At 43.7% G+C, this 62516-nt stretch overlaps 1 protein-coding gene across 1 annotated transcript; it reads right to left on the bottom strand.

Annotated features, from left to right (window-relative positions):
* Window positions 1-27531: 27531 nt before the first annotated feature.
* Window positions 27532-53579, bottom strand: LOC311177729 (cytochrome P450 2J2-like; the record flags this gene model as incomplete). Its single annotated transcript, XM_084243994.1, has 9 exons — window positions 27532-27710; window positions 29019-29157; window positions 32232-32419; window positions 36173-36308; window positions 39144-39320; window positions 41830-41990; window positions 43457-43606; window positions 47171-47333; window positions 53382-53579. The coding sequence occupies 9 exons, from the start codon at window positions 53577-53579 to the stop codon at window positions 27532-27534; spliced, it is 1491 nt and encodes a 496-aa protein (XP_084100120.1).
* Between the last annotated feature and the right edge of the window lie 8937 nt (window positions 53580-62516).

Genomic DNA, 62516 nt, shown 5'->3' with positions numbered 1-62516 from the left:
TGGTTCCAATGCATCTCCCAGAGCGCCACAGATAATTGCGTTCCGTGTTTCTATTTATTTTTTTTCTTATTTGCATTAAATTTTATTTATTTATTTATTTATTTATTATTATTTTTTTAATAATAAATTTTATTTTATATTCCCCATACAATTGCAACCCCCCCATTCTGACCCCAATCCCTCCCCTCCCGCCCCCCACCTCCCCAAAAGTGTCTCTGGTTCATAGTTTTTTGTTGATTTTGATTTTCACGTTCTTATAGTTACTCATTTTCCAGGTCCCTTATTTAAGTTTTCTAGATTCCTGCTATGAGTGAGACCATCCGGTATTTTTCTTTTTCTTTCTGGCTTATTTCGCTGAGCATGATCCCTTCCAGCGCCATCCATGTTGCTGCAAATTGCATGTGTTTATCTTTTTTGAATGCTGAGTAATATTCCATGGTATATATGTACCACATCTTCTTGATCCAGTCATCTATTTTTGGGCATTTGGGTTGTTTCCAAAGCTTAGCTATTGTAAACAGTGCTGTTATAAACATAGGGGTGCAGGTGTTCTTTGGAATTGATGTTTCTGTGTCCTTTGGGTAAATACCTAGGAGTGGAATTTCTGGATCATATGGAAGCTCTATGTTTAGTAGGTCAAGAAATCTCCACACAGCCCTCCATAGTGGTTGGACCTTGAAAGGTCCATGCAGGGGGCTGGAATGCAGGAGCCAACCAGGAAGCCCACCTGGGGGGCAGGAATGGGGATACCTGCCTAGAGGATTCAGGTGGTGTGTCTCCCCCCTCCCCCCCAGGAGTCTCTTCTCAGACAAAGAACCCCCTACCTGCCCCATGAACCTTTTTGGGCCCTACAAACTTTTCCCTCCAAACGAGCCCACCTGACCTCTCCTCACCCTATAAAACTCTGCTTCCCCCTAACAACCTGGAGACTCCACTGACCCCAGCCTTGGGTCTGTGAGGTCCGCCCTGGAGCAATAAACTTTCCCTTCCCCCAAGGAAGCTTGGCCTGGCTGATCTTTACCGCGCGGAACCTTTCATCTTGGTGCTGCAAACCCGGGAAGGCTGTGTCCCCTGGCGCCGGGGCCGCCTTCTAGTCCCTGGGACCTCTCCTCTCCATTGCAGACGCCTCACACCCACCACAGGCCTTAATCCTTGGGGTAAGTCACCTGCCTGACCCTCCTTCCTGGGAGGCCCTCACCTCTGGCTATTCGGCTCCTTTCCTAACCTCCTGTTTTGGTCGGCTGTCCTGTAAACCGTGGGCCCACATCAGCAGACCCACTGTTACACCTAGGCCTGGATTTGGGGACGCCCGTCCAGACTAGGTGCCCTGTCTAGGCAACAACCGAGCGGTGGAGACGTCCCCCTCGCTTGTTTGCCCCCTGCCTGTTGGCCAGAACCGGACCGGGGGACTCCGAGATCCGGGGCTGTGCCCCCTGTAGGCCAGGTCAGGCTCGTGGGACGCTGTGTTCCTGACACTGTGCCCCCTGTCGGTTGGGAAAAGGAGCCGGGTTAGCCATGGGGTCTGCAAATTCTAAGCCAAGCCCAGCCACTCCACTGGAATGCCTTCTTTCAAATCTCAATCCGTTGGGACTTAGGCCGGATATACGCCCTAAGCGTCTGGTCTTTTACTGCAACACTGTATGGCCTCAGTATCAATTAGACAATGGTTCCCACTGGCCCGAGCATGGCACTTTTGACTTCTCGGTCCTTACAGACCTACATAATTTCTGTCTCCACAATGAAAAGTGGTCAGAGATCCCTTATGTCCAGGCCTTCTTTCTCTTGCGCTCCCGTCCCTCCTTCCTTAAAACTTGTCACACTTTCCAGGTTCTACTTGCCCGCAATACCCCAACCCGGTCTAACAAAGTCTCCGTGGGTTCTCTTAGCACCTCATCCTCCGACTCTCCATCCGCCTTCACTGATCCTCCTGAAACTCTCACTTCACCTCCTATGCTCCCCACCCTCCTCCTTATCCCGGACAAGAGGAACATCCAGTACTAACTGAAAAACCCTCAACTCCCACCCCTCCAACCCCCCTCTCACCTCCAAGCCACCACACTCGGTCTAGGGACTGGCCTCTTGTGTGTCCTTTGAGGGAGGTTGCTGGGGCAGAGGGCGTTGTCCGGGTCCACGTTCCTTTCTCTCTCTCTGACCTTTCTCAAATTGAAAAATGTCTTGGATCTTTCACAAATGACCCCACAACCTTTATCAAGGAATTCCGATACCTAACTCAGGCTTATGACCTTACTTGGCATGATATCTACGTTATCCTCTCCTCCACCCTAACCTTGCAAGAGAAGGAAAGTGTTTACTGGTCTGCCCAAGACCTTGCAGATCAGGTCCATTTGACTGACACAACCATGCCCCCAGGCTCTGAAGCTGTTCCCCGCCAAGAGCCAGGGTGGAATTACCAGACTGACACAGAACTCCGGCTGAGGGAGCAGGGCTCAGAGAGACCATTTCATTACCTGTCTCCTGGCTGGTTTCCAAGCAGCCGCACATAAAAGTGTAAACTTTGATAAACTCAGAGAAATTACCCAATCTACCTCAGAAAACCCTGCTGCCTTCCTCAGCCGCCTGACTGAGGTGCTTCGGCGCTATACCAGGCTTGATCCTGACTCGACCGGGGGCGCCACAGTTCTGGCTACCCATTTTATATCTCAGTCAGCCCCTGACATTAAAAAAAAACTTAAAAAGGCTGAGGATGGTCCTCAAACCCCTATCCCGGATCTGCTGAACATGGCCTTTAAAGTATTTAACAACCGGGAGGAACAGGACAGGACAGAGAGGGAACTCCGCAGTCGCCAAAAGGCTGAGCTTCAAGCTCGGGCCCTAGTAGTTGCCCTGAGGCCATCATGCCCTGCTCCTCCAACGACCACAGCGTCTGCCGCCAGACAGAGGACAATGGGCCCCATGGGCCCCAACCGACCTCCGCTGGGAGCCTGCTTCAAGTGTGGCCTGGAGGGCCACTGGTGCAAACATTGCCCCAACCCCCGCCCTCCGCCAGGACCATGCCCCATCTGCAGCGTCCAGGGTCACTGGAAAAGTGACTGTCCCGTCGCGCCTAGTCGTGGTGGGCCAGTCCTTCCAGCCCCTGCTACACTTCCACCAGCGCTCTTGGGTTTGGCGCCAGAGGACTGAAGAGGCCCGGACTCATCGACTCCGATAACCTTCGAGGAGCCCAGGGTGACGCTCAAGGTAGCAGGTAAATCGACCTCCTTTTTGGTTGACACGGGGGCTACCTTCTCTGTCCTCCCCACCTACTCCGGTCAAACTTATCCTTCTCAGGTCTTGGTTACGGGTGTTGACGGCCTTCCTTCTCAGCCCAGGAGCACTGGACCTCTCCAATGTCAGCTTAATAACAAAACACTGGTCCACTCTTTCCTAGTCATGCCCACGTGTCCCACCCCCTTATTAGGACGGGATTTGCTGACAAAATTGGGAGCTGCGATCTCATGGTCTCCTAACCCAGCTGAAGCTTTTATCCTCCCCTTGCTACCTGACTGCAATCCCCAAACCCAGGACACCCCTCTACCGCCAGACCTAGTTAACCCACAAGTATGGGATATCTCTACCCCAATTATTGCCACCCATCATACCCCTGTCCTCATCCGCCTTAAGGATCCCTTTTCCTTTCCTTCTCGCTCCCAGTTTCCAATTTCCCTCACTCATCGTCAGGGTCTCAAACCCATCATCCAACGACTCCTGGGAAAGGGACTCCTTATTCCTATCAACTCGCCCTGTAATACTCCCATTCTCCCTGTAAAAAAGCCTGACGGTTCTTATCGCCTAGTTCAAGACCTTCGCCTCATCAACGAGGCAGTAGTTCCTATCCATCCTGTAGTGCCAAACCCCTACACCCTTCTGTCTCATATACCGTCTTCTACTACACACTTCTCTGTACTTGACCTCAAAGATGCCTTTTTTACCATCCCTCTGGATCCTCAATGCTATTTTCTATTTGCTTTTACTTGGGAAGATCCGGTCGCACACACCTCCCAGCAACTGGCCTGGACAGTCCTGCCTCAGGGTTTCCGGGACAGCCCTCATCTGTTTGGCCAGGCATTAGCTAATGATCTCTCGTCATGTAATGTTCAACCCAGCACTCTCCTCCAGTATGTCGATGACCTCCTCCTCTGCAGTCCTTCCCTACTACAATCTCAGCAACACACTGCACAACTTCTCAACTTCCTATCCTCAAAAGGATACCGTGTGTCCCCATCTAAAGTGCAACTCTCAGTCCCTACAGTTGTCTATCTGGGTCTTCGACTAACTCCTTCCTCCAAACAGCTGACGGTGGACCGCAAGCAGACAATCCGGGACCTTCCCTCCCCTGAATCGGCAGAACAAATCCTTTCCTTCCTAGGCTTGGCTGGATTCTTCTGACACTGGATCCCTAATTTTGCTTTCCTAGCCAAGCCACTGTATGATGCAGCAAAAGCCTCCCCGGAAGGCCCTCTCCAATCTCCCGGGGAGGTCCTCAGAGCCTTCCTTTTACTCAGAAATACCCTTCTTAAGGCACCTGCCCTTGCCCTTCCTGACCCAGAAAAGCCTTTCCTCCTGTTCACAGACGAACATCGGGGTGTTGTGGCAGGTGTCCTTTCCCAGCCTCTGGGCCCAGCCCTGTGTCCTGTCGCTTATCTCTCCAGGCAAATGGATCCCACCGTCAGGGGCTGGCAACCCTGCCTTAGAGCCCTAGCGGCGGCAGCTCTACTAACCCGGGAATCCCTCAAACTTACTCTGGGAAGACCCATCCAAGTGCATTCCTCACACGACCTCCTGTCTCACCGCTCACCGCTAGCTCTCCACTCTTCCCGTTTACAGGATTTCCATATGCTCTTTATTGAAAACCCCCTGGTGAGTCTCACTCAGTCTAATTCTCTCAACCCAGCCACTCTCCTGCCTGTCTCCGGCCCCCCTTCTGCCGCCCATTTGTGTCCTGAAATCCTGGAAGAAATGCAAACCTCCAGATTGGGTTTGGCTGACTCCCCTTTGTCAGATGCCTACTGGACTCTGTTTGTAGACAGCAGCTCATGCGTAGACACGCGAGGTCAGCGGAGGGCTGTCTATGCCATTGTTACCGTCGACCAGGTAATCGAGGCAAAAAAGTTGCCCACAGGAACCACCTCCCAAAAGGCAGAACTTATAGCACTTACCAGGGCCCTCACCCTCAGCAGACAGAAAAAAGTCAACATCTATACGGATTCAAAATATGCCTTCCTTATTGCTCACAGTCATGCTGCGATTTGGCAGGAAAGGGGATTCCTCTCCACCAAGGGGTCCCCCATCATTAACGCTAAAGTTATCCTTAAACTTCTAGCGGCCTTGCAGCTTCCAACTGAAGTCGCCATCATCCACTGTAAAGGACATCAAACTGACAATTCTTATGTTACCACAGGAAATAACAAGGCTGATGCAACGTCAAGGGCTCTCACAACTGACTCTGCTGCAAACCCTGCTCCTATTCTCTTCCTATCAGTCCCCTCCATCACTCCGACTTATGAGCCTAATGAACGCCAAATTCTCATGTCAAAAGGAGGAATTCAAATAGCCCAGGGCTATATTATGGTAAATAACAAACTGGCTCTACCTGCCAAACAGGCAGACTTGGTCATTCAGCAAATCCACAATACCCTCCACATTGGGCCACGCCCACTTACCCAATTCCTAAATCCACTCTTCTTCCACCCCTCCCTAAGCTCAAAAGTCTGGCAAATATGTTCCCGTTGTCAAACCTGTGCTCCTGTGTCACCTCAAGGGGGAGTTCGCCCACCTTCTTTTGCAGCTCATCAACTACGCGGACACTTACCCGGACAGGATTGGCAGGTTGATTTTACTCACCTCCCTACTCACAAAAAAATTAAATATCTACTAACAATGGTTGATACAATGACAGGTTGGGTCGAGGCCTTCCCTGCAACTAGAGAAACGGCTCAAGTGGTAACCGAGGCTCTTCTTAACCACATTATCCCGCGGTTTGGCCTCCCTACCTCTCTCCAATATGACAAGGGTCCAGCTTTTATATCAAAAATTACTCAGCAGGTCTCCACGGCTCTAGGTATCACCTGAAAGCTTCATATTCAGCTACCATCCACAATCCTCAGGGAAAGTAGAGCGCGCCAATGGGCTTATCAAGGATCACCTGACTAAACTCTCGCTAGAGCTCCGTAAGTCTTGGGTCGAACTTCTCCCACTGGCCCTCACTAGAATACGGGCCACTCCAAGAGGACCCCTTTTTCTGAGCCCCTTTGAACTAATGTATGGCCGCCCCTTTCTCCTTAACCATGACCTGCTGATCCAGCCCTCCCCACTTGCTGGTTATCTCCCATACCTTTCCCTACTCAGGCAACTGCTTCGGGAACACGCAGACCGGTACTTACCTAGTCCTGCCTCGGATCTTGACCTTCTCAACCGACCTTCCCCACCACTGCATCCAGGAGACCAAGTACTGCTCAAATCGCTTCAGCCAAAGACACTACAGCCTCGGTGGACCAGCCCACACACGGTTATTCTCACCACACCTACAGCGGTAAAACTTCTGGGAGACCCCTCCTGGCACCATCTGTCACGGGTCAAACGTGCCCCCGAAGACAAACAGTATGTATGTAATAACCTGGGTACTACTAGGGTGTGCATTTCTTGTCAGAATCTCCCCTAGCTCAGTGTCTTATGTATGGAAATTCAAAGCTAGGGAGACCTTTGTCTCAGGATCTACCGAGACCACCCATTTGGTGGGCACAGCGGACTGCCCTCTAGCTGGCTGTTCGGCAGAAATCTCAATAACTCTTAACCTTGGCTCGGTGAGCACCACATACCAGCCTTTCCTCTGCTTTACCTATGATCAAACACGGGACTACTGCAAAAAGGGGTCCACTTATGGGGAGGAATACGGAGGCTGCCCATATTGGAGCTGCAAGATACATTCGCCTTCCCAGCCACAAAGCTCCTTTTTCCTCCTGGAAGGAAACCAGTTTAAACTTAAAATCCAAGACCCCTGGGACACCAGATGGGTAGCCGGAGTGGTAGCTAAATTATATGCTACAGGATATAGCTCTTACCCGTGTGCAACTCTCAACATAGATAGAGCCTATGTCCCAACACAAAATGCTTCCGTCCAGGTCTCCCAAGATATCCTTCACTCAGAACAAGTCTTACAAAGCCAGCTAACATCACTTGAAAATACTGAAACACCCTCAATTTGGATTCATATAATCCAGAATACTATAGCCTTCCTAAATGACTCTCTAGGGACTAATACCTCCTCTTGTTTCCTCTGTGCTTCCCTGCAGAGACCTCTACTGGCAGCAGTTCCAATCAGTCTCAATACCACTACCACCAAGATAACGGACGCTTGCCAGACCCCCCAACTCTCAGTCCCCCTATGGGACTCCAATCACAGCTACCCTTGCTATCAAACTAATGCCCTTGTCAGCTTTCATTCCTGTACTTCTAACATTTCGGTTACTTCTGTGCTCCAAACAACAGCAAAGGGAATTTTTTTTTGGTGCAATGGCTCTCTCTTTCGGTGTATTAATACTGCTACTCCAGGCCCATGTATCCAAGTCCTCGCGGTCCCACAGTTAACTCTGTACGGACGATCTGAGCTAGGTTGGTTATTCTCACCACATCGGACTAAGCGGGCAGCCTTTCTTCCAATCATGGTTGGAATCAGCCTGGCATCATCAATAGCAGCTGCAAGTATGGCAGGTGGGGCCCTGGGACACAGCCTGATTTCTGCCCAGGAATTTCATGAAAAAATAGATATCTCCTTAGAAAAAAACCTATGTGTCTTTAGCATCATTACAAAGACAGCTCACCTCCCTGGCACAGGTCACTCTCCAAAACCGGCGGGCTCTGGACTTGTTAACAGCTAATAAAGGGGGTAACTGCCTGTTCCTCAGGGAAGAATGTTGTTACTACATCAACGAATCGGGGATTGTAGAACAAAATGTAGAAGCCTTAATAAAACTACGCGAAGACATAGAATGGGAAACCAGAGGTTCCAACTCTCCACTGACATGGTTTCAAAATCCTATAGTGTCATGGCTCCTCCCACTCTTGGGGCCAATACTAATGATAACCTTATTTTTTCTTTTCGCTCCTTGCCTCCTAAAGTTCATACAGGCTCGCATTCGGGAAATGTCTCATACCACCTTTAACCAGCTCCTGCTCCATCCATATTCTCACATCCCTGCAGAAAACACTCATAACCAGGCCTGAGCCACCCCCTTGGTCTTCGCCCCTTTTCAGCAGGAAGTAGCCAAAGAAAAAACCATTGCCCCTTTTCCTGGGGGGCAGGAATGCAGATACCTGCCTGGAGGATTCAGGCAGTGCGCCGCCCCCCCCCCCCACGAGTCTCTTCTCAGACAAAGAACCCCCTACCTGCCCCACGAACCTTTTCCCGCCCTACAAACTTTTCCCTCCAAACGAGCCCACCTGACCTCTCCTCACCCTATAAAACTCTGCTTCCCCCTAACAACAGTGCGGACTCCACTAACCCCCCGCCTTGGGTCTGTCACTAACCCCCGCCTTGGGTCGGTGAAGTCCGCCAGGGAGTAATAAACTTTCCCTTCCCCCAAGGAAGCTTGGCCTGGCTGTTCTTTACTGCCCCGAACCTTTCAGACCAGTTTGCACTCGCACCAACAGTGCAGAAGAGTTCCTTTTTCTCCACACCCTCGCCAACATTTGTTGTTGCTAGTTTTTTTTTAATATGTGCCATTCTCACTGGTGTAAGATGGTATCTCTTGGTAGTTTTGATTTGCATTTCCCTGATGACAAGTGATGTTGAACATTTTTTCATATGCCTGTTGGCCATTTGCATTTCCTCTTCAGAGAAGTTTCTTTTTAGCTCTTCTGCCCATTTTTTGACTGGATTATTTTCTTTGTTGTTGTTGAGTCTCATCAGCTCTTTGCAGATTTTTGTGATCAGTCCTTTATCATTAGTGTTGGGTGCAAAAATGTTCTCCCAGTTGGTGGGGTTTCTCTTTGTTTTTGTTATTGTCTCTTTTGCTGTGCAGAAGCTCTTTAATTTGATGTAGTCCCAGCTGTTTATCTTTCCCTTCACTATCACTGCTTTGGGTGATGTGTCTGTAAAGATGTCTTTGATGTGCAAATCACGTAGTGTTTCGCCTATATTTCCTTCTATGTATTTTATGGTTTCAGGTCTTATGTCTAGTTCTTTAATCCATTTTGAGTTGATTTTTGTGTATGGTGTGAGGTAGTGGTCAAGCTTCATTCTTTTGCATGTAGCGACCCAGTTTTCCCAGCACCATTTATTGAACAAACTTTCTTTGCTCCAATGCATAGTCTTTGCTCCTTTGTCAAAGATTAGTTGACCATAAATCTGTGGGTTTATTTCTGGATTTTCTATTCGATTCCATTGGTCTGTATGTCTGTTCTTGTTCCAATACCATGCAGTTTTGATGATTATGGCTTTGTAGTATAGTTTGAAGTCTGGGAGTGTGATGCTTCCATTCCCTTCTTTTTTTTTTCTTTTTCAGGCTATTCGGGGTTTTTGGTGATTCCATATGAATTTCATCAATAATTGTTCTATTTCTTTGAAGAATGACATTGAAATTTTGATTGGAATAGCATTGAATCTGTATATTGCTTTTGGTAAGATGGCCATTTTTAATAATGTTTATTCTTCCAATCCATGAGCAGGGGATGTCTTTCCATTTCTTTGTGTCTTCTTCTATTTCTTTTAACAGTGTTTTGTAGTTTTCTTTGTATAGGTCCTTTACCTCTTTTGTTAGATTTATTCCCAAATATTTGATTTTTTTTGTTTCGATAATAAAAGGGATGGTTTTTTTTATTTCTTCTTCTTCAGATTTATTGTTTGTGTATAGGAAGGCTACTGACTTTTGCATGTTGATTTTGTATCCTGCCACTTTACTGAACTGATTGATGAGTTGAATTAGTTTTTCTGTGGAGTTTTGGGGTTCTCTATGTATATTATCATATCATCTGCAAATAGTGATAGTTTGACTTCTTCTTTTCCTATTTGGATTCCTTGTATGTCTTTCTCTTGTCTTATTGCTCAGGCTAGGACTTCCAGTATTATATTGAAAAGCAGTGGTGAGAGTGGACATCCTTGTCTTGTTCCAGATCTTAATGGAAATGCTTTCAGCTTTTCACCATTGAGAATGATACTGGCTGTTGGCTTGTCGTATATGGCCTTTATGATGTTGAGGTATGTTCCTTGTATCCCAAGAATTTCAAGGGCTTTTATCATGAATGGGTGTTGCACTTTGTCGAAAGCTTTCTCGGCATCTATTGATATTATCATATGGTTTTTATATTTCTTTTTGTTGATGTGTTGGATAAAGTTGATTGATTTTCGGATGTTGAACCATTCTTGTGTCCCTGGAATGAATCCTACTTGGTCGTGGTGAATTATCTTATGGATACATTGTTGGATTCTGATAGCTAAAATTTTATTGAGGATTTTTGCATCAGTGTTCATTAGGGAGATTGGCCTGTAGTTTTCCTTTTTTTGTGTTGTCCTTGTTCAGTTTTGGTATTAGTGTAATGTTGGCTTCATAGAACGTGTTTGGTATTGTCCCTTCCTTCTCAATTTTTTGGAAGAGTTTGTGAAGGATAGGCACTAATTCATCTCTGAATGTTTGGTAGAATTCATTTGTAAATCCATCAGATCCTGGGCTTTTGTTTTTGGGGAGGTTTTTGATTACCATTTCAATTTCGCTGCTTGTAATTGGTCTGTTTAGGTGTTCTATTTTTTCTTTATCTAGCTTTGGGTGATTGTAGAGTTGTAGGAATTTGTCCATCTCCTCTAGATTGTTGAACTTGTTTCCATATAACTGTTCATAGTAGTTACTGATTATTCTTTTGATTTTTGCTGTGTCCGTTGTGATTTCTCCTTTCTCACTGATGATCCTGTTTATTTGTGCTTTCTCCCTTTTTTCCTTTGTGAGCCTGGCTAGGGGTTTGTCAATTTATTTTTTCAAAGAACCAGCTCTTGGTTTCATTGATCTTTTGGATTGTTTTTTGTTTCAATTTCATTTATTTCTGCTTTGGTTTTTATTATTTCTTTTCTTCTACTGTTTTTGGGGTTTTTTCGTTGTTCTTTTTCTAGATCTTTGAGTTTCGAGATTAGGTTGTTTCTTTGAGTTTTTTCTTGTTTCTTGATGTGAGCTTCTATTGCTATATATTTTCCTCTTATTACTGCTTTTGCTGCATTCCCATACATTAAGGATATTGGTGTCCTCCTTGTCATTCAATTCAAAGAATTTTTTAATTTCTTCTTTGATCTCCTCATTAGTCCAGTGGTCTTCCAGTAGTGTGGTTTTTAATCTCCATGAGGTAGGAAAGTTCCTTGCCTTCTTTTTATGGTTTATTTCTAGTTTGATGCCTTCATGGTCAGAAAAGATGGTTGGTATGATTTCAGTCTTAGTGTATCTGTTGATGTTTGTCTTGTGCCCCAGTATGTGATCGATCCTGGAGAATGATCCGTGTGCGCTTGAGAAAAATGTGTACTACATTTTTTTGGGGTTTAGTGTCCTATAGATGTCTGTTAAGCCCAAATGCTCTAGGTCCTTACATAGAGCTTTAGTTTCTTTACTTATTTTTTGTCTTGTTGATCTATCCATTGTTGATAGTGGTGTGTTGAAATCTCCCACTACATATGTGTTTTCTCTGATGTCTGTTTTCAGAGAGGACAACAGTTGTCTGATATATTTTGGTGCTCCTTCGTTTGGTGCGTATATGTTAATGAGTGTTATTTCTTCTTGAAGTATTGTCCCCTTGATCATAATGTAGTGACCATTGGGGTCTCTTTTTATTTTTTTGAGTTTGAAATCTGTTTTATCTGATATGAATATAGCTGTTCCTGCTTTCTTTTTTGGTCCATTTGCTTGTAGGATTGTTTTCCATCCTTTAACTTTGAGTCTATTTTTATCTTTTGTAGCTAAATGTGTTTCCTGGAGACAGCAAAAGGTTGAGTTTTGTTTCTTAATCCAGGCTGCAACTCTGTGTCTTTTTATTGAAGAGTTTAGTCCATTGACATTTAGAGTTAATATTGATATGTTAGCATCTGTATTTGCCATTGTGTTTGTCTTTCCTTTGATTTTATTTATTTATTCTTTTAATAACTTTTTTTTTTTTTTTGGCCTTCTTTCGTTGTTATTCTTCCCTCTGAGGTTCTGGCTTTAGGATTCCTTGTAGTATTTTTTGGAGTGGGGGTTTAGTCGTAATGAAATTCCAGAGTTTCTGTTTGTCGGCAAGGTCCTTATTCTTTCTTCATAGAGGAAGGAGAGCTTTGCGGGATAGAGTATTCTTGGTTGGCATCTGTTTTCTTGGAGTCTGTTGACTATGTCCCTCCACTCTCTCCTTGCCCGTAGTGTTTCTTCAGAGAAGTCTGATGTCAGCCTGATTGGTTTTCCTTTGAATGTTATCTGTTTCTTCCCTCTTGTCAGCTTCATTATTTTTTCCTCGTCCTGGATTCTTGGGAGCTTTACTATTATGTGTCTTGCTGTATTTCTCCTTTCGTCGTGGAAGTTTGGTGTTCTTCTTGCTTCTTGTATATCAATTTTCAGCTCCTTCTTCACATTTGGGAAGTTCTCTTCAATTATCTCTTTGAATATTTTCTCTGTTCCTACATCTCTCTCCTCCCCTTCTGGTATTCCTATACCTCTTATATTTCCTTTCCTCATGGAGTCAGATAGTTCCCGAAGTCTTTCTTCGTTCTTTTTCCTTCGTACTTCTCTTTCCTTTTCTGTTTTGGTTCTCTTTATTTCTGTGTCTTCAAGAGTACTTATTCGTTCTTCCATTTCATCTATTCTGCTTTCATTGCTTTTCCCAGAGTTCTTTAGTTCCTCCATTAATTCTTTGATCTCCTGCGTTTCTTTTACTTCCCTCTTTAGGGACTCAATTTCATTCTTCTGACCATTGTTTTCCCTCTTTAGGGACTCAATTTCCTTCTTCTGATCATTGTTTTCCTTTATGAGTTCTGTCATTTTTTTAATCACGGCAATTTTAAATTCTCTTTCTGGAAGGCTCAGATTCTTCCAAGTTACTGTCGTTGCAATCTGGGGGGTGGTTTTCTTTTTGTGGTGTGCTTTTTTCCTGAAGAATTGTTAGGTTGCCTGTGGTTCTTCTACTCCCTACAGTCTGTTTTCTAATTGGTCGTATGCATTGGGAAACTGTGTTGCTGGGACTGGCCGGCATCTTGGGTGAGCTTCTCCGCTCCCCTCTGGCTCCTCTAGGGCCAGCGGCCGACCCGGGGCTGTGTGCAGGTCTCCTCCGGGGGTCTTTGTTGTTCTCTCTATTTTCTATTTTTAATTATTTAAAAAAAATCCATCATCAGGTTTCACTTACAGGTGGAATATAGAGAGAATGAACAAAGGGTCAGGAAAAAGACAAAACTTGCAGAGCTGACCATAGATCTGAGGCATCCAGCAGGAAGGGGAGCAGTAGGAGTGAAAACAGGGGCAGGAGGAGCAAAAGGGACTGTGGGGACAGGTCTGTGAAGGCAGGAGCACAACCAGGACTACACCTGAGGGGAGAAATCAAACACAGTACAAAAATTAACAATGTGAGAAAATATAAAAAGAAAAAAAATCCATCATCATTGACCAGACCCTGTCCACCCTTACACCCCACCACCCTCCCTCTGTTTTCCTCTGATAACCTCAGTTCTGTTGACAGCCACTCATTTTTTTTGTTAGATTTTGTTCATTGATCTGTTTTGTCTCCTTATGTTGCACATTTAGGTAAAATCATTGATTATGTATCTTTCACTTGCTGATTCATTTTGCTTTGCATAATCCGTTGAGTTCCTTCCACTTGCTGAAAATAGCAAAATCTCATATTTTTTACAGAGTCACAGTATTCTATTGTATACATACATCTCTATCCACATACCTGCCAGTGGACACTTAGGTTGTTTCCATATCTTAGCAACTGTAAATAATGCTACAATAAGCATTTTGGTGCATGTAACTCTGCAAATTAATGAATTCATATTTTTGTGGATACCCAGCAATGGGATTGGTCTATCATGTAGAGGTTTTATCTTTATTTTTTTTTTTGAGGAAGTGACATACATTCCAAAATGGTCCCACCATGTTTCATGTCTGCCAACAGTGTGAGATTCCTTTTTCTCTACATCCTTGTCAACACTTGTTGTTAATAATGTTTTTGATGTCACAAGTGTGAGATGCTGCCTCATTGTAGTTTTGATATTCATGTCCCTAGTAATAAGGGATGATGAGAATTTTCTCATGTTCCTGTTGGCCACCTGTATATCCTCTTTGAAGAACTATCTATTCAGATCTTCTATCCATGTAAAACTTTTTTATTGAGTGGTAAGAGTTCTTTACATACAATGACTATTAACCTTTATCAAATGCATGATGTAGAAATAATCTCTCCCATTCAGTAGTCTTCTTTATGTGTGTTGATTATTAGTTGTGGGTTTATAGCATGACTTAATTACCCTTTTAAATGCCCTCTCTCCAAATACAGTCACATTTTGAGTTTAGGCATTTGAAGCATTACGGCTTCAACTCATGGAGGAGCACATAATTATGTGTGTGTGTGTGTGTGTGTTACAATGCCCTATTATAAATAACTTTTGTTCTCAAAACAAGATGATCTATAAAATATTTGACATACTTGTCCTAAGAACGATAGATGAAAAACAATCCTTCTACAAAAAAAGGAAAATGAAGTTATAAATTAATACATTCCTCTCTGAAATAGCTCAGAGGAGTAGTTTACATGCAAAACATTTATATATATATATATATATATATATATATATATATATATAGTATTAGCAGACCCTCAATACACAATACAAAATTATCTAAATATAAGTCATTTGCTAGAAGATAAAATTTAAAAAGAAAATGAACAATTTTAGTAAAACTATGCAGCATTCTCATAAAGTAAAATCCTGTATACCTCTATAGCACAATTCTGAAATACTACTATAGTTCTAAAGTATAATCTTTAATATTGCTGGATAAAATTGTATTAGTTTCATCAATTTATGCCTTGTGATTTTACATATGATTATGGTTACTATATGTGAGTCATAAAAATCCAGTGTTTTCCAAGCAGTCAAATTGCCTGTCAGCTGCAAGAGGCAGAATTAATGAGAAACTTACTTTATAGTCTAAAGAACAGTGGCTGGGATCTGTTTTAACAAGTCCTGGGAAACATACATGGAACACGATTCTTTGTGATTAGTCTTATATCCTCCCTCGGCTCTAAAAATTTCTACTTACTTATTTGAGTCGGACAGACACAAATCAAAGACTTAGCAATCGCTTTATACATCACTGATCGCCAGTAAAAGAATGGAGGGCATTTTGCTACCTGTTTTCCAATCTCCCTTCAAGTCCTGTAGGGCCACTTAGCACTGGGCATAGGGAAGGGGCCTGGAAATGGGGCATCTAGATGGATCCTGTCCCTGGCACTGTGCCCAGTAAGTGGGGCTATGGGCACTCTTTTATGTCTGGTGATATGTGTGGTGATATATGTGGTGATATATGTGGTGATATGTGTGATTGATTCTTCCAGGTGTGATATATGTGGTGATATATGTGGTGATATATGTGGTGATTGATATGTGTGATTGATTCTTCCAGGTGTGTCATACCCCTTGGATCTTCCCCCTCTCCCACCAATTCATCCACTGGATAAATGGAGAGATCCCAGAAGGTAGAGAAGAGGACAGAGCTGTAAGATACTCCTGGATTTTGGAAATTCTGTATAGGCCACCTCCATCACTGGTTCTAGTAATTAGGAAAAAATTCTGTTGTGATAACTCAAATATTTTCAGATTCATGGTTAACCTTAGTTAACCTAACCTAACCACTCACTCAAAATGAGAATTAGCTTATTAGGAAAAACCACCTCCTAATCTAAAACAATGGTCTACCTGGGAGGAGCAGAAGAATCTATTGAGGATGTATGCAATACTTAAAATTTTTTCTTTATGATACATTAAGTTGAAAGGAAGGAAAACTTGTCATAGGACTTACTGATAGTGTACACTTGTTAAATAAATTTATATACTTTGTTTGGAATAAAAATGAAAAAGAGTTTTGGTAAACTAGTGTAGTAATATATATTCTTACTTTTACCATAGCAATAATATAGTCGAAAGGAAGTTCTCTGCTCCATGACTTCAAACTTGGCCATATCACTTGCTTTGGACAATGGGATGTTAATCAAAACAAGATGATTAAAGTGTGCTTGTGTGGTTGGACTTGTCCTCTTATCTTTTGTCACATACTCTATTCCCAAACAAAATCCTAAAGCAAGACATCCTAAAGTCAGGTCCTTCTGATGGGTGGATCTTTACAGACAAAGGACTGGCCCTGGGCTGCTAAGTTCTTTTTAACTGGAGAAGCAAAACTGCTTGGGGAGAACATGTTAGTCTTGGTATTGTAGCAAAAGAGATAATGCTGTCTGATTTTACCAGTCATGCTAGAAAATAGAAAGTGGTTAGACTTGGTTAACACTCATGGTTAGCCACGAGCAGAAAGAATGCAGGGCTAGTTTGGGGTTGCATTTTAGCCTCTGGAGGCCCCCAGGTTTCAAAGTGGTGGTTGCACAACACTGTGAATGTACTTACTGCCACAAAACTGTGCACATAAAAATAGTTAACTTATGCCTCTCTATACACAATGAACTGGAAGAAGAAGAAATTAAGAAAGCCATCCCAGTTATAGTCTCACCACTCCCCCCCCAAAAAAAAAAAATTACCAGGGAATAAACTTAACAAAGGAGGTGAAGAAACTTTTCAAAGAAAAGTATAAAACATTGGTAAAAGAAATAGAAGAAGACACAAAGAAATGGAAAGATATAACCTGCTCATGGATTGGAAGATTATTCAACATTGTCAGAATGGCTGTCCTACCAAAGCAATTTATAGATTCAATGCAATCCCAATAAAGATTCCAGTGGCATTCTTTAAAGAAATAGGACAAATATTACTGAAATTCATATGGAACCACAAAAAAACCTAGAATAGTCAAATCTCTCTTGACTTAAAAACGGATATATATCACAATTCCAGATTTCAGACTATTCTATAAATCCATAATAATTAGAACAATATGATACTGGAACAAAACCTGACACATAAGCCAATGGAATAGAATTGAGAGCCCAGAAATAAAACCACACATTTGTGAACAACTAATAAACAACAAGGAACAAAGCATATACTCTGGAACAAGGAAAACCTCTTCAATAAATAGTGATGGAAAATTGGACTGCCACATGTATAAGAATGAAACGACGATTATCTCACACCAGACACAAAAATCAACTCAAAATGGATAAAAGACTTGGATGTAAGCCCAACTCCCCTGCCTTTAAAGGAAGGCTGGAAAATGTTATAGAACATTTTGGGTCATTAAGATGTGCAAATTGTTATATCCCTCCTCCAAAAAAGAGGCATGGAGTTGAAGTTAGTATTTTCTTTTATTCTCCTCTCCTATTCCCAGGAAAAATTCAGGTTTTGTGCTCAGTGAAGAGCTGCCCATCAGACACTGGGGCCAGAGAAGGGTGGGGCATATTAACAGTCCTGTGTCTAGCTAAAATAACTCCACAGGACTCAGCAGGCCAGGAAAAAGAAAGTATTCCAAAGCAGCCTGCCTATTTTATCAAGTTAGAGTCACCAGATAGGAAATCCAATTGGCAATAAACACATGAGAAGATGGCCGGAAACCAAAGAAACACAATCAAAACAAGTTTTTTTCTAAGAATACCATGAAGAGGAAATTTATCTCCCCCAACTCTCCAAACCCTAGAACTTCCAAGTGTTTCCTGCCCATCCTGACTGGCTCATCTCCTCCTTGTCCCCACTCCCCCACAGTTGCCCAGTATGGCTTCCATAAATCATAACTCCACTCTGCACTGATTAAAAAGTCTCCCTCTGCTCACTCCCTTTTGATGTCTGCCCAGGCCATGTTTGCTGCAGTATCAGCATTTGAACACTGCTTTTCTTCTCAACTAGGGCTTCTGAAGACAGAACAGAATTCAAGCATCAGAACTTGGATAGGAAAGAAACCACATTTATTTTTCACTTATCTGACCAGAAATTAGCATTGGAGTCAGTTGTTAAAATAAATTTAAGATATGAGATATCTTAGAATATGCAGGATATTTAGACGTGTGTGCTTCTTAAACTATAATTGATCAAGATTGAGAGGCAGGGCTCAATTACTTTTAAATTTTGAGTGAGTGTAAAACTGTGTTTCCTGATACCTACAACTGTAATGTGAAATAAAATACTTGTGATTTCTAGTAGGACAGAGTGGTGGGTTCTGCTCATAACATCAGACCAAAGGGCCAGGTGGATCCCCCACAAGATTGTCTGCCCCAGGACTCATTCCTCTAGTTTGAAAGTCAGATCTTCTGATTCACTTTAACAATACTCAAACCATATGGGAAGGGGAAGTTGGGGGGTGGGGTTCAAAACAGGAAGAGCACAAGGGACCATGGTGATGGGTCACGGGTGCTGTGGTAGCGGGAGAATTACTGGGACTACACCTGGGGGGAGAAATCAAAAACTGTACAAAAATGAACAATAATGTAAGAAAATAAGTAAACAAATTAATTATGAAAAAATAAAAATACTCAAGCATGCGCGCACACACTCACTTATTCACCCACTCAGCACCACTGCAGCACCCACCCACTCAGTAACCAATTCTTAACTGCTTACCCTGGAGGGTCCTTCCCCTGGATGATGGTGCTCTCTGCAAAGCAGGACTTTTCCTCCTGTACAGAAGCCTTTAGTGCACAGAATTCAAGCCAAATCCACTGTAGAAAAAAGCCTGTGTACAGTAAATATGTAAAAAATGACCCCATTTTATAAGCAGGAAAAGAAAAGGTAGTTCTTTTAACTACGTGTTTGCTTATGTGTATATGATCGTACAAATAAATATGAAAAGACACATGGAATTATTAACAGAGTCTGGGAGTGGACATCGGGAGGACTGCAGAGAAGAGAAAGCTCTAGAACTGCCACTGAGAAGGTGATGAAAGTGATGCCGGAATTGTCAGGCCTAGTCTCCCAGCCAGGAATGGATTCCAGGCTGCAGGGCAGTGCTGAGCCCCAGCCTCTAGACACCCCAGGGGTTGGTGTCTCAGGAAGCAGCAGCAGGAACTTCGCAGATGCTCAGGCAAGCAAGCTAGAAGAGGCAAGTTTGTTTATAGAAAGAAAAAGTTTATTGAGGAGAAAAAGAACAGAAATAAAGTGGGACTCCCAGGCCAGGGAACCAGGCCTGGGAGGGGCAAGGAAGCCAAAGTAGAGTCGTGTCTTAGCGAATATATACCTTTTTTGCCCTCATTATTTTAAAGCTGCCCCAGTCTCTTTGTGATTGGTTAGTTCTCGGCTGTCTCACTTAATTTGCTACTGAGTGGGGATCTTCATATTCCTTTTCTAACAGCTTTCTCTTTCCCCATTTGTTGCATCTTTAAATTTATGGCCCAGGGCCTCCCCGGTGGCGCAGCGGTTGAGCGCTGGGTTGCGAAGCTGCCTGCGGCCTCTGCGGCACCGGTTCGATCCCCGGCTGCTCCCCGGCCACCGGAGGAGGATCCCACATGGTGCGCAGACCTCTCCTGCCGCCCGCTGCTCCCCTCAGCAGTGTACTTCAGTCCCTCTGCCTGCTCTGCTCCCCACTCTGGCTCTGGTGAATTCTCTCACCCTCCCGCGCTTCTGACTGTGCCCAGTGCATGTATAAACAAAACAAACAAATATAATAAATAAATAAAAACATGCCTCTATTAAAAAAAAAAAAATAAAAAAAATAAATTTATGGCCCAGTCTTCTGGATGGGCATCCCTGCATTGAAGTTAAACAGCTGCCCTTCTAATGTGACCATAAATTAAACCACTCTCCATTTCTCTAATCTCCGCCTCCCTTTACCACCTGAAGGAAAGGAGGACCAGCATTAACAATGTTGTCCTTGGTCCTGGCATGTTTGTTTTTCCTAATGGAATGGGTTACTTTCCCTTGCTTGTCCTTATCTCTGAAGCCTCCCTAAATTTTTCAGAGGTCCCCTCCTGCACTATCCCTAAAGCTGCCTAATAACCCTAGGTTGCCCTGTCTCAAAAGGAACAGGGGAAGAGGGAGGCTTCTTTGTGCTAGTTGGGGTCCATTTCCTAAAACATTTTAGTAGTGAATATGTATTCCCTTTGAAAAATGCCAACAATTTTTCTAACAATCAAGAAAGCGCCGGGAAAATGATTACTTCCCAAACTAGTTACCAGTCCATGTGAATATTCTGAACAAATAGGTTGGAGAAGTTCAAGCCCCACATTTAGGAAATAAGGGGACAGGCTAAAAGCACAGGTCCATCAAGTTCCAATGCCCTCACTTATTCCACTGCAAACAAAAGACACCCAGTATTATTGCCATCCACCCCCACCGTGCCACCCTGTTTTCAGAAGTTAGTACTCAGGTACTTCCTTGACTTCTGGACCTCCTTTTCTCCCAGGACACTACAATCTCACTAGCCCCACTTTCAGGTTAAGGGAGGCATAGGAAGGTGAGAAATAATGCAGACTGGAAATCTAGGGGGATAATAGCTGCATCCTACACAGTGCCCCACACTTGGGCCACCGTTACCTGGGGTAGCAAGGTCCAGTCTGAGGCTCTGGACATGAACAAAGTGAGGGAGGAGGGAAGACCCACAGTCTTTTGCTGGGTCATCCTCTCCTGTGTTGGAATTTGGGCTTCTAGGCCCAATCCCCTCTCAATTGACACTTCTTTAGACCCCTCCTCAGGAAATCTCACCCAGTCCTGAGGCAATTGCTGAATTCAATTGCTGGCCCCTCAAAGCTCCCATTCCCAGTGCCTTTAGGCAGAATGTGCCCGCCCCCACCATCCCTACAGACTCCAGACTCTCTATGAAGGCACCTCTCAACTGCCTAGTTACACACGCCATAACCCTAATGCTCATCCCTGATACCTCTTATATCTCAGTCCCCAATTTCAGTCCTTCCCAAGCTCTTGATGGTCTCCACTACTCATGTCCTTCATGGCTCCACCCCAATCCAAGCCGCACCACCTCTCACCTGAGCACTGAAATAACCACCAACTGATCTCCTGCTCTCCCCCTGGTCCTTCTCCCCACAGTGGCTTTTATTTTCAGTTAAAGTAAAATTTTAATGCCTGTTGCATTCAGGCTCCAGCTTCAGAGGATCTTAGCACTACTCCCATAACAGAAACAATCTCTCGTGCCTCAAAAAACACGCTGACATTCCTGCCTCAGAGCCTTTGCATGAGCTGTTTCCTCTTGGAATTGATTTCCAGTTCTTCTCTGGTTGCCTTCATTTTACCTCAGGACTCTGATCAACTGTTAATACCTCCAAGAGGCCTCCCACACCACCCTTTCAAGAGGAGTGGGAAGGGGTATACACAGCCTTGAACCCCACCATTACTCTCTACATCTCCCTTGTCAGTTTCCAGAATCTGAACTTACCCACTCAATTCAAGTGTCTCCTTTCTTCTCTCCTTTATGTCCCCACTAGAATATAGACCATAACTCCTTAAGCCCAAGAATCTTCTTTCTCACGCACTGATTTATCCACTTGTTAACCTAGAAATGAAGAGATGAAATGAAAATCAAGCATTTATTTTGGATTAAACAATTGCAATTTGGGGAAGTTTCAGGTAGGAACCTAACAAGTGTCCATGGAAAGGGTAAGAGTTGAGGAAGATGAGGCACATGGTCAAAGGATGGAGTCAGTGTTAACAAGTCTGAATTGTTTTGGCTACACACCGTTGGTTACTGATTCTGTCCTCAGGTGAATGTGATCCCGATGTCTATTTCCTGCAGGGTTTCTCCAAGGCCTTGCAGCTGAGTGCTAACAGGCAACAAGCTGTTTTCCACCATGACAGCTTTGATGTCATTTTTCATATTAAATTTGTAGCTATTCAGGTGAGATTTGCACAAATAGGTGGGAGAGGGCACATGCAGACAGGATGAAGCCCTGGGGCAGTGTTCCTGCCAGGTGCCTTGGGAGCAGCAGAGCCAGCCCCTCTGCTCATCCTCCCTCCCCACCTACAGGATTTGGGGACAGCCCTAGTGTAAGGGCAGGAATGGACACAGTGCAGCTTTTCTGATCCAGCAGACCGGTTAAAGGAGGAATCAGAGCCCTCAGTGGTTTTTGCAGGTCTTTTATTTAGATTTACCAGGCACATGGCAGGCAGGGGTGCTGGGGGTCTGGGAGGTTGGCAGTCCACCCAGCCCCCAGCAAATCTTTATCTGGGCTCTCTCCTCTCCCTCTTCCCCTTCTCTTCCCCTCCTCCTCCCACTCTTGGCTTCTGTTCATTCTTGGCTTCTGCTGGAGTCCCCAGGACTCCGCCCTTATAAACTCTGTCTCTCAGCCCAGGTGTACCCACTTCAGGTGCCCACCATCAGGCATGCATGCAGGACAGCAGGGTTCCCTCTTCTATCCTAATGGCGGGAGGGCAGAAAAGCCTGATACTTTTTCCTTACCCTACACCTGGGCATGGGAGCAGGCTGGCTTTCATGGGGAAAGGCACAAGGCCCATTTGCCAGAACCACAGCTTTCTGCTTCTGGATTGAACTAAAAAACACCACCTAAAATACAAGCAGCGCCCACCCACCCCAACCTGGGCTGTAATTGGAAGGAAGGAGAGGAGGCAGCTTCACCAAGGCCTCACTCAAATCCTGGCAAAGGAGTAGGGGCCCCCCAAAATTGAAGGGGTGGGGGAAAACAAAATAAAATGACAAATTGTGACTTGAAGATGAAGTCAAGAAGGACCAACCAAGGGAGGACCAGGACAGGCCAGGCTTTGAAGGGGCCTCTGTGGGCTCCCAGATCACTGCAGCCACCACCCCGCCCTGGGGGCCAGGTGCTGGGCCATGGCCTTAATGGCAACAGCTGCTTCCTCCTTGTGACCTTATTTTATTTAACTTATTTTTATTTTATTTTTAGTATCCAAAAGGTCAGATTTACTATAAAAGGAAAAAGAGAGAAGCTTGCAGACATAGTGGCAGGAAAAGCAGCTGCTCCTGCTCTGCAAAGAGAAAAGGTTTGTACAAACAGGTGGCAGGAGAACTGTCCTGACCTTATTTGAAAGTGACTTCACTTCTTGTTCTTCACACTGTACCTAGATTTAGGACTAGCAGGTACAGACGCTTGTGTTGAATAAAGGAATGAGTGAGCGAGAGCAAACTCCTCTTGCCAAATCAGATTCCAGCAGGACTTACTGGACTGCTGAGTATTGGCCAAACTCTCACCCAGGCTTACGACGCAAGGGCAGGGCGGCTCAGGGAGCTGCCCTGAGAAGGAGGTGCTGAGGTTCTAGGTGGTTGGGCCCCCAGGACTGACTTGCAAGGCTCAGATGGAAGTTGACTCTATCAAGGTTTTACAGCTAATAAACAGTGCAGTCTTGCTACCTGGGAGGGATCCAGGCCAGGCCACAAAATGAAAACATTTAGAAATGACCTCAATGCCCTTTACTCAAGGGAAATCAATCAGTGGATTGGAGGTGGGGTGGGAAGGAGTGCTCACAAGCAATGGGCCACTATTCCTGAGAAATCTGGGGCAAAAACAAGTTAGAGAGAGAGCTGGGGATGGAAATGCAGAATAGAGCACGATTGGTAGGGATTGCCAATATCTCACATTATTTCTAAAGCTCAAAGAACAAGGAAATCAGTGTAAGGCCCAGAACTGGCTTGGTGTGTGGGGGTGTAAAGGGCAGGACTGGAAACAGTGCAGGTTTTCTGATCCAGCAGACCGGGTAAAGGAGGAGTCAGAGTCCTTAGTGGCTTTTGCAGGTTTTTATTGGGATTTAGTGGGTACTTGGCAGGAGGGGTGCTGGGGTGCCAGTAGGCTGGCAGTCCTCCCAGCCCCCAGCAGGTCTTCACTCTATCTGGGCTCTCAGGCGTTCTGCTTCTCTCTTGGCTTCTGCTGCTTCTCTCAGATTCGCTTTTGGCTTCTGCTGGCGTCCCCGGGACTCCACCCTTAAAAGCCCAGTCGAATCCCATCTACCTATGCCCACACCCTACTCCAGGTTCCCGCCATCAGGCATGCATTCAGGACCGCAAGGATCCATCATCTATCCTGATGGCGGGAGGGCAGAAAAGCCTGATACCTTACCCTACAGGGGGTCAGCTGACTGCATGTGCTGCCTTGTGGTCAAGCATCACATTTATAGGAACAGGAAGATTCAGAACTGACCTGGCACCCAGGGCAGGATTGCCTCCATCCTGGGCCTACAAATTCTCATCAACAGGAGTAAGGTGACAAGTACTTAGTCTTTTTTTTTTTTAACCCTTCACTTTACTCTCTGGCATTAGTAAATGAAATCACTTAGATGAAGAAAAGTGCAAATGTCAGAGTCAAATACCAGGAAAAAAAATTAAGCCTGAATGTGAATTAGGGCTCAGGGGGAAATGAATAAGCTCACTGGAGTAGCAGGCTGAGGACACAGTAGGTCTTTAACCATCAATACTCCTAGTGCAGGAAACTGGATGGGATAAATGGCTTCATATTTTTTTTTCTTTTTTTTAAATGGCTTCATTTCTTCAACAGATATATGTCAAGGAGAAAAAAAAGGTAGGGGGGAATTTATAAGCTAAATTTTAATCTTGTGATCATGTAATCATGTAATCTTGTAATCAAGAGACTGAAATGACATAGCAATTATATTAATTGAATCCAGGGGTGTAGAACCTGTTTGGATTGCGTGGGAAGAAATTTGCCACGCCACAAAATATCTATCTTTTGATATGAGGATTTTTTTACTGGTAATTTTGGGGAAATAGGCATAGAAGGGCTCTAACAGTTGAGCGGAGTTGCCTTTTTGTAAGACACATTTATATGCATAAAGGAAAATCCCTACTTGTGAGAGTGACTCCCAGGTTTTAACAGTTAGCAGGGATTGACCAAGTCTCTTTAACCCTTATTAAGGGAGGAGCAGCCACTTCAGTCTGCACACCCACCACACCTTTGGGTGCTGGGCTATCCCGTGTTCTCCCACAACTGACTCCCTGCCTTGGTGCTTGTCGGCTGTGAAGATGTTATTTTCAGAGGTGACTTAGGCCATTTTGGTGGGTTCTTCAGTTTTCCTGGGTCTTTCCCAATCATGTATGTAGGACGTCTACATGCTATTAAGATTTATTTTTCTCCAACTCTTCTGCCTTTTATGACAGGAATGTCTCAGTTAAGAACCCCACAGGAGGGCTTCCCTGGTGGTGGAAGGGGTTAAGTCTCAGCTCTATCAAGCTGCCACCAGCCACTGCAGCATGAGTTTGATCCCTGGCCAAGGTGCTGACCCACATGGCGCAGCAGACCTCTCCTGTCCCGCCCAGAGTTCCCCTCAGCAGTGTTTTCCAGTCAGTGTGCCTGTTCTGCTCCCCACTGTCTCTGGTGAATCTTCTCACCCCTTCTCCCCTGCACTTCTGGCCTACACCCCAGTTCTTGTATGCATAAATAAAAATAAAATTTAAAAACCCCAAGAATAAAGGAGAACTTATTTTTCCTCCCTTACACAGATCCTGACTCAAACACAGAGGAATATACAAAATGGGAAACAAGAAGTGTTACAGGGGAAAGGCTGACCCAGTTTATGAGTCCTCATAAGGGAAAGGGTTGACCCAATTTGAGTCCTCACCACATGCTTAGGAATACAGAACAAGGCCCCCCAAATGCAGACACCGAGAAAAAAAAAAACAACTTAAAGGATTTAATTACATAAGGAGTAAGAAAGGGAACGCAGAGTGATGAGAAAAGGGAAATTTATTGGCGGAAGGCTGTTCCAGTGTCAGTGGGCAGGCTAAGGGGCAAATTGAGGGGCACCCTGAGACCCCCAAACCTTACACGCTTTATATAGGTTCTACTATTTAAAGACAAACATACTTGAAAAGAACTTTAATAGCGTAAAGAGCAGAGAATATAGTTAAAAGTTTGCCCATGAAACCCCAGGTTACCCATCCCCTCGAGGGTAAAGGCCCCAAGCAGGGCAGCTGAGGCCCAAAAGCTTGCCACAAGTGTAAGGCACCTTTGGTGGGGAACCATGAGAAAGAGGCGAAAGGGGCCAGGTAAGTCTGGAAGGAGCCAAACCAAAGCACAAGCCAGGAAACGGCCGCTGTTGTCAGCCTCCCCACAGGTCTCTCACGGCTCTTCCAATCGTCTCCTTTCGCGTCCCCCAAGTCTGGTGCAAGTCCAAGGCCGAGAAGAGAGCACGGCCTCTCATGTGTCTGCTCCTCTCCTCCTCAGGCCTTCTCCCAAGTTCCCCTTAGCGTCCACCCTTCCTCAGCTCCATGCTCCCACAGATGGGGCAGGATACGTGGCACCTCCCCTGTTAGAATTCACCAGCCTCAGCTGAGAGGAGACACGGGTGCCATCAGAACCCAAACAAGACAGAGCAGCCCACCTGTGTCAGTATTTCTGCGGCCTTGTGACGCCCTTGGGCCCCTGGGTCCTGGCAGCCCCTGTCAGGAAATCAGGGCTGGGGTCCAGAAAGCTGTACCTCTCATCCTCAAGTTGGCTCTGAGGACCACCCCACTCCACCCTGGGCTCGGAGGGTCCTCCCACTGGTCCTCTCACAAAAGGAAATCGATACTAACTAGATATTTGATGATATTAAGGGATTGTTGTTAACTTGTTTTTAGTGTAATAAAGATACTGTGATTTCATTTTTAAGATTGACCTGAGCCACTGCAACAGGCCAGAAGCCTTGCCACATCTTAGGAAGGAAGGAGGCAGATTCCAGCCATGACTCTTATGATATGCTGGAGGAGCAGGACAGGCCACTGAGCAGGTTTTCTGACCCAGCAGACGGGGTAAAGGAGGAGGGAGTCCTGAGCCCTCAGTGGCTTTTGCAGGCTTTTATTGGGATCTACCGGGTACATGGCAGGCAGGGGTGCTGGGGGGCCAGGAGGCTGGCAGGCCTCCCAATCCCCAGCAAGTCTTCACTCTGGGCTCTCCGACCTTCTCTCACGTTCTCTCTGCTCTTCTCAAGGCTCTGCTTCTCTCTCAGCTTCTCTGCTCCTCGGCTTCTTTCTCAGCTTCTGCTGGTGTCCCTTAAAGGCCGCCCTTAAAAGCCCAGTTTCAGCCCAGGTGAATCCCATCTACATAGGCCCACACCCTACTCCAGGTGCCCGCCATCAGGCATGCATTCAGGACCGCAGGGTTCCATCATCTAACCTAATGGTGGGAGGGCAGAAAAGCCTGATACTTTTTACCTTACCCTACAGATGCTTTATAGATTCCCAATTTAAATCCACTATTTCCTCTGATTCTTATAGTGAAGCTTCAATTAGAGAAGGTATCATTGTCTTTTCATCTCCTGGAAGAAAAGCTAAGTCATTTATGGCATAAGTGATTTGTGCAAGGTTTTGCTAGAGGTGATGCCAAAGCTGGAATTTGGATTCTGTTTCCCCTGAATCCAGCTTTTCCCATCTTTCCTGAGAGCCACTTTCATCCTGTGTTCTCACTTCTGAGCAGGCACAGTGCCTCAGAGGACATGCCATTCTTCTTGTTTCTGTACCTCTCCCTCCCAGCACCTCAAGTCCGAGGCACAGCACAGATGCGGTAGGTGACTGGGGCGACGGTGAGGCCCATTCTGTACTTCAGGCTCAGCTGCTCATTTTCTGGGGGCCTGAAGGTAAATTTTTGCATAAGGGACGTGAAGAAAATAAACAACTCAGTTCTGGCCAACTGTTCTCCCAGACACACCCGCTTTCCTGAAAGACAGAAAAATAAGTAAGAGGTCAGTTTTCCCTGGTGATGAAGGTCCTGGCAGGATTGAGACCTTCTAAAATCTTTTGCTTAACAAAGCAGAGGGATGGCCTGCTAGGCCCCAGGGCTTTATCCAGAATAGCTCATTTAATCAACCAGCACCTAGGGGAAGTTGGACTCACACTCCAATGTCTCAGCGTCATGCAGGTGAAATGGGATGAAGAACAGGGTGCCGGACCGAAGGAGTGTGAGGCCTGGCTTGACCTGCAAAGTGGCTGTGTTAAAAATCAATGAACAGGGCCTCCCTGGCGGTGCAAGGGGTTAAGACACTATCCACAGCGACTGCAGCACCAGTTCGATCCCCGGCCAAGGAGCCACCCACATGGTGCAGCAGACTTCTCCTGACTCACCCGCTGCTCCCCTCAGCAGTGTATTTCAGTCAGTCTGCCTGTTCTGTTCTCTGCTCTGTCTCTGGTAAAGCCTCTCACCCCTCCCCCCACTTCTCACCTGTACCCCGGTTCTTGCATACATGAATAAATAAATCTTTAAAAAAAATCAGTGAGCAAATAACAATGTCAAAACCAGATTACAAAACTCTATGTTACTATTTTTCAGCTCTTAAAAGAAAACTACCCCAAAATATGAGCAAGTGAATGTCAGGTCTGGGAGAAGGCATCGCTCCCCTATGCTATGTTCACCTTTTCATTTTCAGGGGACACAGAGGGCCCTCTCCATGGCAACTGAGTCAACCTTCCCTGGAACAGCTTTTCTTAGAAATGGGGGTTCTCATGGAATCTTCTTTCATACCTTTCCAATTGCACACTATATAAATGCATTAAAGATTTTTAAAAGACAAAAGAACCTCTTTGGGGAGTGCTCAGAGAAGAATCCCACCTAGTTAGATCAGTGAAACATAAAGTCACTACAATGTCCAGAATGATGAGCGATTGCCCATTCTTTTATCCCTTCCTCATCCTGTTATTATAAATCAGCTCCATTTAAAAGTCCTAGAAAGATAGCAAGTGTCCAGCTTTCTTTGTGAGCTAGAGGTGGGATCTGAGTCTCTGTCCCTGTGTTCTAGAAGACAGAACAAAGTGTATCAGCAGTCTCCATCACAGGCAGGGAGGTTTTAAGAAGTGAGGCAGCCTGAGCAACATCCAGCCCAGGAATCAACCCTGAGAAGCAGGGAACAGCAGAGGGAGCCTCGAGGGGGAGTGTGGCTGGAGACATTTCGATGAAAGCAGAGAATGACACGAGTCGGGAAGAGCTGAGAGAAGAACTCTGATTTGTCACACTCCTTTATTACAGCTTACCTACTGAGAAAGGCAGGAAGGATTCCTTTTTCTTAAACTGTCCATTCTCCAGAAAATGCTCCGGGTTGAAATTGTCAGGCGTGGCCCACACTTCGGGGTCCTTGTGCAGTGCAGTCAGATTGGTGATGATCGTGGTTCCCTAGAGAAAGGAGCAAAGACTCAGGCAAGATTCCCTCCCCACACACCTGCACAGAGGGGTGGCTGTCCCTTGGCTGCCAGCCTGCTGAGGCTGATCCCCAGGACCCTGCTCTTTGCTGTACAATGATGGACAGCAATTGCCTGCTGGGAAATTGATCAGGGAGTTTGGCTACCCTTGCCAACAGGCTGGATCTTATTCACAGGGACATGTCAGTGAAAGACTTGGGAGGGGCATGCACACTGCCATCTGCCAGTCAACACTACAGGAAATCAATCCTGCTGCTTTACTCAGGCCAGTGCTAACTTCGGCGGCTCTACCAAGGGCAGATATAGCCCATTCATCTGTTTCTCCCCTTCTCTCCCGTCCAATGTTATGTACACACCACAAGAAGGAATCAGGCTGCCCAGGGAATGGGACTGCCGTCCATCAGGGCACATAGCAAGGAAGGCGCTCTCTCAGCCACGAGCCCCTCCCCTCCTTCGCTATGTCTTCAGGTCCTGCAGCGAGGCTGGCCCATGTTACTTTAGTTTCTCTAGATTCCATCACCTCCATTCTATGTCCGCCACTGCTCACTTAGCCCTGCCCACCACCTTGCTCGCCTCTACTCCTGTAATAGTCATCAAATGTCCCCATTCCCTTTTCCCTTTCACTCTGCTCTGCACTCTGACAGCAGAGTGTGCTCTGGACATGATTACTCATGTCACACCCATGCACACCTTGATCTCGAGAGCCTTCAGTACCTTCTCATCACTCTTAGACTAGAGCCCCTCACCTGTCCTGTCTAAACAGGAGATCCTGCGTATGTGCCCACCTCGGGCAGACCTCTTTCTGTTTCGCAAACACGCCATGTTCCCATTCATTTCCATGCCTTTTAAATGCTGTTCACCTTGCCTGGAGTGTCTTTCCTCCCTCCTTTGGTTCTAAGTTAATACTTAATCCCCCTCAGCTCAAGCATCACTTCCCTTTGGAACCCTGATCTGACCCCCCACCACCCCTACCCCCACTCTGGCTAGCCAATATCTTTATGGAAGCAGTGGGTGTTTGTCTTCGGTTGGTTATCATGGTTTGAAAGTGTGGACTTGCACAATTATTTACTTAGGGTTTTTTTCTAGCTCTGAGCACTTCAGGAGCTTGATGAATACTAAAGAGTAATAACTGTTATTTTGAGTACTTTCTATGATAAGCACTGGATTAAATGTTCTTACATGCATGACCTTATTTTACCTCCACATGTGAGGTAGATTTAAATGCATTTTACAGATAAAGACATTGAAACCCTGAGACGTTAACGATTATGCCCAGAATCATACAGTGGGAGAAACATAGCCATGATTTAAAATAGGTCTATTTGTCTATTTGATGTCAAAGTTATGGCTCTCAACTTCTACAACATACAGTCAATTAGATCTCTCAGTTCCCAGGATGGTTATTAAAGTTGATGTTAAAAAGCTGTGGTAGGGGCCTCCCTGGTGGCACAGGCGGTTGAGCGCTCACTGTGAAGCTGTCCGCAGCCTCTGCAGTGCGGGTTTGATCCTGGCCAGTCAGCGAGAATCCCACATGGCGAGGCAGACCTCTCCTGTCTCGCCCGCTGCTCCCCTTCAGTCCATCTGCCTGTTCTGTTACCCACTCTGTCTCTGGTGAGTACTCACCACCTGCATCTTTGGCCTGTACCCCAGTTCTTGTATAAATAAATAAATCTTAAAAAAAAGAAAAAGAAAAAGCTGTGGTAGAAGTAATCTGTTGAACTGCGCAGGTTCCCTAGAGTTAAATGAGTCACTAGGAAAATGTAAATAGAACCTGTGGAATAATTTAGACCTCAGCCTCCACCCACAAGGTAATTAGTAAGAAACAGGGAATGCAAAAACTGCCACAGTAGCTGCTTTTCCTGGCTGGGCAGGAATTTTGACCCAGGGTAGTCCAACAGGCTAGCTCCTCTGGCTCCTCCCCTCGAGGCTGTACCCAGGTGTGACACACTCAGAGGGACTTGGGAAAGCTGGAATGGACCCAGAAAGGCAGGCCAAGGCAGTGAGAAGATCCTGCTGACGTGCAGTGCGCAGACAGGACATCTGTGGAGACATCCGTGGAGATGGGGAAGCTAGGGTGTGCAGAGAGGCCCGCATTTCCTTGCTGAGGACAGGGGATTTAATACAGATCAAATGAGAAAAAATGGCATGGAGACTCTTGAAAATCAAAGAAAGCGACTCCTGTGGAGATAACATGATAGAGAATAAAGAAGTTGAGCCTGGGAATCAGGAAGGAACAGATTCTGAACCCAGCTATTGTTACTTGGTAGTTGAGAGAGCTTATGCAAGCTAATCACTCCCAGAGCCCCAGCTTCTCAATTTATAAAAGGGGAATTACAGAATTATTATAAGGATTAATGAAGACATTTTTTAAATAATGTATATAGTTGATGGTACATCACCACCACTTAATTACTACTGGTTTCTTTCTCTCCCTTCCTTTAAGTAATATTGTCCACACTTAGATCAGTTTCCCTCGTGGAGCAGTACTTCATGGGGTTGTAAGTAAAAGCTGGGAGAATTCTTGTGGGGTATCATGTTAGAAACTCCAGATTTGATATTGGTACAAGTGGTCTGAAATGTCCCTGTTTATTTTAATACTTTATAACCCAGCATCGTGAAACAGAATTTTCTGTAGTAAGTCTAGCAGGTCTCTGGGGCTGTGAGGTGCCCTCCAGGGCATAGGGAAAAAAACAAACAAACAAACAACAACAACAAAAACAACAGTCTCATTGAGAACTCTGCCTTATCTCCACAAAGAGTCACAAAACCCTGAAAGTTCTACTGCAATAAAGCCAGGTTTTGCCTGAACATGTTTGGAATCCTAAGAGGAACCCTCTTTGCCCTCCATCAAAACTGTAAATATCTAGTTGAACGTAATGTTTAAAAGCCCACACATGGAGAAAAAGACCCTACTCTTATATTGGGTAGAATATAGTTCTCTCCTCTTTCATTGATTCCTTTATACATGACTACATCTCAATTTTCAAGTTCATATTCCTACCATTTAAAGATGAATGTAAAGCTCTGAGGCTGGTAGACCCTGCTCACCTTGGGCAGGTGGTATCCGGCCAGGGTGGTATCTGCCGACACTATCCTGGGCACATTCAGGGGCAAAATGTTCCCCATTCTTTGCACCTCGTGGACGACAGCGTTGGTGTAGGGCATGGACTCTCGGAAAGCCATACCCGGCTTCTGGGACTGGCCAAGCACTCTGTCGATTTCAGCGTGTACTTTTACTGGAAAATAAGAGAAGCTTCTATTATTCTTATTATTCCTTAGCATTCTGTGATACTGGTAAAGCTAGGAATAGAATAACGAGAATCAATCAACATGGCTAAAATTATAGAAGGTTGTGTAGACTCTAGATTTTGTGGGGAATGAGTGGAAAGAGGGCCTTGGTGTAAGACAAATCTTTATAAACTCTTGCTCTACAACATTTTTTTTTCTTTTTCTTTTTTTTATAGAGGCATGTTTTATTTATTTATTTATTTGTTTGTTTGTTTGTTTGTTTATACATGTACTGGGTACAGTCAGAAGCGCGGGAGGGTGAGAGAATTCACCAGAGCCAGAGCGGGGAGCAGAGCAGGCAGAAGGACCGAAGCTGAGGGGAGCAGCGGGCGGCAGGAGAGGTCTGCGCGCCATGTGGGACCCTCCTCTGGTGGCCGGGGAGCAGCCGGGGATCGAACTGGCGCCGCAGAGGCCGCAGGCAGCTTCGCACCCAGCGCTCAACCGCTGTGCCACCGGGGAGGACCCTCTCTACAACATTTTTGCTGCAAGTTATTTAAAGTCTTTGAGAATTAGTTTCTTCTTCTTATGAGTGACGATAAATCTACCTTCATCGTAAGGATATTTTGAGATTTACGTGAACTGACTTAAGTGAATAGCCAACAAATGAGTAACACCGCTAATTGTTCACCCAACTTACCTTTCCTGTTTCTCTCCAACAACAAGACTTTAGCTCATTCCCAGCCAAAGTCTACAGTTCCCAGGTTTCACAGTGACTAAATGGGGCCACATGACTAAGTTCTGGCTAATAGAGCATACCTATTCACTGCAAACTGTAATACTTACGTTAAGCTTTTAAAGGAAGGGAGTGTGCTTCCTTCCTCTCTGTCCCTTCTTACTGGTGGAAAGGCAGCCCCAGTGGTGAGCGATCTCTGAAATTGCCCGCCAGGGAAATATTCTAAATACACCAGGGCAACAAACTGGCAGGAGCCTACAACCCAAAGGACTCTTCAGAGTCCAGCTTAGATTTTCTACCTGAAACAGAAATGAACTTCTGTCTTTTTTAACTACCCATTAAAATATTTTTTTTTTTAGATTTATTCATTTATTTATTATTTATTTTATTTATTTATTTATACAAGCACTGGGTACAGTCAGAAGCGCGGGAGGGTGAGAGAATTCACCAGAGCCAGAGAGGGGAGCAGAGCAGGCAGAAGGACCGAAGTACACTGCTGAGGGGAGCAGCGGGCGGCAGGAGAGGTCTGCGCGCCATGTGGGACCCTCCTCCGGTGGCCGGGGAGCAGCCGGGGATCGAACCGGCACTGCAGACGCAGCGGGCAGCTTCGCAACCCAGCGCTCAACCGCTGCGCCACCAGGGAGGCCCCCCATTAAAATATTTTTAATAGGGCCTCCCGGTGGCGCAGCGGTTGAGCACTGGGATGCGAAGCTGCCCGCAGCCTCTGTGGCACCGGTTCAGTCCCCGGCTGCTCCCCAGCCACCGGAGGAGGGTCCCACATGGCATGCAGACCTCTCCTGCCGCCCGCTGCTCCCCTCAGCAGTGTACTTCCGTCCTTCTGCCTGCTCTGCTCCCCGCTCTGGCTCTGGTGAATTCTCTCACCCTCCTGCGCTTCTGACTGTACCCAGTGCTTGTATAAACAAAAAACAAACAAACAAACAAATAAATAAATAAAACATGCCTCTATTTAAAAAAAAATAAAATAAAATATTTTTAATGATAGTAAACTACACAAAACACAAAAGGTATCATTTTAATAAGTTTTAACCATACTGTTAACGGCATTAAGTATATTAGCATTATTGAGCAACGAATCTCCAGAACTTTTTTATCATGTTAAACTAAAACTACATCCATGAAATAACTCTTGTATCCCAGCCTCTGGCAACCATAATTCTACTTTTTGTTTCTATGGATTTTACTATAGATGTCATGCAAGTGCATCATACAGTATTTGTCTTTTTTGTGACTGGATTATTTAACTTAATATCCTCAAGCCTCATCTGCATTATAGCACATGTCAGAGTTTCCTTCTTTTTTAAAGCCAAATAATATTCCACTATATTCCACATTTTGTTTATGTATTCATCCATGGATGAACACTGAGGCTATTTACACTTTTTAACTAATGTAAATAATCCTGGTATGAATGTGGTAGGAAGCTGTATTATTTTAAGTCACTTATTTTGGAGCTTCTATTACAGAAGCAAGTCTATATCCAAACATGATAGCTTTTAAACTTTTTTTTAAAGATTTATTTATTTTTATACAAGAACTGAGGTACAGGTCAGATGCACGGGAGGGTGAGAAGATTCACTGGAGACAGAGGAGGGAACAGAACAGGCAGACTAAAGAAATAAATTGCTTAAGGGAGCAGCGGGCGAGACAGGGGAGGTTTGCTTCACCATGTGGGATTCTCGCTGGCTGGCAGGGATTGAACCTGTGCTACAGAGGCTGCGGACAGCTTCACAGTGCAGCGCTCAACCGCCTGCGCCACCAGGGAGGCCTAGCTTTTAAGCTTTTTAAAATATATAATTCACAGTTACAAATGCAGTGGGTGCAGTGGGTTGAGCGCAGCGCCGTGAAGCTATCTTCAGACTATGGAGTGTGGGTTTGATTCCCGGCCAGCCAGGGAGATACCCACATGGCGTGGCAAACCTCTCCTGTCTTGCCCGCTGCTCTGTCTGCCTGTTCTGCTCCCCTCTCTGTCTCTGGTGAATTCTCTCACCCTCCTGCACATCTGGCCTGTACCTTGGTTCTTGTATAAATAAATACATCTTAAAAAAACAAAAACAAAAACAAATGCGTTTTGTATCATGACTTAGAACACACACACTATATGCAGTTTCATGGACAGACTATCTTTAGTACATGGCAAAGACTGATCTTTTCTATTTTTATTTTAGGGAATAAAGTTAATCTTGTTTTACTGAAACAATTCCCATTAATAAGCAGTCACTACAGTTTAAAAAACTATCTCTTAACAATCCCATTCCTTTAAGTGCTCAAACCATTCTGGGATGTGGAGAAAGAAAAATGATTATAACAGACCCTGTCCTTGAATGGCCTGCAATCCATGGGGCAGATGTATGAATAACATGTGATGAGCAGAATAACAGAGGTGAATTAGGTCATCTATAGAAGAAGCAAATGCTAGTTTTTCCTACAGGAGTGGAGCTGTATATCAGACAAGTTTGTATTTAAGCAGATTCTTCATGCAGAGCCAGCACTTGACCATGTAGAGAAATTAGGGAACTGCATCTTTGGTGGAGGGAAGAACAGATGTGATGGCACAGAGGTGTAAATACAGGAAGAGCAGAGGAAAGGACAGGTAGTTTAGTGAGGCCACTCTGCAGGGCAGATGGACTTGAGGCTGGATAGGCAGGAAGACGGACATCAGAGAATATGATATATCAGGCACAGGACTTTGAACTTCATCCACAGGACCATGGAAGACATAACTAAAAGGAGAGAAAGTTTTCTGACCTGATTTCATGTGAAAATACAGCTTTTCCTGGAACTCACCACATTGTCTTCATTGTTTGACCCATTAGAATCTGAGTTTCCTGATGGCAAAGGCTTTGTTATTCCTGTTATTATGTGGATCCTTCACAATCCTGAAAGGAAACTTGAAGGATGGGCCTGCCCTTGAGTCTCCTTTGCCTTGTGACTGTCCCACCTTTCTCTCTATTGCACTGTGCTCTCCTCTGGCACAAATGTTGAGTCAGTCTGGCCCAGGAACACTCACCCTGGATATCGGGGTTCAGGGCCATGTAAAGCAGGGCCCAACGCAGCGTCGTTGAAGTTGTCTCTGTTCCAGCAAAGAAGAGGTCCATGGTGCAAAAGATGAGGTTTTCTTCATTGAAACTTGAAGTGGCATTGTCACGATGCTAGAAAGCACAATGTTTATGTACTTATTCAGAGAGTTCTTGGCTGCCACACCACACAGAGCTTCATTGTAGGGATGGAACATAGAAGTAAGAATCCTCAGGAGAAAAGCCTTTCCCTCTGGCCTGCTCAGGAGGCAGAGACTTACTATAATAGCATCCTCTGACCAAAAGCTGGAAGCCTACGTAGCTTGAGTGGATGAAAATCAAGATGACTATTTTTCTTATGCCTATGATTTGGGAGAAACTATTTGTATAAGGGAAAGAGAAGCTATAGTACATGTAAAGACAGACTTAGGTTCCAATATCAACCACATCATCTACTATCTGTATGACCTGGGGTAAGCTGCATTAATTTCCTGTTTTATAAAATAGAAATAACAACACATACCCCTTAAGATAGTACTGTGAGATGCCAATGACAGAGCTAATGCCAATGACAGCAAATTCTTAACATGTGTTTTATTGATATCAGAAAGAATAAGCTGAGGGCCTCCCTGGTGGCGCAACGGTAGAGCGCTGAGCTGTGAAGGGGCTCGCAGCCTCCGCAGCACCAGTTCAATCCCCGGTCACCAGCAAGGTCCCACATGATGTGCAGACCTCTCCTGCCATGCCCGCTGCTCCCCTCAGCAGTGTATTTCGTCAGTCTGCCTGTTCTGCTCCCGGATCTGGCTCTGGTGAATTCTCTCACCCTCCCGCGCTTCTGATTGTACCCAGTGCTTGTATAAAAAAAACTTGTAACAAAAAACTTAAAAAAAAAAAAAGAAAGAATAAGCTGAAATCCCATTATGTACAATTTTTATATCTCTCCATTAATCTTTTCCTTTGTATGTGGAAACTCTCCAATCCACTATCCTCATAGCACCCATCCCCTTTACACCTTTTGGTTTTGTACCTGCACTCCATGTAGCAAGTCTCCTTCTCTGAGAAAAAACAATGTTATATCAATATCATTAAAGATAAATCAATAAGATGAAATAAAAGAAGGAAAGAAATCCAACTCCAGGAGGAGAAACAGATAATTTGATGAGTGAAAAATGAATACACTGATGTCATGATGTATGTTAATCAGCAGGTAACCCCAGATATCCATATGACTTTCCTATAATGTTGAAAGTGGTATTAGAAGGGAAGGGAAATATTCCTCTCAGACCTTGAGCTTAAACTCTGGAATGTTACTCAACCTTAGCTGTGTTCCTAATTGGTGCTTGAGAAGGAGTAGATAACTGGGCACAGACTCAACTAAAAATAAGACAGGACATTGAGACTCAGGTGCTATTTTTCCTGTTGTGTATAGCTACTTTAGATGAGGGCAGAGACTAGAAGAAGAAAAGGCAGGGGATTGGGCATTCCCAAGGGCTCAAATCAAATGTTATTAACCCCCTACTTGTATCATCAAATCCTGAGTTATTGCCTACACTTTATGAAATACTGACTCTTTTTATTTCCCTGTGGTAGCTAAATGATGTCACACAACAAAGTCCATGTGCTAAGCTCTAGAACCTATGCACATTATCTTCTCTGGCAAAAGGGACTTTGTCACCTTGTGGAGTGGCAATCTTGGGAGTGGCATGGGATGGAGGAAAAATAATTGAAAGTCCAGAGAGAGAGAGAGAGAGAGAGAGAGAGAGAGAGAGACCTAGAGGGGCTATATCTCTGGAGATATAGTGCCAAATTCCAGGCCAGTCTCACATTTATTTGGTATCAGATTCAAGGAAGGTGGGCAAGTCCATGGAGGAATGTGCTTGGAGGGGATGTGGATTGGGGATGCATAATAGTCTGGCACAAGATAGGGGACAGTGAGTAGGGGCCATTGTTTGGGGGTGGGGGGATGGGGTGGTGTACATTCTTGCTGCTGATCAAAACAGTCTGTCTCTAGTCCTTGTTTACACTTAATCTGGCCATAATCATAATGTCTGCCATAATATCTGGTCATAATATCTGCTGTTTCCTCCAGATATCCTCATACCAAGACTTTTTTCTTGGTGAGAAGCTCCCTGTCTGACTCTACATTTAGCTTAACCAGCAACAACTTTAGGTGCCAAGCAAAATCCTAAGAACAAGGAGGGCTGGGGGATCCATAGAACTTTGTAGCTATGGTTAAATTAAGGATCTTGATATGGGAAGTTTATCCCAGATGATCCCACCAGGACCAATATAAATAATCACAAAAGTCTTTCTAAGATAGAGTCAAGAGAGTTAGAAAGAGAAGATGTAGGAATGATAGCTGAGAAGATGCCACCTTCTGACTTCGCATATGGAAAAAGGGGCCTTGAACCAAGGAGTATAAGGTGTCTATAAAGCTGCAAAAATTAAGGAAACTGATTTGCCACTAGAGTCTTCTGAAGTAATCAGCCCTACAGCCCTTTGACTTTAGCCCATTGGGACAGGTTTCAGACTTCTGATTTTCAAAACTGTAATAAAATTAATCCATGCTGTTTTAAGCCACTGGGATTGGGTAACTTGTTACATGAATAGAAAACTAGTATACCTCCATTTGCTCTTTAAGAACAAAACTTGGGGGGCCTCCCTGGTGGCACAAGGGATTAAGCACAGCACTATGAAGCTATCCACAGCTTCCTCAGCAGGAGTTCAATCCCTGGCCTGCCAGGGAGCAACCCACATGGCACAGCAGACCTCTCCTGCCACACCCGCTGCTCCCTTCAGCAGTGTACTTCAGTCAGTCTGCCTGTTCTTTTCCCCACTCTGTCTCTGGTGAATCCTCTCATACACACACCTGCACACCTGCACCTCTTGCCTGTACCCCTGTTAAAAAAATAAATCTTTAAGAAAAAAAGAGCAAAACTTAGAAAATAACTTTGCTTTCCTTACCTTTTCTATTTCCTTAAGATAAGCATCAATAAAGTCTCTTGGTTTATCAGGATCCCAGTCGCTCCTGTGGTTTTTAATCACATCAGCAACAAACAACTTCAGTTTCTCCCAGTAGCTGAAGAGTTTTTTGTGGTGTCCAGGAAAGAAATCCATTATCCTTGGTATGACATTGTAGAGCTAATTGAGAAAAACAATACAATTGTGGAGACATGGTGCCCGATTTCCTTACTTAACCATTGGAGTCGCACTTGACTAATCCTACCTCTCTCACCCTCTTCTGTTTGCCCTAGAGAAAGCACTTCAGCCTTCCATTAAAAATGTAGCCAGTGCAGACCACTTCTCACACCGCCATTGTTTTGTTACCCTTGTGCAAAACACCAGTATTTCTTACCTGGCTGCCTAATAGCCTCCAACGGATTTCCTGATTCCATGATTAACTTCATTCCCAGGCTTTATTCTAAAGCACTGCCAGAGAGCTCACTTCATTGATTAATCAGATCATATCAATCCTGCGCTCTCCTTTCTTCAATGACTTTCAATGACACTTAGTTTGACATCATTGCCTGGACCTGTAAGCTCTACATGAGTTGACCCCACATGCAACTGTCATCTCCTTCAGTTAACACTTCCTGCCATCTTACTCTCCCTTACTCTCCTCAGTCCTGCCTATAGATCCCTTAGATAACATCAAGGATCTTCCTGCTTTAGGCATTTGAATATGCTATTTCTCTGCCTAGTATATTCTTCAAGAAAGGGGTGAGGTTTGGACCCAAAGGTCCATACATCATGAAATTAGAAATTTGGTAATATCAAGTGATCACCACACAGGTAGTGCAACTGCTTTGGGAGCCTTTAGGCATCCTTTATGTCCAGATACATATGCAAGAGAAGCATAGCCACATGAACAAGTTTTTAAGAATGTTAGTGGCAGACTTATTGATGACATTCTCAAGCTGGAAATAATCCAAATGTCTATCAATAGAGACTAGAGCAACAAACAGTGGCAATTCCTACAGTGAAATACTACTCAGAATAGTTTCTACAGAGCACTAATACAGATGACTTTTATAATAATATGTCCAGCAAGAGGCCAGTTACAGAAGAGTGCCTCTGAGGAGGCTAGGAATGGATGGGGGAGGGCCTCCTTGGTGCGCAGCGGTTGAGCGCTGGGTTGCAAAGCTGCCCGCAGCCTCTGCAGCACCGGTTCGATCCCTGGCCACCAGGTGAGGAGTCCCATATGGTGCACAGACCTCTCTTGCCGCCCGCTGCTCCCCTCAGCAGTGTACTTCGGTCCTTCTGCCTGCTCTGTTCCCCGCTCTGGCTCTGGTGAATTCTCTCACCCTCCCGCGCTTCTGACTGTACCCCAGTGCTTGTATAAATAAATTAATAAATCTTTAAAAATGAAAGGAATGGATGGTGGTAAGAGGATTGGGGGGGGGGGAGTGAGGGGACACAAAGGCAATGCAATATTGTGCCTTTTAAATAAAGCAACATAAGTACATAGTTATAAGGCATGTCAACTTTTGTGCCGTACAGGAATGGTAAAAATGTTCTTTGTATACAGCAAATTTTTAAACAACATATCAAACCACTAAAGTCAATAGATAGCTGAGGTCAATTTTAAAAAGTTTTATTTAACTTAAAAAAAAAAAAGGAGAGAACCATCAGTGTCTGCTATCAGCCCCCAAATCCTTAACAAGATGTAGAAATGTAGCAAGGCAAAATGGTTAAATTGCTCTCAGACATGAAGAGCACAAAAAGAAAAAAAACTTTATCGCTGAGTCTTGTTTACAGATGAGTCACAGCAACTACCTCGAGGTGTGCTACAAGGCCTGCTGGAAACTGAGAATGTAGATAAAGGAGCTACCCAGAGGCAGGACAGCTTGGAAAAACTGAACTCCTGGCTCTGGACTTCTATTATAAACAAAGTCTTTTGTAATTTGCTTGGACAGATGGGAACTTTGGTCCTGTGGTCACTGTTAGTATAATATGCTTACTTCTTTTGATCATTGGCCCTTGTCTCCTGAATCACATGGTTGTTTTTGTCTCCAGAAGGGGAGATATTAAAACTTCCAAATTATCATTAGTCAAGGGCTTAGACATTTGGGTTTATAACTCTGTGACAACAACTCAGGTTAGCTAGGATTCTGCTCCTCTGTGGGCCCCCAATCCTCTGCCTGTATTCAGCTGGAAGTATTTCCAGAAGACGTACCTCTAGCCATTGCCAATCAAGAATGAGGACCAAGATATAGACAGGAGATGGGAATTATCATTCGCCTAGTAAACATAAGTTCCTTGTCCTTGTCCTGTTTATCCTTGCTCTGCTTCTGTCTATCTTTCCTTTCAGACAAAACCAGAAAACCAGAAAAAACTTACTGAAACCACAATGGAGGTAGAAGTAAGAGGAGGGTTAACCCACACACAGCCTCATTAGAATAGTCAAAATCACACTCACCAGTGCTATGACAAATCTAGTCAAGACCAAACTTAGAAGATAAAAGGGCATGCATTCAGCTCTGGAAAGCCCTGCCTATTTCTCTGAAACCCTGATGCTCAGTACTCTTTAACCTCTCCCTTTCTAACTAAACCTGATTTTCTCCCATCTACTCTTGAATCTCGAGTTTTGGTTATGACTGGTGAGTAGCCAGACCTCTAGAAAATTGTTATAAAAAGAAAACTGCTTTACCTGGCACCACACTGAAGTTTCCAGCCATGTGACTGCATCTAGCAGCCTCAGCAGCTCCTGGAACTGATCATCCTGGTACTCAAAGCGCTCCCCAAAGGTAACTGAGCAAATAATATTGGAAACTGCATTGTTGATCTTGAAGTGGGGGTCAAAGGGCTGAGCTGGAGGCAGAAGAAGTGATGGATCCTTTAGATGGGTTTGTTTCTATTTTCTATGGAGCATGTACTCTACATGATCTAAGACACTGAGTATAGAATCACATCTGAGGCTCTGGCTACAGGTCCCCACATAGGATCTAACATACAGTAAGTACTCAGCCAAAGCCTGGGAAGTTAATCTGTTGTCCAGAGTGGTTAAAATTAGTAATGGGCAGATGAACAGACAGTCAGATATCATATATCAACAGACAATTCATCAAAAAAGAATATCTTGAAGGTCAACAGACAAATGAAAAAAATGTTCATCATTACTTTCAATAAAAAGATGCAGGTTATAACCACAATGAGATACTCTCTCATGCTCGTGAGAATGGCTGATATGAAAAAAACCTCCAACAACAATCATTGGAGAGTTGTGGAGAAAAAGGGACTCCATTTCACTGTTAGTGCAAATGTAATCTGGTACAACCATCATGGAAAGCAATCTAGATTTACCTTAAAAAAACTAAAAATGGGGTCTCCCTGGTGGCGTGGGGGGTTTAGAACAGCTTTATGAAGAAATCTGCAGCCTCTGCAGCACGAGTTTGATCCCAGGCCGGCCAGAGAGCTATCCACATGGCGCAGCAGACCTCTCTTGGCTTGCCCGCTGCTCCCCTCAGCAGTGTATTTCAGTCAATCTGCCTGTTTTGTTCCCCATTTTGTCTCTGATGAATCCTCTCACCCCCCGCACCTCTGGCCTGTACCCCAGTTTTTGTTTGCATAAATAGGTAAATCTTAAAAAAAAAAAAACAAACTAAAAATGGAAATCCCACATGACCCAGCAATCCTACTCTTGGGTATTTATCCAAAGAAAATAAAACTATCAACACAAAAAACCTTATGTTCCGCGATGTCATAGCAACATTATTTCCAACAGCCAGGAAGTGGAAGCAGCCTAAATGGCATCAAGAGACAATTGGATTAAGGAGATGTAGTATAGTCATACTACGGAGTAGCACGTAGCCATATAAAAAGATGAAATACAGCCATTTTCAATAAAATGGAGAGAGTTTGAGAGAATTATGTATAGTAAAGCAAGTCAAAATGATAAAAACAAATACTGGACATTTATTTAGAAGATAGTTTGATAATATAAAACATTTTCCAAAACCAGTGGACGTCAATGGACACTATGAAGGTTCTCAGGTTTAAAGGGTGGTGAAGGGAAGAGACAAGGGGATAGAAAGGGTGGTAGTGGGGAAAATAAACATTGGCAGAACTGCCAAAATAAAATAAAATTAGCAATGGACTTAAAGCCATCCTCTTGTGCTTAATTCTAGAACTCCAAGAAGATAGGGTTGTGATTAGCTATACTGTTAAATCTCAATTGTCTTGCCCAGTGCTGGGCAAAGGGCAGGCACTGACACTTGGTATGTTTTCAGTGACTCAATAAACCACCACCTCCTGCATCTGTCATGTGACACACTCACCTTTCTCCTTTTCTATTTCCTGAATGAGGAACTGGGCCTCCTCCCGGATGCGTTCCTCTAAGGTCTTCTTTCCTAAACCAAAATTCCTTAGTGTTGTCAGGGCGAACCTCCTTTGCTCCTTCCATACCTGGCCATTAGACATGATCAATCCTGGGAAAGAAAAGCCAACATTGTGGTATTCTAATTCTATAATATGAATATCTGGCTAATGACAGATATCTGTAGCAAATGGAGGGAAAATGAAATACATTAAGGTACTTGAAAACTATTCACAGGAATAATTCCAAGGCAATGACTACATTTCCCGATTGCTTACAATGTTAGGCACTTTAGTAACTTTTATGTCTTATGTAATTCAGTGTTCACAGAAACTCTATGAGGAAGACACAGCTATTACCCCTGTCCCCATATTGCTGATAAGAAATTTGATGTACAGGAATAAAGTAAACCTGGCAAGGTCATAGTTAATAAGTAGCTGAGGAGACATTCAAATTCATAGTGTGTCTGACTCCAAAATCATGATTCCTAGCCATGTATACATATTGAAGTATGTATGGCATGCTACATACTAAGAATGCACCCATGGAAAAGACAAAATCCAAACTTGAATGGAGGGAAGGCTTTTTAGGAGAGGTCCCATGTGAGCAGGACCCCAAAAGATGAAGGGATGATTAAAGGAAGCAAGGAATAGTGAAGAATTCATGCAGAAAGAATAGCACAGGCAAAGGGAATAACCATCTTGGTGTAATCAACAAACCTTCACTGATTTTATAGGATGGGTAAGTCAGGTCATTCAAGTCACCATTTTCAGAGCACTCTTCAGTTCTTTTTTTTTTTTTTTAAGATTGATTTTTATTTATTTGTTTGTTTGTTTATACATACAAGCACTGGGTACAGTCAGAAGTGCGGGAGGGTGAGAGAATTCACCAGAGCCAGAGCAGGGAGCAGAGCAGGCAGAGGGAGGTACACTGCTGAGGGGAGCAGCAGGCGGCAGGAGAGGTCTGCGCGCCATGGGGGACCCTCCTTCGGTGGCCGGGGAGCAGCTGGGGATCAAACCAGCTCTGCAGAGGCTGCGGGCAGCTTCGCAACACAGCGCTCAACCGCTGCGCCACCGGGGAGGCCCTCTTCAGTTCTTTTTAATACCTGCCTTTGACCTCTAACACCTCAATGAAATCATCTTCCTTGTCAAATCCAGGGAAACTTTTCAACCTCATTTTACTTGGTGTTTCAGCAGCATGAGACTTTTCTTTCTTCATCTCGTTCTTCCGATGGTACTCAGGACACCTCGCTCTCCTGATTTTCCTCCTTATTCTCTGGCAGCAGAAAACTTCCTATATCATTAGCTAGTTCATCTTCTACCAAATTTTGAAATGATCGAGTCTTTCAAGATTAGGCCTAAAACCCTCTCTGTTCTCACTCTATAATCTGGGAAATCTCATCAATGGCTACAATTTCAAATAACATCTATTAATAGTGACCATCTGTTCTCTCCTTGGTCTTGTGACATATACACAACTGCCTGCTTGATTTTCTGACTAAAAGGCATTTTAAACTCAGCATATCCATTACTGAATGAATGATTTTCTTTATACAACCCACCAAGTCAAACTGAGCAGTTTATTTTCCATCAAATGTTCCTTTTGCCATAATCTATCCATGTGTGTGTCTACCTCGACACCTCATTCTTCCCCCTTTCCCCTTCCATCTAGGTCATTGTGTCTTCTTGGATTTATCTCCTGAATGTTTTATTTAATTTTTTAAAGATTTATTTATTTCTTCATACAAGAACTGGGGTACAGGCCAAAGGTGCAGGGGGGTGGGAGGATCCACCAGAGACACAGTGGGGAACAGAACAGGCAGACTGACTGAATACACTGCTGAGGGGAGCAGCAGGTGAGTCTGGAGAGGTCTGCTGCACCAAGTGGGTAGCTTCCTGGCCAGGGATCGAACTCGTGCTGCAGTGGCTGCAGATTGCTTCATAGATTGAGTCTTAACCCCTTGCGCCACCAGGGAGGCCCATCTCCTGAACATTTTAAACCCACGTATCTTCACTGCTACTTTATTGGTCTAATCCATTGCATTGCCATTTCTTGCCACCTCTGTAGTTTGAGTTACCACCTTCTCTAATCTGAAATAATTCAACAGTCTCTTGCTTCTTTTATTCTATCCCCTATACTGCAGCCTAAGTAAAAGATATTGTTTAAATATGGTGATTCATTTCTCTACCTGAAACCTCTTATTAAAAGGTTTAAAAGCATGGGCCTTCCCAGTGGCGCAGCAGTTGAGCTCTGGGTTGCAAAGCTGCCTGCAGCCTCTGCAGCACCGGTTCGATCCCTGGCCACTGGGCGAGGGTCCCACATGGCATGCACACCTCTCCTGAGCTTCTGACTGTACCCAGTGCTTGTATAAATAAAAATAAATAAATCTTCAAAAAGAAAAGATTTAAAAGCAACATTTTGAATAAGAACTTGCATAAATGATTCCTTGTGTAGCTCATCAACTTCATGTCCATTTAATTACATCCATTTAATCCATGTGCTTGAAACACTGGCCACCTTTCATTTCACTGTATTTCTTCCCATCTCTGGGACTTTTCACATCCCATTCTCTCTGCTTGATTGCTTCTTTTTTGAATCGATATTTATTTACATTAACTTTCCCTGAACTTCAGGGCTAGAAAAGGTGCCCTTAATAAGTGTATCCTGGGGCCTCCCCGGTGGCGCAGCTGTTGAGCGCTGGGTTGCGAAGCTGCCCGTGGCCTCTGTGGCGCCGGTTCAATTCCCCGGCTGCTCCCCGGCCACTGGAGGAGGGTCCTGCATGGCGCCCAGACCTCTCCTGCCGCCCGCTGCTCCCCTCAGCAGTGTACTTCGGTCCCTCTGCCTGCTCTGCTCCCCGCTCTGGCTTTGGTGAATTCTCTCACCCTCCTGCGCTTCTCACTGTACCCAGTGCTTTTATAAATAAATAAAATCTTAAAAAAAAAATATTACTATAGTTAAAAAAAAAAAAGTGTATCCTGTTCTTATATTCAATAACATTAAGTTCATCAATACTTCTTAAATAGAATGAAAGTTTCGTGAGGATATGGGCTTTATCTGTCCTGCGGACTGGTATATCACTCATGCCTAGCACTGTGTTTCACATGGCAGATAGTAAATAAAGTAAGTGGATAGGGAGGAATGGATACAAAATTTCAAAGAGGAACTGAGAAGCACCAAAAAAAGTAGTGTTTTGTTAGAGAAACAGTCTTCAGCTTTTCATCTAGATTTGTAAATGGTTAAGTTTACCTAGTGATAACATTAAGTATTCATGACAAACTGCTTTTCTTCCTAAACTTTTCTAACATGCACTAGAAGACTTGAGATGCACTATGGGGATGGCTTTTATGGTCATCATAAAGGATAAAAAGTCATTCTTTATGGGGATGGCTCTTCTTCTGTTACAACAGAGAAATGTCGTTAGGTGTTTATTAAAATTAGAATAAGTTCATGCAGGAGGCACAGTTTCTCTCAAACCCCTGACGTTAGGGCTGACCCTGCCAAATCCTTGAAAAGATGCCCTCAACAGGGAACTGTGAGCATCTAGCTTCCTTTAATGGTAGGAAATTTATAATGAATCTGGTCTTTGGGGATAATGGAGAATTATAGAATCAGAGGAACCTTTCATAGACCATAAGAATACCAAGCATGCACATCTTACATTGGTTCTGAAACTTACCATTTGTCTTAAAGAAATGATGTCGAAGAGGCATTACGGGGCGGTCCACAAAGTTTTGGTCCTGGTTGACAAGGGCTTCTTTGATTAAGCCCAATCCACTTATAATTACTGAATGTATAGAACCAAAATCCAGGCTCAAAACGTTCCCATATTTCTTCACATACTGAAAAATAGTTGAACAGTCCAAGTTGAATATGCACAGGTCTGCGCGTCCAGGAAAGGAGGGATAGAGGGTGTCTGTAGCTGGGGGTGGGAATTGTATTGAGGATAGTCTGTGTGGACAAATGTACTTGTGTGTCTTGTTCTGATGAGTATGTTTCTTCCTATTACCCCTTCTCCTTCACTCATCTAGATCACTTTTGATACACTAGAGAACACACATGGTCCTTATACAGCACCCATTCGCATATTCACTCAACATAAATTAAGTGAGCATCCAGGATGTGTCCCGAGCAAGAGGCATGAAGATTTAACTCTTGCAAAATACATGTGGTCTTTAACCTCAAGTCTCCTGGAGAAGGTGAAGGGAAAGATTTGCACATGTGACTCACCAAAGAAAGCTGAGCTATGCTTAGTGTGAGAATGGTATCGCAAGCATGGCCTTCTCATTAAAATATCTGCTTATCCAGAAATGAATGCCCCATTCCTCAACATAGGCTAGGTGACAGAGAGTTCATTATAGGCCTAAGGCCAGATATGGAAAAAAGCACTCCAGCTCTGGAGTCATATGTGATCTTGGCTCTATGGTACACGAACTGTAGATTCTAGAGAAGATTGCTCCTGAAACTTAGTTCTCTTGCAATAAAAGGGGGATAATTATTTCTCCCTCAAAGGGTTTTGCAAAAAAGAATGAGAGCAGCAGTGTGAAAGACACTTTGTTTTCTGGTGCCTGGCACACGGCCACATGAGTCTCTGAGGAATGAACCGGCTGTGTGTTCAAAGGGATCTGGACATGTGGTCATGGCAACAGAGAGGATAAGAGCTCATGGGTGATTGTGCTAGAGGAAGGCGCACCGTGTTGCGTGCCTTTCACATTTTATCTCACAACCATTCTATGTTAATCATTATTTTCCTTATCTTTCAGAAAAGGGAAACAAATGGTAGCCAAGCTATCTGTCATGTGGCGGAGGGAGTCTGCCAGGCATCATGTAAGACTGGAGGACAAAGACATGAACTTGAGATGGTGTCAGGATCTTAGAGTTTGGTGGGAGTGGCAGTGGCAGTGAGAATGAGAGTGATATGGGGGGGCCTGGGTGAGGAGAGGCGAGACAAAGAGAGAAAATGGAAGAGTGTTAGGGTGTGTCATTACTATGCACCAATGTGCAGATATGCGCACATTTGAGATGAATGACAGTGAATGGTTATCAAAGTCTTTCCTAAACTGTTTAAGAGATAATTTCAGTAGACCCGTAGCTTCTTGTCTGTCTCTAGCTATAGTGGTATCAAACAGAAGCACTCCATTTCCTCCAGGTGCCTGGAGCATCTCCTTACCACCCCCACGCACGTATGCACCCCCCTGTCACCTTTAGCACCTTGGACCCCACTATCCCAGTCAGAGCAAAGACAATAGATTCAGTCTCATGCCACCATCCTGCTCTGCTATTGAAAACCAAGTTTGAACTAAATCCTTCCATTGTTCTTTGGGCCATAGTTTTCCCTCAGTCTGTGTCCATCTCTAGCACAGTGTTTGCTGTCTTGCTAGAAAGGAAAGAGCCAAGAGTCCATCTCAAGTTCCTGTGCCCCTAAAGTACATGTCTTCGCTTCTAAGTAATGAAAGGAACGTTTCCACATAAATCAAGCAGATTTTTTATTTCATCTTGCTGAATGCCTTGATGAACTCTTGACATTACAAAAGGAGTTCTTGACTAATTCAATAAGCATGATTTTGGAACAGGTGAAAATCTCAGCTTAAGCAAAATGACTCCCCACTGACAATGCATACAGCCTAGAATCTCAATTTAACTTGGGAGGGATTGAGCACTCCATTAATATTTACAGAAATTAACTTTTGCCCATGTCTATTTCTGATCAAACAGAATTGGATCAAAAATGGTATGGTGTAATCAACTGTGTAGCCATAGACAGGCTGAATTACCTCCTGAAGTCACTGCATGGACAATGGTACAATCTAACAATTCTTTTTTTTTAAAAAAGATTTATTTATTTATGCATACAAGAGCTGGGGTACAGGCCAGAGATGCGGGGGATGAGAGGATTCACCAGAGACAGAGTGGGGAACAGAACAGGCAGACTGACTGAAATACACTGCTGAGGGGAGCAGCAGCCATGACAGGAGAGGTCTGCATGCCACGTTGGTATCTCCCTGGCTGGCCAGGAATCAAACCCACGCTGCTGGGGCTGCGGACAGCTTCACAGCACTGCGCTCAACCCGCTGTGCCACTGGGGAGGCCCCAATCTAACAATTCTTAAGCGCACTGTGCCAAGTATACTGCCAATTACTTTACATGGATGTAAATACATGACTGAGTGCATCTGAGAAGACTTCATATGGTAAAGCATTCTTTTCAAAGTGCAACATTAATCCAGTTATTTAAAAAAAAGAACAGAACTATTGGAACAAAGGTTAAAAATAAGGTGGTTCAGGAGACAAAAAGAGGCTTTAAATAAGAAATGAAAATAGAACAAGAAAAAGGATTGACATAGGGGCTATAAAAGACAAACCAACGAAATAGGAGATAGTAAATTTAATAAGAGGGATGGAATTCCAAACGTAGGGTTAAGCATTTAAAAACATAAGGAAAATAAATGTTTGACATAGAGAAAAATTAGAAGTGGAGTACTAGTGAGACAAGAGATTAAACCGTGATTAAACCATGCAAGAGATATAAAGTTCAGATTGATACAACTTAATCTAAGTGCTTGAACTCAAGAACCAACAAGACAAAGACACAATGAGAGGACAGGAGAAGAGTGAACCAACTCTTACTCCCACCTGCAGAAGATGAGAGGGTCTGTTTTGCAGTACCCCCCACCCCTGTTCCTTGTACTGAGCCGTGTGTGTATATATACCTGTCTAATAGTAAAGAATAAAAAAAAAAATAGAAAAAAATGCAATACATGTTGTTTCTATATTTTCTAAATTTCTATGTTTCCTCCAATATTATGTCGTTTTTTAAAAAATGCCTAGTTAGATACCCTAATATATTTTGTGAGGGAAATTAATTTTTTTGCTCATTGGTATATGGAAGCTCTAATAAAAAGTTATGTGTGGGTTCTTAGGCAAAAGGAAGGGTAAGAATCTCTCATTCACTAAATTTTAATTTATATTGTTGGCTCATTGTGTATGTATTGTTTTCATAAAGTGTATTTCTCTCCAATAAAGCAAAATAAGGGAAAAAACAGAGACCTTAAGCAAAACTTCATGACAGTGAAAAAAGTCATGACAGTGGTTGGTAGCCTTTCTTGAGTCATAAAATGCTTAGAAAATCTAGTGTATGTCATGGATTTACTCTTCAGAAAACCCTGAATACATGAATACAGTTACACATGCATGATGTTTCAGGGGTTCACCAACCTCCTGGGGCCTACAAATTTTGGCTATGGATCCTGCTCTCACAGGTCATTCTTAGGGGACTATCCTTGGTTTCTGAGAAGCAATAGTTGAAATTAAAATCACGTTTAATTCAATAGGCTTTAATTGCTTATAAGTTTTGTTGCATAAGAGTTGCCAAGTATCTTCTGATACAATTACTGAAGTATGCCCAGCAGTACAAAGATCAATTTGATAGCACGTATCCTTAGAGTCAAAGTCTCTTGGGAGTTGACTGCAGAAAAAGGGAAGGTATTAGTACATGATGATAAACGCTAAAATTCTGGCAGAAAGGGATATGAAACTAATGAAAGAAAAGATGAATTTCCAAATCAGATGGTGGAGAAATTAAAAAGAGGGAAAATTAAAAATAAAATTAGCAGAATTATTCCTAACATAGCAATAATTATGTTAAATATAAATGATGTAAATTCACCAATTAAAAGACAAAGATAGAAAGAATGAAAAGATTTTACCCACCTATACGTTATTTGTAAAAAATTCATTTAAAGTATACTGGTATAAGTAGATTCAGGCAAAAAAATACATACCATAAAATACTAATCAAAAGGGAGCTGACATGGCTATATAACATCAGGTAAAGTTCAGGCAAAGAAAATCACTAGGGATAAAGAAGGACATTATATATTGATTTTTTAAAAAGTCAGTTCATCAAGATGACATAACAATTTTGATGTATATGCAACAAATAGTTGAGCTGCCAAAGACATAAAGAGAAAACCTACCAGAACTAAATTGAGAAAAAGAGAAACTGGAAATCATAGCTGGAAACTTCAACATGCCAATTCTAGTAATTTATAGAATCAGTAGACAAGAAGTTAGTATGGATATAGAGAAACAAAACAATACATTCATTCAATAAGATCTAGTTGACACAGGAGGGCCTCCCTGGTGGCACAACGGGTTAAGACACAGCACTATGAAGCTATCCTGCAGCCACTGCAGCACAAGTTCGATCCCTAGCCAGGGAGGTGACTCACATGGCGCAGCAGACCTCTCCTGTCTTGCCCACTGCTCCCCTCAGCAGTCTATTTCAGTCAGTCTGTCTGTTCTGCTCCCCACTCTCTGGTGAATCCTCTCACCACTCCCCATACCTCTGGCCTGTCCCCCAGTTCTTGTATGCATACATAAATAAATCTTAAAAAAAAAAAAAAAGATCTAGTTGACACATACAGAACAATCTGCCCAACAAGAGAAGAATATACATTTTTTTAAAGCATGCACGGGACATTTGTCATCTGTGCAAGACAATCTTTGTTAGGTCCCATGTTCTTTAAAACTGCCACCTACCAAACTTGAGAGACTTAGAGAGATCTGACTCTTTTTCCTCTCTCTCCTCTACAGGTGCTGGGGTCCATTTTAGATTAGCTTGGGAAGCACATCAGACCTCAAGGTTGTGACTGAACACATAGGCATGTGTTTAAAATATTGCAGGTATTTCTAGGAAACTAAACTAACATTTGTTGTGTACCTACTTAAACCATTTAAATGCTGACCAGCCACCATCTTCACAACCACCTCACACAGTGTTATCTCTCAGCAAGCTACCTGAGTTGAGAGGCGGGAAATCAGCTGAGGATTCTCCAGAGAACATTGAATATTGGAGGGAATTTTAAGGAATTCAGAGTGACCAAGGCTAGAGAACCACAGTGGGAAGAGGTGGAGGAAGGCTGGATCAAGGAGGGTTAGATGTGGCTCCCTAAGGACTCTAATTTGGCAGGCAATGGGAGGTACTAAGAAATTTTAAGCAGAGGAACGACATTTTAAAAGAATTGCTTTAGTGAGAAAAGTTAGCAGGGAGAGGAGACTCAAGCTGAAGAACCCAGTTAAAGTGATTGTGGGGGCAGTCCACTTGAAAAGTGGTAAGAATTTAGATAATATTATCATCATTTTACACATGGGAGATGTAGCACCGGGGACGGAAGGTATATAGCATTTCTTCCCTAAGGATAATAATATTAAAGAGGACCTAGTGGTCATAATACAAATAGCATGTTCCAATGTGTCAGTCACACTCTTAGTAGCATATTTAACAGGATGCACAATTAAATGAGTTCAAGAATGTAATATGCCTGGCACACTTACACAGTGACTTGCAATATTTCACCACTAAAAATATTGCAGAAATAAATTCTAGCCTTTTACCCAGGCATGGGAAGAGCAAGCGGTACTTCAGGAATGATGAGGGCAGGAGAAGATTTATTACTCATTCATGAGGTCCCAGACCTGGGTAGAAAGATCTGGGGACAAAGGGTTTCTTTTATACATAATCATCTTACACTGATAACACTGGTTAGTTAGGTACAAATTCTTGACACAGGAAAAGGGGAAGGACATGGATCTTTGAGGATGGCCTGGGAGATCAACCAGCCTAGCAGGCTGCCAGACCTTGTTTAGATATGCTTATTAAGGAAGCAAACTTGTTATTTGCTTTACATTTCCAGGTATATGACTCCTGAACAGGGAAAGATTTCCTTTTCTTAGCAGTTCCCTTTCAGAAAGGGCAGGGGAGTCACCCCAGTTGCCTGTGAGGTTCAAAGCAGGTTTTCCCAATTTACAGGCAGGAAGGCACAGCCACCCACCCCCGCACGGAAGGTCCTCGCCCTGCAGGTCAGAGTCAGGACCTCGGCCCTCTCCTACCGGCTGAATGTCCTCATGCGACTTCTCAAAGTCCAAGAGGAAGAAGTTGCCAAAGAAGGGCAGGCCCGGGGGTCCTGGCGGGTAATTCTTTGGGTGCCTTCTTTTGAGGAAATGAGCAAGGAGCAGAAACACCACGGCACCCAACAGCAGCGTGCGGAGATGGAGCCCGCCCCAGAGGGCGGCCGCCAGGGAGTCCATCGCTGAGGGCGCGCCCGGGACGCCAGCAAGCTCTCCGCGCTCTGAGCAGGAGATGCCACTGCCCGGCTTTGCTCTGCGCTGGCAACACCGCCCGCCCCAGCCCGCCTCTACCCGCCCCGCCCCGGCCCGCCCCGCACCTCGCACGCTCTCTCCAGCTGCCCCTGGCAACTCTCATTTGCGCTCCAAAGGGACGGATCCATTTCCAACTTTTGGCCCCGCGGACTTAGGGCGCGCTCAGCCAACCTTTCAGCTTGCCAGATCGGTCCCCTCCGCCCCCAGGCACCCTGCGGCCCCTCCTCTCCACCCCCGGCCTGGCGCTGGATTCCTGAGCGAGCCCGTACCCGTCTCTGAGTCTTTCTCAGAGACCTTGGGGCTCTCGGGTTTCTGGTTCCAATGCATCTCCCAGAGCGCCACAGATAATTGAGTTTCGTGTTTTTAAACAACCATCTCACCCGCTGATTGGAACCGTGCCTGGTAAATAGTAGCATGGAAGACATCAGGACACTTTTATGTCGCACCCCCTTGCTCCCAGGCAATGCTTCCTTCTGACAAATATATGCAGCACAGAGAGTGCGCTGCCTATTCCCATCTTGCTGTTGAGCAATCGGAGACAGGTTAAGTACTACATACATGGTGCATAAATGAATTCAGCAACCTGCCACACATCTGAGAAGGCCTTGTTTTTGTAGCAATTTTGCAAATTTGAAAGCATTGCATCAAAGCTCCTGGCAGTGACCCTAGTCCTCAGTAGGTGCTCGGTTAACACTGAAGGAAAGTATATAAAGGCAACCTGTAGAAAGGCATAAAATATTTGCAAACTATATTACCTGATACGGAGTGAATATATAACATGTGTCAGGAACTCCTACAACTTAAGACAACAACAAAATAATCTTATTAAAATATGTGTTAGGACCTCCCCTGTGGCGCAGCGGTTGAGCACCGGGTTGCGAAGCTGCCCGCAGCCTCTGCAGTGCCGGTTTGATCCCTGGCTGCTCCCCGGCCACAGGACGAGGGTCCCACATGACGTGACAGACCTCTCCTGCCGTGCCCGCTGCTCCCCTCAGCAGTGTACTTAGGTCCTTCTGCCTGCTCTGTTCCCCGCTCTGGCTCTGGTGAATTCTCTCACCCTCCTGTGCTTCTGACTGTACCCAGTGTTTGTATAAACAAACAAACAAACAAACAAACAAACAAATATTAAAAAAAATAGGTCTTTCTATAAGAAAGTATGTGGAAATGACCAGCAGATTTATCTTTATAAATCCCAATCACTAATCGTAATGGAAATGCAAAATAAAAATACAGGCTTGGATTTATGACATCACCTAATGCATGTGTCTGCTAAGGACAGGTAACCCTTGACACATTTTAAAAACAGTTTTAGAAATCATTTTAATGTGAGGAGGGTGATATAGGGAAATCAAGGGCAAAGGGGGAACATGAAGGAAGTTATTCATCCATTCAGTGGTGAAGACAGGATTCAGACCCAGGAGAAATGTGATGGTCACCACCTTCAAGTTCTCTCTCTCTACCTACTTTTAGTTCCCAGTTGTCCTGTTGCCATGTCCACCCTTGAGACTTAATGTTTTTACCTATAAAGTGAAGGGTTTGGGATCAAGCTACATGCTTTTGTAAAGCAAATAGGTTTACAAGATCCGCCAGTGACTGCATTGCCAGGTCCCATGGAATGTCATTGTGCATTTTGATGGCGAACAGATTAGAACCTGTCCTGAAGAATCTCAAAGATTAGTTAGTGGGGTATAAAATTCCGTTTATTTCTGAAAACTGTTTTCTCCCAACACAGAACAGTGCATGGGACTTCAAGTATTTTTTGGAAAGCTCAGGATAAATCTTTTTTATTTATTTATGCATAGAAGAGCTGGGGTCAGGCCAGAGACGCAGGGGGTGAGAGGATTCACCAGAGACAGAGTGGGGAGCAGAAAAGGCAGACTGACTGAAATACATTGCTGAGGGGAGTAGCAGGTGAGGCAGGAGAGGTCTGCTGCACCATGTGGGTTGCTCCTGGATCGAATGCGTGCTGCAGATTGCTTCACAGTGCATTGCTTAAGCCCTTGGGCCACCAGGGAGCCCCAGCCCCCCTCCTTCCGCTCAGGAGAAATCTGAGGGACTTTCTGAACTGAAACGGAGAGCTTTGGGGGTTATGATGAGTTGAGAGCCCCCTCATGTGGACATTCCTGGAACTACAGCATCAATAGGCCATTGATAAGACTCTGGATATGAAAGAATTTTTATAGAGAACATCCATTGTTTCTACTGATCACGGAATAAAAGCTTGTCAGCAAGCATGGCATTCCTAGCCTTTTGTAATCTGGAGCCAGCGAATCTTTCCTTTTGGTTGCATCCTCTCTGTATTCCCTGCACATATTAGGCACATTCCTCAGCCTGGGCTCTGCAGATATGATTCCATGGCCTGGGATGACAATTACCTCCTTTTTTACCAGAAGAAATCCCCATAACCTTTTGAAAACACTTCTAAAAATTTCTGTGTGATATCTGCGTCTCTACCAGAAAGAGCTTGAGTTATTTTGGGAGGAATGCAACGTTTCTTTTGACTTTGCATCCTACAGACCCTAGGATTGTGCAACCTGCTAGCAGGTATTTTAAAAAACAGAGAACAACTAGTTCAGGCACCGTATTTCTGACTTTGATTACTGAAACATCCTCTTAAAGGGTTTCCCTGCCTCCCTTTGCTTCTTCAATACGTTTTCTCTGTCAATCATTCTTCAAACAGTTGCCAAAGTGATGATTAAAAATCAACATCCATAACCCACTACTTTACACAAAACCCTCTGCTGGATTTGCATTACTTGCTGGTGTGGCCAATAATGGTTTGATGATGCACAATTATTTGTAAAATACTTTTCAACATGCACTCGCAAAATAGATTTATTTAATTATTTATAAATCATATATACATGCTACGATAGTCATAAATATGTCATAAAACACATATAAATAAAAAATAAAAGTTCAAATATGAATATACAGTATTTTGATTAACAGCATAAAAATATTATTGCAGTAATAATCATATTTTATGGTGAGAGCAATGTAGTTGGATGTATTTGATTATTATTGAAACACTTTCTTTAACATTGTGTTCATTTAGTCCATCTGGGTTCTTCATTTTAATGTCTGTTATAGCAACAATAATAGGAGTTCAAAATTTTTTTCAGCATCACAACAGAGAGTTTTGTGCAATCCTTGATGCAAATACAAAATCCACATTGGAAACTACTGATCTAAGGCACAGGATTCGAATTCTCCAAAATGGCATTTGGGAGTCTTAAAGGCTGGTTCAACCTACCTCTTCACCCTGATTCTGAGCATTAGTCCTCTATTCCTGACACTTGATCTCAGACCTACTGAATAACTTATAAAGTCCATGGCTGCACCTTACACTTTCAATCTGTTCTTGGGCCAGTTGCAGACCAAGCAAGGTAAGGTAAGGAAATCTCAAGTTTTCCTACAAAGTCTTGAGAACATTTGCTTTGTTGCTACAGGTTGACATATTGATCAAAGTTTCCCTGAAATCTTCATGAACTTTCCAGCAAGCTCTTTTGAACCACCCACTTCAATTCCTCAGACCAAGCCTTCAACCTTCCTGACATTTACTTTCCCAGTTATTCCCATGGATATATAAGTCCTTAACTCATCTGCAAACTCTTACACCTGGAATACATGGTATTGTTTCTGTTTTGATAACCCAACTCTGACACCTCGTGTGTAGTGAGGTATAGAGAATGAGCTGGACGGTTGTGCTTTGACCACATGTAGGTACCTATTCATCCCCAAATGCAAGTGCTCCCAGATTTTTCATTGCTCCCATTTCTCTGGGTCAGGACGAGGGGCTGGATTGAGCAATATGTTCATCTCAGTTCCATGTGGTGCTGCCTGAACTGGCTTGAATTGATTTCCAATCAATGGTTTCATTAACTGTGAAACCATTAAATGGTTTCATTAAAATCCTGGTGGCTTGATGCTGGCAGTCTGCTGGGGCACCTCAACCTTCTCCCCATGGTAGTGGCCTAGTTTGTGCTTCTTTCCTTAGTCAAGATGGTAAAAGCAGAAGCTGCAAGGCTCATTAAAGCCTGAACCTTGATTGGCACAGCATTGCTTTGCTGCATTCTATTGGTCAAAGCAAGAAGCCAGATCAAATTAAAGGAAGAGGAATAATCTTTCTTGTAAAATGAAGAGGCAAATTCACTTTTTTCTTTTAATTTTTGCATAGAAGAACTGGGTACAGGCCAGAGGTGCAGGGGGTGAGAAGATTCACCAGAGATAGAGTGGGGAGCAGAACAGGCAGACTGACTGAAACACATTGCTGAGGGGAGCAGCGGGCGAGACAGGAGAGGTCTGCTGTGCCATGTAGGTCAGCTCCCTGGCCGGGGATTAAACTTAGGCTGTGGCAGTGATAGCTCTGAGACTTAACCCCTAGGCCACCAGAAGGGCCCCAAAGTCACTTTCTAAAGACTATGGGAGGACACATTGCAGCCACTTTTAAAAACAATCTCCATACCAGCTGAGGAAACTGAAGCATGGAGTGGTTAGATAACTTGCCCAGCGCCACTCAACTGCTAAGTAACAGGACCAAGCTCTCACTCTGATCAGTTTGATGCCTATGTTCTTGTTCTTTACTGCTATATTATAATGCCTTTCCTTTTATTGGTGACTAAAATTTTTCCTGCCTACATGTTTGAGTGTTCAATTTATTTATGGATTTGAAAAACTCTGAAAAATGCCACTTTCCCTAATATCTAAGCTTAAAGTAAATATTTCACCAACTTACTCTTCCATAGTAATTTTTTAAAGGCCCCTCACATTAAAAAGTGAAGCAAAAACAACACAAACTAGTGAAAAACCAATAAATCCCCCCCAAATACCCCGGATATAAGATAACAAATCTGGTAGCGTCTCTGAATATCATGTCTAAATATTTTAGTGTATGTTTTCTTTATTTTTCACATAAATCTGTAACTGAGCTTGGGTCCTATTTATCTCTTATCTCTTGTCTCATAGAGCATAAGATCTAGTGCATAGAGTTAACTAACAGATATTGAATGAATGAATATGTAAATGAGACTACCCTATTTTTGAAAAAAGAAAAAAATTCTAACTTCTGTGTACCAGAAAATGTATTTCCATTAAAAGTAAGCTCTACTTCCATATGATCCAGCAATTGCACTCCTAGGTATTTACCCAAAGGACACAGAAACATCAATTCCAAAGGGCACCTGCATCCCTATGTTTATAGCAGCACTATTTACAATAGCTAAGCTATGAAAACAACTCAAATGCCCCAAAACAGATGACTGGATCAAGAAGATGTGGTACATAGATACAATGGAATATTACTCAGCAATCAAAAAAGATAAACTCATGCAGTTTGCAGCAACATGGATGGAGCTAGAAGGGATCATGCTCAGCGAAATAAGTCAGAAAGAAAAAGAAAAATGCTGGATGGTCTCACTCATAGCAGGAATTTAGAAAACCTAAATAAAGGACCAGGAAAAAAACTAATTAATACAAAGTGAAAATCAAAAGCAATAAGCGACTATAAATCGGACACACTATGGGGGGGAGGGGCGAGGAGAGGAAGGACTGGGGTCAAAATAAGGGGGAGGGTGCAATTATATGGGGAATATAACCAAAATGACAATGCATACATGGTGCAAAAATGAAAAATGATGTAAGAATTATATAAAATAAAATATTAAAAAAAGTAAGCTCTTAGAAGAAGACACAAAGAAATGGAAAGACATCCCCTGCTCATGGATTGGAAGAATAAACATTATTAAAATGGCCATCCTTCCAAAAGCAATATACAGATTCAATGCTATTCCAATCAAAATTTCAATGTCATTCTTCAAAGAAATAGAACAATTATTGACGAAATTCATATGGAATCACAAAAAACCCCGAATAGCCAAAGCTCTCCTGAAAAAAAAAGAAGGGAATGGAGGCATCACACTCCCAGACTTCAAACTATACTACAAAGCCATAATCATCAAAACTGCATGGTATTGGAACAAGAACAGACATACAGACCAATGGAATCGAATAGAAAATCCAGAAATAAACCCACAGATTTATGGTCAACTAATCTTTGACAAAGGAGCAAAGACTATGCATTGGAGCAAAGAAAGTTTGTTCAATAAATGGTGCTGGGAAAACTGGGTCACTACATGCAAAAGAATGAAGCTTGACCACTACCTCACACCATACACAAAAATCAACTCAAAATGGATTAAAGAACTAGACATAAGAACTGAAACCATAAAATACATAGAAGGAAATATAGGCGAAACACTACAGGATTTGCACATCAAAGACATCTTTACAGACACATCACCCAAAGCAGTGATAGTGAAGGCAAAGATAAACAGCTGGGACTACATCAAATTAAAGAGCTTCTGCACAGCAAAAGAGACAATAACAAAAACAAAGAGAAACGCAACCAACTGGGAGAACATTTTTGCACCCAACACTAATGATAAAGGACTGATCACAAAAATCTGCAAAGAGCTGATGAGACTCAGCAACAAAAAAGAAAATAATCCAGTCAAAAAATGGGCAGAAGAGCTAAAAAGAAACTTCTCTGAAGAGGAAATGCAAATGGCCAACAGGCATATGAAAAAATGTTCAACATCACTTGTCATCAGGGAAATGCAAATCAAAACTACCAAGAGATACCATCTTACACCAGTGAGAATGGCACATATTAAAAAAACTAGCAACAACAAATGTTGGCGAGGGTGTGGAGAAAAAGGAACTCTTCTGCACTGTTGGTGGGAGTGCAAACTGGTCCAACCACCATGGACAGCTGTGTGGAGATTTCTGGACCTACTAAACATAGAGCTTCCATATGATCCAGCAATTCCACTCCTAGGTATTTACCCAAAGGACACAGAAACATCAATTCCAAAGAACACCTGCACCCCTATGTTTATAGCAGCACTGTTTACAATAGCTAAGCTTTGGAAACAACCCAAATGCCCAAAAATAGATGACTGGATCAAGAAGATGTGGTACATATATACCATGGAATATTACTCAGCATTCAAAAAAGATAAACACATGCAATTTGCAGCAACATAGATGGCGCTGGAAGGGATCATGCTCAGCGAAATAAGCCAGAAAGAAAAAGAAAAATACCGGATGGTCTCACTCATAGCAGGAATCTAGAAAACTTCAATAAGGGACCAGGAAAATGAATAACTATAAGAAAGTGAAAATCAAAATCAACAAAAAACTATGAACCAGAGACACTTTTAGGGGGGCGGGGGCGGGAGGGGAGGGATTGGGGTCAGAATGGGGGGGGCTGCAATTGTATGGGGAATATAAAAATAAAATTTATTATTTAAAAAAAAAAAAGTAAGCTCTAGGGGCCTCCCTTGTGGCACAAGGGGATAAGCACAGCACTATGAAGCAATCTGCAGCCTCTGCAGCATGAGTTCGATCCCCATCCGGCCAGGGAGAAACCCACATGGCGAGGCAGACCTCTCCTGTCTCGCCCGCTGCTCCCCTCAGCAGTATATTTCGGTCACTCTGCCTGTTCTGTTCCCCTGGTGAATCCTCTGTTTCTGTTTCTGGTGAATCCTCTCACCCCCCACATCACTGGCCTATACCCCAGCTCTTGTATGTATAAATAAACAAATCTTTTTTTTTTTTTTTTAAAGTAAGCTCTAAAAGCCTGTGCCCTATTCTTAAGAGTCGCTCGGGACCCTCTTGGTTGCTTCCTGAACTTGCTTTTGCCCCATTCTCTGTCAAGCTAATTTCCATCTTGCCCTGGTATCATAGCTTTGGTTCAGCCTTGCAGCATTGGTCTTAACATTCTCACCCGGTGAAAACCACGTTGGATCAGATTTCCTACCTTGCTGCCCATCTGTCTCCCAGACCATGGCATTGACCACATCATTACAGTCTTCATCAGAACATAGACAGTGTCTATGTCACTTACCATTGGCTACAAAATTCAAAAAGTATTCTACAGATTGAACTGAATTGTTACCTTTAACCAGGCACACCCCAGTCCCTAAAGAGGCTGTGGTTCAGACAGAATGAAGGGCAGAGATATATAATGAAGCACTCTGGGGCTTCTGTAGCCCTGGGGAGAAGCATGAGGGCAGACATTATCAGAAAGGCATCTCATGAGCCAATAAGCTGAGTGCTCTTGAGTGAAGCATGCTTAACATAGCCATAATGAACCTTGTGTCAGAGGGGCCAAATGGTTGCCAATTCTCTATGCATATGGTGCTCTTTTTTGAAAAACTTCCCTGGAGCTCCTCTGCTTATTTAACTTTCCTTAATAAACAGCAGATGGCTTCTGTCTGGGCAATCATCAGCTGGTGCTTAGCAATGGCAGATTCAAGAGGAGGCATGGGACTTGTTAGGGGTGGGGAATCCAGATGCCAACATGCAGAATGCCAGGTGAAGTTATCAGGCATTGTCTAATTGGTGTTGGAGGCAGTGAGGACAGCTGAGAGGGGTATTAGGAAGAACCCTTCGTGGAAGGGGAGAAAGCTGTTCAGGGAGCCAGACAGAACCAGACAAAGCAATGGCAATGGAGATGAGGCAACTCCAGCATGGAGACCAGGTCTTTTCTGAGTCCTCTTTATCTAGCACTGGTAGCGTGTACACAGGTACATAATCAATGTACAGGGAATACCCTGAAGACCCCCAGACATTCACATATTCATCTATCCAATAGCATGAGTTGAGGTCCTACTGTGCACTAGTCCCCATTCAGTGCCCCATGTACTAGACATAGCGGTGAACAAAACCTGGTTCCTTTTGCATTTGTTCTTGGCTTGCATGAAAATGAGTAAGTACATTCATGCAATAGAATAAACGAACAAATTGTTCATTAAGCTCTAGAGGAAGAGGCTCATGACAATACAGTGTCATGGAAAGGAT

The sequence above is a fragment of the Talpa europaea genome (genome assembly GCF_964194135.1).
Source record: "Talpa europaea genome assembly, chromosome: 9".
Classification (NCBI taxonomy): Eukaryota; Metazoa; Chordata; class Mammalia; order Eulipotyphla; family Talpidae; genus Talpa; species Talpa europaea.
This window is presented reverse-complemented; position numbering and strand designations above follow the sequence as displayed.